Source organism: Danio rerio, chromosome 14 (assembly GCF_049306965.1).
Source record: "Danio rerio strain Tuebingen ecotype United States chromosome 14, GRCz12tu, whole genome shotgun sequence".
Lineage (NCBI taxonomy): Eukaryota > Metazoa > Chordata > Actinopteri > Cypriniformes > Danionidae > Danio > Danio rerio.
In genome coordinates this window covers 37,909,921-37,980,000 of record NC_133189.1, presented here as the reverse complement: position 1 = coordinate 37,980,000, position 70,080 = coordinate 37,909,921, and the positions used below count along the sequence as shown (strand labels likewise).

The following is a 70,080-nucleotide window of genomic DNA, read 5'->3' as shown; positions in this document are numbered from 1 at the left end:
ACCAAATTTCCTGGACTTATTATTGTTATTGCAATAAATAACAGAAAATTTTGTTATATAATTTTTAGCCCATATCGTCCATCCCTAACACTAATCACTCTGGGATGTGTTTTATGTGCCTCCAGCCACATGGACTATTAATCAATATTATCTGTTTAAAATGATTTTTCTTTATGCCGTCAGACATCGGCGTATGGAGGCTGTGCGTCTGAGAAAGGAAAACCAGATCTACAGTGCTGATGAGAAGAGAGCGCTTGCGTCCTTTAACCAGGAGGAAAGGAGGAAGAGGGAGAGCAAAATCCTCTCCAGCTTCAGGGAAATGGTTTACCGAAAAACCAAAGGCAAAGACGAGAAGTAGGCAGTCCTGCAGAAGTCAGTTTTCAGTCTGTTTGTCCTTGTTTTTCTTTTTTAAAAAGAAGACGATGCAAAAGTTGAATAAGACACAGATTTTACTTGAGAGTGTTTAAATGTATAATACACAGCGAGAGGCCTCAACTGATGTGTACATTTTAAAATCAGAAATAACAAACTGTGATTAGTAGAACTCAATTCAGAAATCACTGCAATACAATTCCTGTAATGCGTGTTTTGCGTTAAATAAATGGATGGGTCACGTGACCCACTGTAAATATGGGCCCTATGTAATTTTCCTGTGTCTGGTGTCATTTGCTCCTAATTCTTTTTTTTACTTGTACAGTACTTGCAATGGCTTGCACTGTACACTGTTAAAAAAAAGCCATTAGTTGAAAAAGTAAGTAAACTCATTGCCTTCAAATTAAGTAACTGAACTGCGTGTATATTTCTAAAAAAACTTAACAGCTTTAGGTTAAAACAGAAATACTTAATTTTTTTTTAGGTAAACTGGACTTAGAATTTTTACAATGTAAAAAGTGATTACAAAAACCTGAGTAAACCCTTTGCCGTAAAAATGATGAGTTCCACATAATTTGGTTGCTGCTAGATAGAATTTGGTTGCGACCGGAAGTGAAGAGAATTATTTATATTATTTAATAAATTTCCCTTTTATTGTATTTTATTAACGTCTACCACTAACCCTAAATCTAACCTTCACAGTAACGTGAAAACAGTATTGTAACGAGTTTTATTTAAGCTATCTATTAAATTACCCAATAAATTGTATTTTTTAATGTCTACCTCAACCCTAAACCCAACCGTGACAGTACTGTAAAAATATTAATTATTGTTATACAGTGTCATAAAAAAATGCTACTATAATTGATGTACATATCGCATCTCCAGCCGGCCGCGGATCCAATCTAGACTTTACCCACATAATTTATGTTGGGACGACTTAAAAAAATGAAGTTAACTTAATAGTTTTTTTAAAATGTACATGTACTGAACATAAAACAATTAAGTTGTCCCCCAAAAAACTCAAGAATTGTGTTGTTTCAGCTCATTTTAAATAAGCATTTTGAACAAGCAGCAAACGTAATTTTGCACTCAAACAAATGGCCTTTGCTGCTTGTTAAACTATTTATTTAAAATGAGCTGAAACCACACAGTTTTTGTTTTTGTTGTGACTTAATTGTTTAATGTTCAATCAACTTAAATTTAATTATGTTAACTTGAATGTTTTTTAAGTTTAATCGTTAACAGGACAACATGAAGGAATGTGGTATATGCACACAGAATTTTAATTTCAGCTCGGGTCTTTCCATTATAAAATTGGCCTGTTTAAGATCTGATTTCTTTAAAAATCTGTAATCTTCACTGCTTGGCTAAGATATGATATGAAGTGGGTCTCAGACTGGACAAGAAGCACTGCATTAAATTCCATTTCCTCCGCCATCTCTTTAAAATATGACTGTTTCTGTGCTAGCCTGAATCCTTGTGGCAATAGTGGTTACACGGTCCTTCATCTTGATTTACACTTGAACAGCTAAATAAATAGTTAAGTCTATTTACCTGAATGTATTGTAATTACATTATAACATTGTTGCTGTAAAAGGAACTGTATGTAATTGAAAAGTCACAAACCTTTCATTTTTCATATTGGCTGTAAAACACTAGCTGTGCCCATTGTGCATAACCTAGCAAGTTTTACAGTGTACACACCCTCAAATTCACGGAAAATGTGATGTTTATGTTTTAAACCACATAAAAAATAAAGTGGATATAATGTTATGCGGGCATATTGCATTCACCATGATGGAACTGTTATTTGAACTGCAAATGTCAGTTGTGTTGCTTCATTTCCATTTAGTTTTTTTTTTTCCCCAGTGGCCTCATAGGATAGTGACATGTCCATCATATGCACACTGTAGCCTGCCAGAAATAATCTGTCATCTTTTAGCCTGACAATTAGTAGAGTAAATTTGGGTGTGCTTCTTTCATTATTTTTTTATTATTATTATAGAGAAGTATAGATTTTGAAGTTGACAATACTATCAAATCTGGCATGATCTGCCTTTTTTACAAACATTACATGATGTTTTTTCATATATATACGCACAACACGAATGTTCACAGCCTGGTTTCAAAATTTTGTAGACCATAAAAACAGATGACAAAAAAAGTGAAACCAAAATTTTCCAGTTACATCGGCTGCCATCTTGCAGCAAAAACAATATTTGGAGTCTGAGTCTGCTCAGAAGTGATCAAAAGGTGACTTAAAGTTTCACTGACAGTTATCCTTTAATAATTTTATATGCATTATGTTTATGTCGTGTACAGCTCAAAAGCTCCCTGCTATGAGGGATGTGTGTCAGGGTTACATACTGCAAGTCAAGCTTTTAGTCATGTGAATCATCTTTAAAGAGTTGAGCAAAATTGAGTATCATGTTATGATTTTGAAGAACTTTTACTACATTACTTTCCCAGGCCTGGCAATCACAATTCTGTGACAGTCAGAGTCGTGAAGAGAGCTCTAAGCATTCTGGTTTGAAAGTAATGTAAGTAGTGTCCACATGCTTCTTGATCGTTTTCTCCACTCCACTACTAAATAGATGTAAGAAGTGCTCATGGTTTTCTTAACTAAATAACAGCATTTCTTGACTGGATTACTGTGTATTACGTCTGCTGATGCTCCAGTAGAAGCTGTCAAAGGAGTCTATGCATCCTGTATAATAATATATAAATATCACAACCCATCTATGCACTTAAAGTATGCTTACTGTAGATTTGTTTCAATCAAATTTTAGGATTACTTTTGTACATTTTGTAGACAATTTATGTGTATACATTGCTGTGTTTGTAATCAAAGTCATTGTAAAACTTTTGAAAAGCTTTTAATGACTAATGCAAAAATTAAAGAGATTACAAGCTAAAATATTGTGATGTAATTTAAAATTAAAGTACAACTTGGGTATGGATTCCTTTTTGATTTCAAGCACTAATGTTTAAAGATTCTTAAATCAAGACATGCAAGAAGCAAAAATATGGACAAACTCTTGTATGTCAAATTTGTTTAAAGCAAAGTTAGATTATTATTAGACAAATTAATTAGAAAAGGAATTCATCACAATTTTAATGGTAATTTTCATACAGCACCAAAGATTTTTATTTCTGTAATTTAAACTTAAATGTGCACAATTTCTCAAAGTCTTAATTTTGCAGCTGAAGTAATTACGTCTTGACTTGTAGATATTTGTATGGGAAAATGAATCCTGATATCATTTTTCTTGCACTGACCATAACATTTAAAATGGCATTTTTTACAATGAGAACACTGATTAATGTAGAAGAGGAAATTATTTATTACCGAGTGTAAATGATAAACAGATTTTCCCCCTAACAAATCTCTATCAACTAAAACAGTGGTTCCCAAAGTGGGGGTCGCTTGGCGATTTCCAAAAATCAAATTCATTTTATTAAACTATTAAAATGACCATAATTTATCCATAAACTACTGAAAAACAAAGTAATAGTTCCTAGTAACACTGTTAACATGCTAATAATAAACATTAAAAAACAACATGCAAATGAACGGCTATCGGCCTTATGACTTTTGTTTGTGAGCCCTGGAGTGATTAGATTATATTAAAGAAGCAGCGCACTGATTTTATGACACCAGGTTAAACTTTCTAACACCTTTACTGCACTTATGTCCATTTAAAAATAAATACAGGCCTCAACTGAACATGGAGGATGGTCATGAGTGTCGTTTCCAAAATTAAACTATGAACTTGAATAATAGACTTGGGCCTATTAGTATGTGTGCACTGTAGTGTAACTGTAGTTATATATTTATAACTACTTCAAAGAATATTGGGGGTTGCGAGTCATTAGCATTGTAATTTTGAGGGTCGAGGCTTAAAAAGTTTGGGAACTCCTGAACTAAAATGTCATGTAAATAAGGTACATAATCTAGTAATTCAGCCATTAACCATAAACTTGAAGCACAAACTTAAACAAATGTTGACATATTCAATCAGTGATGACAAGCGAGTGTAATCATAACAGTCCGATGTAGCTGTAAAATACTCCAAACATGACAACAGCAAGCAAATGAATAATTTAAGGACAACACTTTAATATATGACTGGACAAAATTTACATTTCAGCTTCATCCCTGTGGCATTTCACTTGATGTTTTCAAGTCCCTGTGAAAAGAACAAAAAGAACAATTAAAGTGGACTGCTTTAATGCATACACACAATCAACACTAATGCAGATTAACACAAGTTCATACCTTGGAGACGTAATGTTTATTGCATCCAGAAACTTTCTTGTCTCTCTCCATAAGGTACCACTGATAAGCCGCCCGTACAACCCGCTTTTCCTAAAGTTTAAAAGAGCAGTGCTAAATGCTGCAGTGGACATATACACAGATATACCTTTCAAATATAACCCTTAACTCCTAAAAACATGTCTCAATAACCAGAGTCAATCTAAACATCGTTCATCCTCGCTCACCTTCCCACCGTTTGTGAACTTTTGGATTTGAGCCGTCGCAATGCCAGGAATGTACAGACAAACTGTCATGATAGCCAAGCCTGGCAATATCTCGTGCCACCACATGACTATGCTGAAATAAAAGCGTATAAACACAAAGAAACTGTTGCAGTAGTCTATTTAACGTAATATTCTTCAATCATAATAAAAATCTTCGTCTACCTTGGCCAAAATGTCTGCCCTTATGACGGTCACCAAAACAAACAACTTCCGAGGGTTGAATATTTCACTTCCGCATCGGGAACCTCGCAGTTCACTGTTGCTGCAGCGCCGCATTGTGGCTCTTCAGTGGGAGCCGTATGCAGTTGAAGTCAGAATTATTAGCCCCCCTTAGATTTATTTTTCTTTTTTAAATATTTTCCAAATGATGTTTAACAGAGGAAGGGAATTTTTACTGTATGTCTGATAATATTTTTTCTCCTGGAAAAAGTCTTATTAGTTTTATTTCGGCTAGAATAAAAGCAGTTTAAATTTTTTATGAATCATTTTAAGGTCAATATTATTAGCCCCTTTAAGCTATTTTTTTTCGATAGTCTACAGAACAAACCATCGTTATACAATAACTTGCCTTATTACCCTAACCTGCTTAGTTAACCTAATTAACCTAGTTAAGCCTTTAAATGTCACTTTAAGCTGTATAGAAGTGTCTTGAAAAATATCTAGTCAACTATTATTTACTGTCATCATGGCAAAGATAAAGTAAATCAGTTATTAGAAATGAGTTTGATAAAGCTATTGTGTTTAGAAATGTGTTGAAGAAATCTTGTCTTAGTTAAACAGAAATTGGGGGGAAAAATAAACAGGGGGTCTAATAATTCTGACTTCAACTGTATATATTTCGTTTTATTTATTTATTTTTAATAAATGCTTGAACAGTAACAAACAGGCATTAATACTTTTTAAAATTACACAAAAGACTGAGATAATCAATTTACATAAATTCACAATCTTTCCATCTTCATTAATATTACAACACAAATCAATAAATAAAATAACAAAAATTTACAAAAAAAAAAAAAGATAAAGAAAATTAAGTAGCAGGGGAGTTTAAGCTCAAATATGAAACCAAAATCCTCTAATGATGAATATAAATATCTTGCTTTTTGGCTTTTGATCTCTCTTAATGTGTTTAAATATATTACAAATTCTTCTTTAAACACACTAGTCTTGGGGAAATTAAATTTAAATTAAATTTACACAAAAATTTTTATCCTTAAGTTTTAGGCCAAACTTATTAATTTCCTAATAGAAGAAATGTCTTCTAGATATTTTCTGTTGTATCCAAACTAATACTTCATCCCAAAGTCTTTGTAGCTCATTACATTGAAAAAACAAGTGTTTAGTTATTTCAATATCTAAATGACAAAACTGGCATACATTTGAGTCACCAATATTGAGTTTTTTTAATTTATTTATTTGTATTATTTTTTAGGGGTTTTCACCTTTATTGATAGGACAGTGGAGATATAGAGACAGATAAGTGTGGGGAGCAGACATAGGGGAAGGATCGGGGAAGGATCAGCAAAGGACCTCGAGACGGGAATCGAACACGAGTTGCTGCGAGCTATGTGTTATTCTATGTTTCGACGCACTAACCATTAGGCTATTGGTGCCGACACCAATGTTGAGTTTTAACCTTAGAAATTCTTTTGCAGGATAAATGTGATTCATAATTTTAGTGCACTTCTTTACATTTAGGATTAACAGGATATGAAAGAAAACTGTTTCTAATATCATACACATTTTTCTTATCATAATGAGACAAAATATAAGCTCTCTTAACAGGTCCTGGAAAACAACACTGTGTTAGAGTAGGAGCCATTAAAGCAAGCCGTTTATCCTTTTTTAATGGCATATGAACTTGTGAAAAGCTTTAATGAAATGATTTCTTATTTATTTTGGTCTTGTCAATATACAAAACATTTTTGGATTAATGTTGAAACTCTTATTTCTCATAATATTTAAAAAACATTTTCCTAATCTCATAAATATGTGATTTTGGATTATTATGTTAAGGATCGCTCTTTAAAAGATGCTGGTTTTATCATACTATTAATTTTGTTATTATGTAAATTTCACATACACAAATGTAACTTTGCCAAAAGCAAACCTTGCATCATGGTGATGAAAAAAGAGATTGAAATATATATATATATATATATATATATATATATATATATATATATATATATATATATATATATATATATATATATATATATATATATATTTAAAATGATTTGTGTCTATAAACAGTAATTTATGCTCCCCCCCCTTAACCCTTTTCATTAAAATTTGTATACATGTATTTTCTATATTAAAAGTGCACCATTAACCTCTGTTAACAATTAAAATTGAAAAATATGTATATTATATTTGTATGTAATCTGATAAATATGTACCCTGTCTTGTCTTTCTTTTACTTTCTTTATGTACGTTCCTTATTTGATCCTTCCTGTTAAGGACTGTGTAGTGAATTTGTAGTATAATTATACTTTATATGCTGGTTCTTGTTAATAAAGCAAAAAAAAAAAAAAAACCTGCATATTAACGCATATTACAACGAGAACAACAAATCACACCCTATGCCAACAGTACATATTATACAAGTAGAGAAAAAAATACACAAAACAGCCAGAGGAATAAAATTGAATCAAAAATAAGCAAATAAATATTATGATGGTAGTTTACTTGTCAATCTTAACTGTCTGGCTTAGCTCAGCTACCAAATCTGACCTCTGAAGACTACGACAAAGAGTTCGGACTGCTGAGCGAATCACTAATACAACCCTCCCTACTCTCCAAGAACTGTACTTATCCAGAGCGAGAGAGCTGCCAAAATTACTCTAGACCCCTCACACCCAGCACACTGCCTCTTTGAGCTTTTACCTTCTGGTCGACGCTACAGAGCACTGTGCACCATAAAAGCTAAACACAGAAACAGTTTCTTCCCTCAATACATCTCATGAACACTTTATGAAAGTAACTGTGAAACAACCATCACTACATTTTATACACTTTTAATTTCTTTAACAACATACTTTACATGCCAATTTGCTTATAACACCTGCACATATAATGTTGTGTATAGATATACCTGCACATACACTTGTCAGTTTGTATATTTGCATTCACTACTTACTCCTTTTCTTAAAATATATTTATTATCTAGTTTTTTTTGTCCTGTTTCTGTAATTCTGTAGCACAGCGGAATGAACCGCCAACTTATCCAGCTTATATTTAAAGCAGTGGATGCCCTTCCAGCTGCAACCCATCACTGGGAAACACCCATACACTCTTGCATTTATACACTACAGACAATTTAGCATTTCACCTGTACGCAGTGGGTGGCGCTGTCACTTCACAGCAAGAATGTTCTCCCCGTGTTTGCGTGGGTTTCCTCCGGGTGCTCCGATTTCCCCCACAAGTCCAATGACATGTGCTGTAGGTGAATTGGTTAGGCTAAATTTTCCGTAGTGAATGGGAATGTATGGGTGTTTTGCAGTGATGCGTTGTGGCTGGAAGGGCATCTGCTGCATATGCTGAATAAATTGGCGGTTCATCCCGCTGTGGCGACCGCAGATTAATAAAGGGACTAAGCTGAAAAGAAAGTAAATAAATGAATGATCCTATTTGATCTTCTATTTTTGGCTCAACATTTTATGCACAAGTGTAAATTTTGTAAGCGTAAACCTTTATTTCAGATTTGTCTTGAAGATCTAAATCTTTATATGTATTTGATTTCTGAATCTTACAATAAAAAAACTGCATTTCTGTCTTCCCTGGCATGTAATGTTTATTTTCATTCATTCATTTTCTTTCTGCTTCGTCCTTTTTTTTATCAGTGGTCGCCACAGCAGAATGAACCGCCAACTTATCCAGCATATGTTTTATGCAGATGCCCTAACAGCTGCAACCCAGTACTGGGAAACATCCATACACACACACTCATACATTATGGCCAATTTAGTTTATTTAATTCACCTATATCACATGTCATATACAGAACATAACTCTACACAGACCCAGCCGGGAATCAAACCAGCGACTTGCTTCTTGCTGTGAGGCCACAGTGCTAACCATTGAGCCAGTGTGTCCCCGTTTCATTTTATTATAATTAAAAAAACTCCTAAGTGTAGAGTAGTGTGTCCCCAGGGTCAGGATTTAAAAACCCAGCAATAGATAATAGTTCTTATTAGATTATTAGGCATATGGTACATATTATTTTCGTATTAGAACCTGTTAAACAGATACAAATAATTATTTATTACAAAGAAATTTTTTATTGATTTTTATTTTTTTTTGTGAACTGCTAGTACTTATTTTTTAATACTGATAGGGTATCTAATATAAGATACTAGTAATCACCAAAAGTACTAGTACTTTAATTTAAAACTACAACTAAAATGATTAGTAATTAATGAATAATGCTATATATATATATATATATATGTTCCAGTCAGAACTGGAATTGAAACACTAGTCAAATCTGATTAGTTGATCACAAAGACAGATCCTCATGGAAATCAGTGGCAAAAATCTTAAATTTGTAACTAGAAACAACAGAGCAGTTACTATTTTACTGGTACTAGAAACAGATTTAAATTAAATTCTATTTTATTCTATTGTTACTAGTAACAAACCTAAAGTTTTGCTACTCATTTCCATTGGGTCTTTTTGATCAACTAATTAGTATTTATTGTAGCAAGTACTAATGATTACTTAGTACTTATGATAATGAGCATGCTCTTACATTAACTGTTTAATAAGCGTGTTAATAAAATTTCTGCAATACATATTGCCATTTAATCAGAAAAATTTAAATCCATAATTTTCAAAAAGCTCATTTAAGCTGGGCACTGTCTGTTTAGAGCCAAAAAATTATTTTGTAATCAACTAAAACAACATGTCATGATCCCTGCAGTAAATATTCAAAAACAGCCATTAACAACCTTACAAAAATCCACTACATACTTTACTACATATTTACTATACTATATGGGGGTTTGTTCTTCTCTCTTTCACATCACATTCTCCATGTCCATGTCCATGTCCATTAATTTATTCACATTTTACAACATACCTTAAGATTAAGAGTCATTTAAACACCTGTGTAGATTATTATTAATAGTTATTTATATATTTTCGTTAATAATGCAATACCTGTATGCTTTTACAAATAAATACATCAAATTAGTCCTTTTATTTTATCATTATGTTTAATGAAAAACAACAAGCTGGTATCTTTGTTATCAAATATCAGAACAAACTAATAATAAAGAAGTAATTTATAAAGCCAGACAGAAAGTGAAGGGAAAAGTCTGTGACTGAATTTGCACATTTTTGTTTACTATTTGCTGGAACAAGCGTTAGTGAAATGAGTTAATGAATAATCAGATTTAGACAAAGCTAGTTTTATTACTGAATGAATCTGATTATTGACTCATTAATATACATGCCTCCATCTCAGCATTATCGTTAACCGTACGTTAGTTGCAACTGCATTTGCAGTGTAAATGGGGTTTGATAAGTTAGATCAAATGATTTAATGTGATATTCAATATTATATCTCGCGTTTTAATGTGTAAACAAGCTCTTACAGCCAACAACTTCCATTTAAAATAAGAAACGAATGCTAGACATATCTTACCTGTGAACGGTTTAAATTGACCCTGATTTAAATGGAAACACTGGCTCACAAAGCAGACAGTAAAGACTCTTCAAACGGGACAAGTTTACAAATTTTATTTTACTTTGAAAACAGCCGTGAAGGAAACGCTAATGTTGTTTTTCTTCGGTTAAGCGAAAGCTCCGACCACGTCACAAAACTGACCAATCACGTACCAGTAGTAGAACGTTGGAACGCGGGTTCGATCGTGACGCAACAGCAAAAGAGCTCTCTCGGTGAAAAATTTGCTCATTGCGTTTATTTGACACAAAGCTAGAAGCTGTACAAAGTTTGCTCTGCTAATACTGTCAATTGATAGCGTACGGTTTATTGAGGATCACTTTGATAAACTAGCTTTACTTTCAGAACATTTCAGTGTTTATTGTAAGTTTATTTGGATTTTCTCATCTATAAGTGTACGCAAGTTTAACCAAAAATGTTATTTACCGTGCTCGGAGTAATTGCTCTCTTTCTGAGAGAAAGAGACACCAACAACACTGAAGAAGAGGTCCAGAATGATGTACCACCTGTGAGGAACAGTGACGGTAAACGATATGTCCATTTTATGTAACACAAGTGCTTTATTTTCTTACCTGGAGTCTGTGTAGAGCTCTACGATTAATTTTACCTTACTGGGAGAAAACATTACAAAACACAGTGAATATGGTTAATTGGTTTTAATACAATTCTATTGGTTTAAACACAGCGGTGTCAAACATTCACCATAGAAAGGTGTCTATTAGTTTTTCATAAAGTAATTTTCTTTGCTTTAAAATGAAAGGTTTAGTTCGCTCAAAAATTAAATCCTAATTCCTGAGACCTTAAGTAACAAATTAGGGTACTTCATATGAAATCAGAGAGCTTCCTCATCCACCATACACAGCAAGAGACTGCTCAGTCAAAGACATGAAAGGTAGTAAAATGTAGGGCAGGGCGATTTGACAAAAATGCTATCTCAATAATTATTATCTATATTGAGCAATAGTGATATATATATTTTGATATAAGAGCAATTCCAGCATTATGGATGTGTCATTTCAGTAAAAACTCAAAAAATAAATTCACAGATAAGGTGTATGTTCACATTATATTTGAACATCTGTTTATATTTTCCAAAACAGCTAAAGACAGAGTTAAGGAATCAAAAAAATATCAGTCTGTAAACATTTTGTATACTTTAAATGAGAAAATTAAGAACACATTGTGGATTTGATCAAAAAAGGTTGATGAGTTTACAGTATACAGCATACTTTGTAGAAATTCTGTGAATTAAACTGCACAGCCTAAAAGAAATAATTTAATCAGTAGTGACAATGTGACAAATGAGAAATTGCCACTTGTTTGACTTTGGTAAATTAAATATAGTTGTTTGACAACATTGACAGAGACATTTTGAGTAGTTTTATAGTTCATTAAATTACAAGCCTACTCAAAAAAAGTTTCACTATTTTGGTAAAAACATATGCATGGAATTGCTTACAACTTGTTAATGCTTCCAGATTTGAAAGAGTAACCCAACAATGACTGAATCCACAAAAAGTAAAGGGTCCATTAAAGGGCATAACATATTTTCAGCTGACAAATTTTCAGTGGCTGAAAATTCGATACATTTCTAATATCAACACTTTTTCAGGTTAATTTAATTTGTGTTCTTGATCAAAACATGATGAATGCTGGAGAAATTGTGGAATTGTTTTGGCTGATCATTTCACATATTTTGGGATTGTAATACTATACACACCTATTGGCAAGATTTGAATAAAGAGATAAATGCAATAATGGGATTGAATCTGGAATGTAATTTTAAAACTGTACCTGGTAATTTACTCTTCAAAAATACTTTAAAATGTTGCGTATCTTCTTAATACACTACTAACAACTAGCAAAAAGGCCATTAAAAAGAATGGCATGATATTGTTAAAGAGGTGTACAATTAATGAGTGAATAAACTACACTTTAGGACTCGTCTCCACCTGCTGGAGGTTTTAAGTGTGATTCTTATTTAGGTCAATCCATGACAGGCCGAAACCAGCCAAAGTACAAGCACAAAACACACTCGAAATATTGTACAAATATTGCTATTCATGTAAATGACCTAAAATAAATAATAATATTAAAATAATATTAAAACCTTCAATCAATGTCATTTGAGTTTGACACCACTGTCAAAGTCACTTTATAATTTACAGCATTCATTAATATGCTTAATAACTATAAATAAATATTATTTGAATAAAACTAAAATCTTTTATATAATAATCCTTTCTTTAGGTCGAGAAATCGATGACTGGTGTAAAGAGCCATCACTGTTAGAGCCTGTCAGTGTTCACAGTGAGGAACCATCGCTGGAGGAGCCTGTCAGTGTTCACAGTGAGGAACCATCGCTGGAGGAGCCTGTCAGTGTTCACAGTGAGGAACCATCGCTGGAGGAGCCTGTCAGTGTTCACAGTGAGGAACTATCGCTGGAGGAGCATGTCAGTGTTCACAGTGAGGAACCATCACTGGAGGAGCCTGTCAGTGTTCACAGTGAGGAACCATCGCTGGAGGAGCCTGTCAGTGTTCACAGTGAGGAACCATCGCTGGAGGAGCCTGTCAGTGTTCACAGTGAGGAACCATCGCTGGAGGAGCCTGTCAGTGTTCACAGTGAGGAACCATCACTGGAGGAACCATCACTGGATCTCAGCTTCTTCTCTGCTGAGTCAAGCTGGAGTGAAGATCTCTCTTCAAGCTTCTTAACTGTTGAGTCGAGCTGGAGTGATGATCTCTCTTCAGGCTTCTTAACTGCTGAGTCTGGCTGTGGTGATGATGAACCCCTGTTTGTTGACTCTGCTGAACCTGAGAAATTGAAGGAGGACAAAGAGACACAAATCATTGGTGAGTTTACTACCTCGACCCTACAGTTATCCAACACACATGCATCTTTTAACAATGGTTTATGCTTTAAACAGACTTTAATATGCATTTTGTCAGGAATAGCTGAAAATGCATCTGTGAAGATTTATTATATATCGTATTCATATTTAAGGGATAGTTCACCCAAAACTGAAACTTCTGTCATCATTTGCTCACCCTTTACTTGTTCCAAACCTGTCTGAGAATCTTTTTACTGTTGAAAATAAAAAAATCATATTTGAGGAAATCTTGAAACCTGTAACTATTGATTGTCATAGTATGTGTTTTCCTACTGTGGAAGACGGTGGTTACAGGTTTTCAGTTTTCTTCTAAATTTCTTCATTTAACAAAGGAAACTCACAAATGTTTGAAAACACTAGAGGTTGAGGAAATAGAGAGTAAATGTTTATTGTTGGGTGAACTAAACCTTAAAGGTGAGACTGAATATTTTACACTCATTTGTTTATTTTTACCATCAGATAAACTTTTAAGGGACAGATATTCAGAGTAGTATCTCAATTTATATATGAAAGAGGAAAGGTTTTAGATGAAGGTACTGTACCACTGATGATTTCTCATCTCTTCTTTGTCTTTTCACAGAGATCAATTCCCACTGCTATGCAATTGAAGCTCAGCTGGGTGAAGGAGGCTGTGGAGCCGTTTTCTCAGCCACTCGTTTAGAAGATGGCCTTCAGGTGGCAGTAAAATTGTCCGATTTCGAGGAGGAGAAGCGATTCATCAGTGTTGTAAGTAGTCTGCTCTCGTTTACTGTCTTCTTGTCATATTAATCGTAGACTACAAATGCTTTTTGTGATAGACATTGCCAACAGTTTGTCCAGGACTTGTTTATTGAAAATACCTTTTCTATCAAATGATCTTCACAACTGTCTTTCTTGTAGGATGGGTTTGAAGATCCACTTCCACTGGAGATCGCTCTGCACTTTCTTGCCAATAAAGGCCCCAAGGTTAAGGAAATCATCGAGCTTTTGGACTGGAAGGTGGAGGCTGATAGGTACTTCATGGTGCTAGAGCAGCCCATACCCTGCATGAGCTTGCATGAGTTCCTTCTCGACTGCGAAGGCATCATTCCAGAGAACAAGCTACGAACAATCATGTACCAGACAACAGTTGCAGCCCAAACATGCTGCCAGCGTGGAGTTCTTCATCGTGATATCAAGCTGGAGAACTTGCTGATTAACCCGGACACCCTTGAGGTCAAACTGATTGACTTCGGGTGCGGCGATCTTCTTACTGAGGACAGTTTCCAATACTTTAGAGGTATGTTCATCCTTCAAAGCTGTAAGAAGGGTCTTAAACTCTGCTGATTTATTTTTTTCTGTGAAACATTCGCTGTTGTTTATCTATACTGTTGGTGGAAACAAATTCTCTTTCAGGCACCAGAGAGTACTTCCCTCCCGAGTTTTCGTCAACTGGAAGATACCACGGGGAACCAGCGACAGTCTGGTCACTTGGAGTTGTTCTGTTTCTGCTAGTTTTCTACAGATTTCCAGAACAAAGTGACTTGCCTAGAATGAACAACAGAAGGTTGAGGATTAAAGGCTTGTCAAGAGGTGAGATCTTCACTTAGGCTAAAGATGATTGTATAGGATAATTTGAATGTCATTTAAACAAGCATGTATAAACTCTTTCTTCTTTCTGCACAGACTGCTGCGATTTCTTCCACGGCTGTCTGCAGTTGGACCCAAAGGATCGGCTTGAACTGCAGAACCTCAGTTCCCATAAGTGGATTAGGGTATCGAATACATTTTGACATTAGCCATCTTACACTGTCATAAGCCAGCTTTCATTTGACATTAGCCATCTTACACTGTCATAAGCCAGCTTTCATTTGACATTAGCCATCTTACACTGTCATAAGGCAGATTTCATTTGACATTAGCCATCTTACACTGTCATAAGGCAGATTTCATTTGACATTAGCCATCTTACACTGTCATAAGGCAGATTTCATTTGACATTAGCCATCTTACACTGTCATAAGGCAGATTTCATTTGACATTAGCCATCTTACACTGTCATAAGGCAGATTTTCATCTTAACATGATGTTAGTTAGGTGAATTTCCATCAAGTTGTTAGAGCAGATCACCCCCAAGTTAGAGTTTATTCAGCAAATTAGTGTTTCCATCTCCCATTTTTTGCATAAGCACCACTTCTCTTACTCATTTCAACACAGACAAATGGAAACCAAACAAAATCTTATGTTCTTCCATTTTACATGTTATTTGTTTCATCTATTCATGCTTTAAAATTGTCTCTGTTTATGTTTCAGACGAGAACAAGGAGGAATGATGAGAACTGTCCTAATTTAACGGATGGATCTAGTCATTCCAATCACCCCATAACCTCCAATTAAATTCCTTGTAAATAAAAAAAAAGAAATGATAAAGCACTTAACAATTTGGACCTTTATATAGTGTATGTGCCTCTTCCTGCACTTTAACACCAGCTTTTGCACTAATTCTTGCACTTTTACATGCTAAAATAAAATCTATAATAAAAAAATAAATAAAAAGATATATCTCAGTCGTTCCCAATCCAGGTCCATATATTTTTATGTGTCTCTGTGAAAATTTTATTTGAGACGGATCAGAGAGACTTCTGGACCAATGATTACTGGGAACAACTGATATATATACAGGGTTTACAATTAACATTATCACTCACCATCCAATTTGGCCTCAAAACTAGAAAACAAAATATTAAAAATGTAATAATGAAATAAAAAAAATTCATTAATATAAAACAATATAAGAAATAAAATAAAACAACTACAAAACCGTCTATATGGAAATATAAATCGATAACTGGCCATGTTATTGACCAATCAAAATTATTTTAGAAACAATGAAAAATCATTGATAAATAAATAAAACAATTAAAAGGTTCACCCAATAATTGAAGTTATGTTATTTATTACTCGTCCTCATGTTCATCTTCAGAACTATTCTTAATTTGTGTTCTGAAGATGGATAAAGTTACAATCTTTAGTGTTTGCTTTAATATAGTCCTCATCAGCTTTAGTAACCATCTTTAGTCTAATCATTAATCATCATTTATTGACTAGTGGTCTTATATGTAGGTGATATAGGTTATTTTATGGTGAGTGATAATCCAAACCCTGTATATATAGGTGGCGAGGTCCGTTCCTCCACGTGGTGCCACTGGAAACTGCCCATCGTAAAGATGGTGCTGAGCTGAACACGGACACAAACTGACATCAGGCTGGGGCGACAAGCCTCACAACTGATGATAATTATTATGAATTTTGTACTAAATGTTGAAATAAAGTCACATTTTTACAAAAGATGTGTTTATTCTGTTTTTTTTAAGGTTGATTACTGTGAAAACATTCCAAGAGAGATCAGTCAGGCACAAAAAAGACAACATTTGTAGATTTAACAAAGATTAGTTGTGCTTAATGTTATTGAGCTGAATGTTTGATGTACAAGCATACATGTGGTGGAGTTTTTAGCATTCTAGCTCTTCCAGCTGCAAACCAGCACCGTGCTGGAAAACACCCATACACTCTCTCTTTATTCACACACACTAATTATGGTAGTTTACTTGTCAATCTTAAATTTACAGATAATATTAGAGGTCTTGAGCGCTTTTTTGATTTACATTTATGTATCATATTGCAGTACTGTTTGAATTTGTAAATGAAATGACGTTCAACCTTCTATAGGAGCTGCTCAAACAGCTGCACTGCACATTAATAACTGTCTGGCTTAGCTCAGCTACCAAATCTGACCTCTGAAGACTACGACAAAGAGTTCGGACTGCTGAGCGAATCACTAATACAACCCTCCCTACTCTCCAAGAACTGTACTTATCCAGAGCGAGAGAGCTGCCAAAATTACTCTGGACCCCTCACACCCAGCACACTGCCTCTTTGAGCTTTTACCTTCTGGTCGACGCTACAGAGCACTGTGCACCATAAAAGCTAAACACAGAAACAGTTTCTTCCCTCAATACATCTCATGAACACTTTATGAAAGTAACTGTGAAACAACCATCACTACATTTTATACACTTTTAATTTCTTTAACAACATACTTTACATCCCAACTTGCTTATAACACCTGCACATATAATGTTGTGTATAGATATACCTGCACATACACTTGTCAGTTTGTATATTTGCATTCACTACTTACTCCTTTTCTTAAAATATATTTATTATCTAGTTTTTTTTTGTCCTGTTTCTGTAATTCTGTAGCACAGCGGAATGAACCGCCAACTTATCCAGCTTATATTTTAAGCAGTGGATGCCCTTCCAGCTGCAACCCATCACTGGGAAACACCCATACACTATGGCATTCATACACTACAGACAATTTAGCATTTCACCTGTACGCAGTGGGTGGCGCTGTCACCTCACAACAGGAATGTTCTCCCCGTGTTTGCGTGGGTTTCCTCCGGGTGCTCCGATTTCCCCCACAAGTCCAATGACATGTGCTGTAGGTGAATTGGGTAGGCTAAATTTTCCGTAGTGAATGGGAATGTATGGGTGTTTCGCAGTGATGCATTGTGGCTGGAAGGGCATCTGCTGAATAAATTGGCGGTTCATCCCGCTGTGGCGACCGCAGATTAATAAAGGGGCTCAGCTGAAAAGAAAGTAAATGAATGAATGATCTTATTTAATCTTCTATTTTTGGCTCAACATTTGTAAGCGTAAACCTTTATTTCAGATTTGTCTTGAAGATCTAAATCTTTATATGTATTTGATTTCTGAATCTTCTAATAAAAAAGCTGCATTTCTGTCTTCCCTGGCATGTAATGTTTATTTTCATTCATTCATTTTCTTTCTGCTTCGTCCTTTAATTTATCAGTGGTCGCCACAGCAGAATGAACCGCCAACTTATCCAGCTTATATTTTAACCCATCACTGGGAAACACCCATACACTCTTGCATTTATACACTACAGACAATTTAGCATACCCATTTCACCTGTACGCAGTGGGTGGCGCTGTCACCTCACAACAAGAATGTTCTCCCCGTGTTTGCGTGGGTTTCCTCCGGGTGCTCCGATTTCCCCCACAAGTCCAATGACATGTGCTGTAGGTGAATTGGTTAGGCTAAATTTTCCGTAGTGAATGGGAATGTATGGGTGTTTTGCAGTGATGCGTTGTGGCTGGAAGGGCATATGCTGAATAAATTGGCGGTTCATCCCGCTGTGGCGACTTCAGATTAATAAAGGGACTAAGCTGAAAAGAAAGTAAATGAATGAATGATCCTATTTGATCTTCTATTTTTGGCTCAACATTTTATGCACAAGTGTAAATTTTGTAAGCGTAAACCTTTATTTCAGATTTGTCTTGAAGATCTAAATCTTTATATGTATTTGATTTCTGAATCTTACAATAAAAAAGCTGCATTTCTGTCTTCCCTGGCATGTAATGTTTATTTTCATTCATTCATTTTCTTTCTGCTTCGTCCTTTTTTTATCAGTGGTCGCCACAGCAGAATGAACCGCCAACTTATCCAGCATATGTTTTATGCAGATGCCCTTACAGCTGCAACCCAATACTGGGAAACATCCATACACACACACTCATACATTATGGCCAATTTAGTTTATTTAATTCACCTATATCACATGTCATATACAGAACATACTAACTCTACACAGACCCAGCCGGGACTCAAACCAGCGACCTTCTTGCTGTGAGGCCACAGTGCTAACCATTGAGCCAGTGTGTCCCCGTTTCATTTTATTATAATTAAAAACAACTCCTAAGTGTAGAGTAGTGTGTCCCCAGGATCAGGATTGAAAAACCCAGCAATAGTTAATAGTTCTTATTAGATTATTAGGCATATGGTACATATTCTTTTCGTATTAGAACCTGTTAAACAGATACAAATAATTATTTATTACAAAGAATTTTTTTATTGATTTTTATTTTTTTTATGAACTGCTAGTACTTATTTTTAATACTGATAGGGTATCTAATATAAGATACTAGTAATCACCAAAAGTACTAGTACTTTAATTTAAAACTACTACTAAAATGATTAGTAATTAATGAATAATGCTATATATATATATATGTTCCAGTCAGAACTGGAATTGAAACACTAGTCAAATCTGATTAGTTGATCACAAAGACAGATCCTCATGGAAATCAGCGGCAAAAATCTTAAATTTGTAACTAGAAACAACAGAGCAGTTACTATTTTACTGGTACTAGAAACAGATTTAAATTAAATTCTATTTTATTCTATTGTTACTAGTAACAAACCTAAAGTTTTGCTACTCATTTCCATTGGGTCTTTTTGATCAACTAAGTAGTATTTATTGTAGCAAGTACTAATGATTACTTAGTACTTATGATAATGAGCATGCTCTTACATTAACTGTTTAATAAGCGTGTTAATAAAATTTCTGCAATACATATTGCCATTTAATCAGAAAAATTTAAATCCATAATTTTCAAAAAGCTCATTTAAGCTGGGCACTGTCTGTTTTTGAGCCAAAAAAAGAATCAAATCAAAACTAAAACAACTACTAACTACTAAGTAATCAACTAAAGCAACATGTCATAATCCCTGCAGTAAATATTCAAAAACAGCCATTAACAACCTTACAAAAATCCACTACATACTTGTACTATATGGGGGTTTGTTCTTCTCTCTTTCACATCACATTCTCCATGCCCATTTCTTCTGCTTCCTATAAACCAAGAACAGCCATGTTTAATATTATTAAAATAACTTAAAGACACTCAGACATGTGCACAGAAAGACCCTAATCAGTCCTACTCTAACTAGGCAAGTGCCCTTTTTGACCAGTTTGTATTTTCATTTCCTACATTCACATAATTTATTCACATTTTACAACATACCTTAAGATTAAGAGTCATTTAAACACCTGTGTAGATTATTATTAATAGCTATTTATATTATTTTGTTAATAATGCAATAACTGTATGCTTTTACAAATAAATACATCAAATTAGTCCTTTTATTTTATCATTATGTTTAATGAAAAACAACAAGCTGGTATCTTTGTTATCAAATATCAGAACAAACTAATAATAAAGAAGTAATTTATAAAGCCAGACAGAAAGTGAAGGGAAAAGTCTGTGACTGAATTTGCACATTTTTGTTTACTATTTGCTGGAACAAGCGTTAGTGAAATGAGTTAATGAATAATCAGATTTAGACAAAGCTAATTTTATTACTGAATGAATCTGATTATTGGCTCATTAATATACATGCCTCCATCTCAGCATTATCGTTAACCGTACGTTACTTGCAACTGCATTTGCAGTGTAAATGGGGTTTGATAAGTTAGATCAAATGATTTAATGTGATATTCAATATCATATCTCGCGTTTTAATGTGTAAACAAGCTCTTACAGCCAACAACTTCCATTTAAAGTAAGAAACGAATGCTAGACATATCTTACCTGTGAACGGTTTAAATTGACCCTGATTTAAATGGAAACACTGGCTCACAAAGCAGACAGTAAAGACTCTTCAAACGGGACAAGTTTACAAATTTTATTTTGCTCTAAAAACAGCCGTGAAGGAAACGCTAATGTTGTTTTTCTTCGGTTAAGCGAAAGCTCCGACCACGTCACAAAACTGACCAATCACGTACCAGTAGTAGAACGTTGGAACGCGGGTTCGATCGTGACGCAACAGCAAAAGAGCTCTCTCGGTGAAAAATTTGCTCATTGCGTTTATTTGACACAAAGCTAGAAGCTGTACAAAGTTTGCTCTGCTAATACTGTCAATTGATAGCGTACGGTTAATTGAGGATCACTTTGATAAACTAGCTTTACTTTCAGAACATTTCAGTGTTTATTGTAAGTTTATTTGGATTTTCTCATCTATAAGTGTACGCAAGTTTAACCAAAAATGTTATTTACCGTGCTCGGAGTAATTGCTCTCTTTCTGAGAGAAAGAGACACCAACAACACTGAAGAAGAGGTCCAGAATGATGTACCACCTGTGAGGAACAGTGACGGTAAACGATATGTCCATTTTATGTAACACAAGTGCTTTATTTTCTTACCTGGAGTCTGTGTAGAGCTCTACGATTAATTTTACCTTACTGGGAGAAAACATTACAAAACACAGTGAATATGGTTAATTGGTTTTAATACAATTCTATTGGTTTAAACACAGCGGTGTCAAACATTCACCATACAAAGGAGTCAATTCGTTTTTCATAAAGTAATTTTCTTTGCTTTAAAATGAAAGGTTTAGTTCGCTCAAAAATTAAATCCTAATTCCTGAGACCTTAAGTAACAAATTAGGGTACTTCATATGAAATCAGAGAGCTTCCTCATCCACCATACACAGCAAGAGACTGCTCAGTCAAAGACATGAAAGGTAGTAAAATGTAGGGCAGGGCGATTTGACAAAAATGCTATCTCAATAATTATTATCTATATTGAGCAATAGTGATATATATATTTTGATATAAGAGCAATTCCAGCATTATGGATGTGTCATTTCAGTAAAAACTCAAAAAATAAATTCACAGATAAGGTGTATGTTCACATTATATTTGAACATCTGTTTATATTTTCCAAAACAGCTAAAGACAGAGTTAAGGAATCAAAAAAATATCAGTCTGTAAACATTTTGTATACTTTAAATGAGAAAATTAAGAACACATTGTGGATTTGATCAAAAAAGGTTGATGAGTTTACAGTATACAGCATACTTTGTAGAAATTCTGTGAATTAAACTGCACAGCCTAAAAGAAATAATTTAATCAGTAGTGACAATGTGACAAATGAGAAATTGCCACTTGTTTGACTTTGGTAAATTAAATATAGTTGTTTGACAACATTGACAGAGACATTTTGAGTAGTTTTATAGTTCATTAAATTACAAGCCTACTCAAAAAAAGTTTCACTATCTTGGTAAAAACATATGCATGGAATTGCTTACAACTTGTTAATGCTTCCAGATTTGAAAGAGTAACCCAACAATGACTGAATCCACAAAAAGTAAAGGGTCCATTAAAGGGCATAACATATTTTCAGCTGACAAATGTTCAGTGGCTGAAAATTCGGTACATTTCTAATATCAACACTTTTTCAGGTTAATTTAATTTGTGTTCTTGATCAAAACATGATGAATGCTGGAGAAATTGTGGAATTGTTTTGGCTGATCATTTCACATATTTTGGGATTGTAATACTATACACACCTATTGGCAAGATTTGAATTAAGAGATAAATGCAATAATGGGATTGAATCTGGAATGTAATTTTAAAACTGTACCTGGTAATTTACTCTTCAAAAATACTTTAAAATGTTGCGTATCTTCTTAATACACTACTAACAACTAGCAAAAAGGCCATTAAAAAGAATGGCATGATATTGTTAAAGAGGTGTACAATTAATGAGTGAATAAACTACACTTTAGGACTCGTCTCCACCTGCTGGAGGTTTTAAGTGTGATTCTTATTTAGGTCAATCCATGACAGGCCGAAACCAGCCAAAGTACAAGCACAAAACACACTCGAAATATTGTACAAATATTGCTATTCATGTAAATGACCTAAAATAAATAATAATATTAAAATAATATTAAAACCTTCAATCAATGTCATTTGAGTTTGACACCACTGTCAAAGTCACTTTATAATTTACAGCATTCATTAATATGCTTAATAACTATAAATAAATATTATTTGAATAAAACTAAAATCTTTTATATAATAATCCTTTCTTTAGGTCAAGAAATCGATGACTGGTGTAAAGAGCCATCACTGTTAGAGCCTGTCAGTGTTCACAGTGAGGAACCATCGCTGGAGGAGCCTGTCAGTGTTCACAGTGAGGAACCATCGCTGGAGGAGCCTGTCAGTGCTCACAGTGAGGAACCATCGCTGGAGGAGCCTGTCAGTGTTCACAGTGAGGAACCATCGCTGGAGGAGCCTGTCAGTGTTCACAGTGAGGAACCATCGCTGGTAGAGCCTGTCAGTGTTCACAGTGAGGAACCATCGCTGGAGGAGCCTGTCAGTGTTCACAGTGAGGAACCATCGCTGGAGGAGCCTGTCAGTGTTCACAGTGAGGAACCATCACTGAAGGAGCCTGTCAGTGTTCACAGTGAGGAACCATCGCTGGTAGAGCCTGTCAGTGTTCACAGTGAGGAACCATCGCTGGTAGAGCCTGTCAGTGTTCACAGTGAGGAACCATCGCTGGTAGAGCCTGTCAGTGTTCACAGTGAGGAACCATCGCTGGTAGAGCCTGTCAGTGTTCACAGTGAGGAACCATCGCTGGAGGAGCCTGTCAGTGTTCACAGTGAGGAACCATCACTGAAGGAGCCTGTCAGTGTTCACAGTGAGGAACCATCGCTGGTAGAGCCTGTCAGTGTTCACAGTGAGGAACCATCGCTGGAGGAGCCTGTCAGTGTTCACAGTGAGGAACCATCGCTGGAGGAGCCTGTCAGTGTTCACAGTGAGGAACCATCGCTGGAGGAGCCTGTCAGTGTTCACAGTGAGGAACCATCACTGGAGGAACCATCACTGGATCTCAGCTTCTTCTCTGCTGAGTCAAGCTGGAGTGAAGATCTCTCTTCAAGCTTCTTAACTGTTGAGTCGAGCTGGAGTGATGATCTCTCTTCAGGCTTCTTAACTGCTGAGTCTGGCTGTGGTGATGATGAACCCCTGTTTGTTGACTCTGCTGAACCTGAGAAATTGAAGGAGGACAAAGAGACACAAATCATTGGTGAGTTTACTACCTCGACCCTACAGTTATCCAACACACATGCATCTTTTAACAATGGTTTATGCTTTAAACAGACTTTAATATGCATTTTGTCAGGAATAGCTGAAAATGCATCTGTGAAGATTTATTATATATCGTATTCATATTTAAGGGATAGTTCACCCAAAACTGAAACTTCTGTCATCATTTGCTCACCCTTTACTTGTTCCAAACCTGTCTGAGAATCTTTTTACTGTTGAAAATAAAAAAATCATATTTGAGGAAATCTTGAAACCTGTAACTATTGATTGTCATAGTATGTGTTTTCCTACTGTGGAAGACGGTGGTTACAGGTTTTCAGTTTTCTTCTAAATTTCTTCATTTAACAAAGGAAACTCACAAATGTTTGAAAACACTAGAGGTTGAGGAAATAGAGAGTAAATGTTTATTGTTGGGTGAACTAAACCTTAAAGGTGAGACTGAATATTTTACACTCATTTGTTTATTTTTACCATCAGATAAACTTTTAAGGGACAGATATTCAGAGTAGTATCTCAATTTATATATGAAAGAGGAAAGGTTTTAGATGAAGGTACTGTACCACTGATGATTTCTCATCTCTTCTTTGTCTTTTCACAGAGATCAATTCCCACTGCTATGCAATTGAAGCTCAGCTGGGTGAAGGAGGCTGTGGAGCCGTTTTCTCAGCCACTCGTTTAGAAGATGGCCTTCAGGTGGCAGTAAAATTGTCCGATTTCGAGGAGGAGAAGCGATTCATCAGTGTTGTAAGTAGTCTGCTCTCGTTTACTGTCTTCTTGTCATATTAATCGTAGACTACAAATGCTTTTTGTGATAGACATTGCCAACAGTTTGTCCAGGACTTGTTTATTGAAAATACCTTTTCTATCAAATGATCTTCACAACTGTCTTTCTTGTAGGATGGGTTTGAAGATCCACTTCCACTGGAGATCGCTCTGCACTTTCTTGCCAATAAAGGCCCCAAGGTTAAGGAAATCATCGAGCTTTTGGACTGGAAGGTGGAGGCTGATAGGTACTTCATGGTGCTAGAGCAGCCCATACCCTGCATGAGCTTGCATGAGTTCCTTCTCGACTGCGAAGGCATCATTCCAGAGAACAAGCTACGAACAATCATGTACCAGACAACAGTTGCAGCCCAAACATGCTGCCAGCGTGGAGTTCTTCATCGTGATATCAAGCTGGAGAACTTGCTGATTAACCCGGACACCCTTGAGGTCAAACTGATTGACTTCGGGTGCGGCGATCTTCTTACTGAGGACAGTTTCCAATACTTTAGAGGTATGTTCATCCTTCAAAGCTGTAAGAAGGGTCTTAAACTCTGCTGATTTATTTTTTTCTGTGAAACATTCGCTGTTGTTTATCTATACTGTTGGTGGAAACAAATTCTCTTTCAGGCACCAGAGAGTACTTCCCTCCCGAGTTTTCGTCAACTGGAAGATACCACGGGGAACCAGCGACAGTCTGGTCACTTGGAGTTGTTCTGTTTCTGCTAGTTTTCTACAGATTTCCAGAACAAAGTGACTTGCCTAGAATGAACAACAGAAGGTTGAGGATTAAAGGCTTGTCAAGAGGTGAGATCTTCACTTAGGCTAAAGATGATTGTATAGGATAATTTGAATGTCATTTAAACAAGCATGTATAAACTCTTTCTTCTTTCTGCACAGACTGCTGCGATTTCTTCCACGGCTGTCTGCAGTTGGACCCAAAGGATCGGCTTGAACTGCAGAACCTCAGTTCCCATAAGTGGATTAGGGTATCGAATACATTTTGACATTAGCCATCTTACACTGTCATAAGCCAGCTTTCATTTGACATTAGCCATCTTACACTGTCATAAGCCAGCTTTCATTTGACATTAGCCATCTTACACTGTCATAAGGCAGATTTCATTTGACATTAGCCATCTTACACTGTCATAAGGCAGATTTCATTTGACATTAGCCATCTTACACTGTCATAAGGCAGATTTCATTTGACATTAGCCATCTTACACTGTCATAAGGCAGATTTCATTTGACATTAGCCATCTTACACTGTCATAAGGCAGATTTTCATCTTAACATGATGTTAGTTAGGTGAATTTCCATCAAGTTGTTAGAGCAGATCACCCCCAAGTTAGAGTTTATTCAGCAAATTAGTGTTTCCATCTCCCATTTTTTGCATAAGCACCACTTCTCTTACTCATTTCAACACAGACAAATGGAAACCAAACAAAATCTTATGTTCTTCCATTTTACATGTTATTTGTTTCATCTATTCATGCTTTAAAATTGTCTCTGTTTATGTTTCAGACGAGAACAAGGAGGAATGATGAGAACTGTCCTAATTTAACGGATGGATCTAGTCATTCCAATCACCCCATAACCTCCAATTAAATTCCTTGTAAATAAAAAAAAAGAAATGATAAAGCACTTAACAATTTGGACCTTTATATAGTGTATGTGCCTCTTCCTGCACTTTAACACCAGCTTTTGCACTAATTCTTGCACTTTTACATGCTAAAATAAAATCTATAATAAAAAAATAAATAAAAAGATATATCTCAGTCGTTCCCAATCCAGGTCCATATATTTTTATGTGTCTCTGTGAAAATTTTATTTGAGACGGATCAGAGAGACTTCTGGACCAATGATTACTGGGAACAACTGATATATATACAGGGTTTACAATTAACATTATCACTCACCATCCAATTTGGCCTCAAAACTAGAAAACAAAATATTAAAAATGTAATAATGAAATAAAAAAAATTCATTAATATAAAACAATATAAGAAATAAAATAAAACAACTACAAAACCGTCTATATGGAAATATAAATCGATAACTGGCCATGTTATTGACCAATCAAAATTATTTTAGAAACAATGAAAAATCATTGATAAATAAATAAAACAATTAAAAGGTTCACCCAATAATTGAAGTTATGTTATTTATTACTCGTCCTCATGTTCATCTTCAGAACTATTCTTAATTTGTGTTCTGAAGATGGATAAAGTTACAATCTTTAGTGTTTGCTTTAATATAGTCCTCATCAGCTTTAGTAACCATCTTTAGTCTAATCATTAATCATCATTTATTGACTAGTGGTCTTATATGTAGGTGATATAGGTTATTTTATGGTGAGTGATAATCCAAACCCTGTATATATAGGTGGCGAGGTCCGTTCCTCCACGTGGTGCCACTGGAAACTGCCCATCGTAAAGATGGTGCTGAGCTGAACACGGACACAAACTGACATCAGGCTGGGGCGACAAGCCTCACAACTGATGATAATTATTATGAATTTTGTACTAAATGTTGAAATAAAGTCACATTTTTACAAAAGATGTGTTTATTCTGTTTTTTTTAAGGTTGATTACTGTGAAAACATTTCAAGTGAGATCAGTCAGGCACAAAAAAGACAACATTTGTAGATTTAACAAAGATTAGTTGTGCTTAATGTTATTGAGCTGAATGTTTGATGTACAAGCATACATGTGGTGGAGTTTTTAGCATTCTAGCTCTTCCAGCTGCAAACCAGCACCGTGCTGGAAAACACCCATACACTCTCTCTTTATTCACACACACTAATTATGGTAGTTTACTTGTCAATCTTAAATTTACAGATAATATTAGAGGTCTTGAGCGCTTTTTTGATTTACATTTATGTATCATATTGCAGTACTGTTTGAATTTGTAAATGAAATGACGTTCAACCTTCTATAGGAGCTGCTCAAACAGCTGCACTGCACATTAATAACTGTCTGGCTTAGCTCAGCTACCAAATCTGACCTCTGAAGACTACGACAAAGAGTTCGGACTGCTGAGCGAATCACTAATACAACCCTCCCTACTCTCCAAGAACTGTACTTATCCAGAGCGAGAGAGCTGCCAAAATTACTCTGGACCCCTCACACCCAGCACACTGCCTCTTTGAGCTTTTACCTTCTGGTCGACGCTACAGAGCACTGTGCACCATAAAAGCTAAACACAGAAACAGTTTCTTCCCTCAATACATCTCATGAACACTTTATGAAAGTAACTGTGAAACAACCATCACTACATTTTATACACTTTTAATTTCTTTAACAACATACTTTACATCCCAACTTGCTTATAACACCTGCACATATAATGTTGTGTATAGATATACCTGCACATACACTTGTCAGTTTGTATATTTGCATTCACTACTTACTCCTTTTCTTAAAATATATTTATTATCTAGTTTTTTTTTGTCCTGTTTCTGTAATTCTGTAGCACAGCGGAATGAACCGCCAACTTATCCAGCTTATATTTTAAGCAGTGGATGCCCTTCCAGCTGCAACCCATCACTGGGAAACACCCATACACTATGGCATTCATACACTACAGACAATTTAGCATTTCACCTGTACGCAGTGGGTGGCGCTGTCACCTCACAACAGGAATGTTCTCCCCGTGTTTGCGTGGGTTTCCTCCGGGTGCTCCGATTTCCCCCACAAGTCCAATGACATGTGCTGTAGGTGAATTGGGTAGGCTAAATTTTCCGTAGTGAATGGGAATGTATGGGTGTTTCGCAGTGATGCATTGTGGCTGGAAGGGCATCTGCTGAATAAATTGGCGGTTCATCCCGCTGTGGCGACCGCAGATTAATAAAGGGGCTCAGCTGAAAAGAAAGTAAATGAATGAATGATCTTATTTAATCTTCTATTTTTGGCTCAACATTTGTAAGCGTAAACCTTTATTTCAGATTTGTCTTGAAGATCTAAATCTTTATATGTATTTGATTTCTGAATCTTCTAATAAAAAAGCTGCATTTCTGTCTTCCCTGGCATGTAATGTTTATTTTCATTCATTCATTTTCTTTCTGCTTCGTCCTTTAATTTATCAGTGGTCGCCACAGCAGAATGAACCGCCAACTTATCCAGCTTATATTTTAACCCATCACTGGGAAACACCCATACACTCTTGCATTTATACACTACAGACAATTTAGCATACCCATTTCACCTGTACGCAGTGGGTGGCGCTGTCACCTCACAACAAGAATGTTCTCCCCGTGTTTGCGTGGGTTTCCTCCGGGTGCTCCGATTTCCCCCACAAGTCCAATGACATGTGCTGTAGGTGAATTGGTTAGGCTAAATTTTCCGTAGTGAATGGGAATGTATGGGTGTTTTGCAGTGATGCGTTGTGGCTGGAAGGGCATATGCTGAATAAATTGGCGGTTCATCCCGCTGTGGCGACTTCAGATTAATAAAGGGACTAAGCTGAAAAGAAAGTAAATGAATGAATGATCCTATTTGATCTTCTATTTTTGGCTCAACATTTTATGCACAAGTGTAAATTTTGTAAGCGTAAACCTTTATTTCAGATTTGTCTTGAAGATCTAAATCTTTATATGTATTTGATTTCTGAATCTTACAATAAAAAAGCTGCATTTCTGTCTTCCCTGGCATGTAATGTTTATTTTCATTCATTCATTTTCTTTCTGCTTCGTCCTTTTTTTATCAGTGGTCGCCACAGCAGAATGAACCGCCAACTTATCCAGCATATGTTTTATGCAGATGCCCTTACAGCTGCAACCCAATACTGGGAAACATCCATACACACACACTCATACATTATGGCCAATTTAGTTTATTTAATTCACCTATATCACATGTCATATACAGAACATACTAACTCTACACAGACCCAGCCGGGACTCAAACCAGCGACCTTCTTGCTGTGAGGCCACAGTGCTAACCATTGAGCCAGTGTGTCCCCGTTTCATTTTATTATAATTAAAAACAACTCCTAAGTGTAGAGTAGTGTGTCCCCAGGATCAGGATTGAAAAACCCAGCAATAGTTAATAGTTCTTATTAGATTATTAGGCATATGGTACATATTCTTTTCGTATTAGAACCTGTTAAACAGATACAAATAATTATTTATTACAAAGAATTTTTTTATTGATTTTTATTTTTTTTATGAACTGCTAGTACTTATTTTTAATACTGATAGGGTATCTAATATAAGATACTAGTAATCACCAAAAGTACTAGTACTTTAATTTAAAACTACTACTAAAATGATTAGTAATTAATGAATAATGCTATATATATATATATGTTCCAGTCAGAACTGGAATTGAAACACTAGTCAAATCTGATTAGTTGATCACAAAGACAGATCCTCATGGAAATCAGCGGCAAAAATCTTAAATTTGTAACTAAAAACAACAGAGCAGTTACTATTTTACTGGTACTAGAAACAGATTTAAATTAAATTCTATTTTATTCTATTGTTACTAGTAACAAACCTAAAGTTTTGCTACTCATTTCCATTGGGTCTTTTTGATCAACTAAGTAGTATTTATTGTAGCAAGTACTAATGATTACTTAGTACTTATGATAATGAGCATGCTCTTACATTAACTGTTTAATAAGCGTGTTAATAAAATTTCTGCAATACATATTGCCATTTAATCAGAAAAATTTAAATCCATAATTTTCAAAAAGCTCATTTAAGCTGGGCACTGTCTGTTTTTGAGCCAAAAAAAGAATCAAATCAAAACTAAAACAACTACTAACTACTAAGTAATCAACTAAAGCAACATGTCATAATCCCTGCAGTAAATATTCAAAAACAGCCATTAACAACCTTACAAAAATCCACTACATACTTGTACTATATGGGGGTTTGTTCTTCTCTCTTTCACATCACATTCTCCATGCCCATTTCTTCTGCTTCCTATAAACCAAGAACAGCCATGTTTAATATTATTAAAATAACTTAAAGACACTCAGACATGTGCACAGAAAGACCCTAATCAGTCCTACTCTAACTAGGCAAGTGCCCTTTTTGACCAGTTTGTATTTTCATTTCCTACATTCACATAATTTATTCACATTTTACAACATACCTTAAGATTAAGAGTCATTTAAACACCTGTGTAGATTATTATTAATAGCTATTTATATTATTTTGTTAATAATGCAATAACTGTATGCTTTTACAAATAAATACATCAAATTAGTCCTTTTATTTTATCATTATGTTTAATGAAAAACAACAAGCTGGTATCTTTGTTATCAAATATCAGAACAAACTAATAATAAAGAAGTAATTTATAAAGCCAGACAGAAAGTGAAGGGAAAAGTCTGTGACTGAATTTGCACATTTTTGTTTACTATTTGCTGGAACAAGCGTTAGTGAAATGAGTTAATGAATAATCAGATTTAGACAAAGCTAATTTTATTACTGAATGAATCTGATTATTGGCTCATTAATATACATGCCTCCATCTCAGCATTATCGTTAACCGTACGTTACTTGCAACTGCATTTGCAGTGTAAATGGGGTTTGATAAGTTAGATCAAATGATTTAATGTGATATTCAATATCATATCTCGCGTTTTAATGTGTAAACAAGCTCTTACAGCCAACAACTTCCATTTAAAGTAAGAAACGAATGCTAGACATATCTTACCTGTGAACGGTTTAAATTGACCCTGATTTAAATGGAAACACTGGCTCACAAAGCAGACAGTAAAGACTCTTCAAACGGGACAAGTTTACAAATTTTATTTTGCTCTAAAAACAGCCGTGAAGGAAACGCTAATGTTGTTTTTCTTCGGTTAAGCGAAAGCTCCGACCACGTCACAAAACTGACCAATCACGTACCAGTAGTAGAACGTTGGAACGCGGGTTCGATCGTGACGCAACAGCAAAAGAGCTCTCTCGGTGAAAAATTTGCTCATTGCGTTTATTTGACACAAAGCTAGAAGCTGTACAAAGTTTGCTCTGCTAATACTGTCAATTGATAGCGTACGGTTAATTGAGGATCACTTTGATAAACTAGCTTTACTTTCAGAACATTTCAGTGTTTATTGTAAGTTTATTTGGATTTTCTCATCTATAAGTGTACGCAAGTTTAACCAAAAATGTTATTTACCGTGCTCGGAGTAATTGCTCTCTTTCTGAGAGAAAGAGACACCAACAACACTGAAGAAGAGGTCCAGAATGATGTACCACCTGTGAGGAACAGTGACGGTAAACGATATGTCCATTTTATGTAACACAAGTGCTTTATTTTCTTACCTGGAGTCTGTGTAGAGCTCTACGATTAATTTTACCTTACTGGGAGAAAACATTACAAAACACAGTGAATATGGTTAATTGGTTTTAATACAATTCTATTGGTTTAAACACAGCGGTGTCAAACATTCACCATACAAAGGAGTCAATTCGTTTTTCATAAAGTAATTTTCTTTGCTTTAAAATGAAAGGTTTAGTTCGCTCAAAAATTAAATCCTAATTCCTGAGACCTTAAGTAACAAATTAGGGTACTTCATATGAAATCAGAGAGCTTCCTCATCCACCATACACAGCAAGAGACTGCTCAGTCAAAGACATGAAAGGTAGTAAAATGTAGGGCAGGGCGATTTGACAAAAATGCTATCTCAATAATTATTATCTATATTGAGCAATAGTGATATATATATTTTGATATAAGAGCAATTCCAGCATTATGGATGTGTCATTTCAGTAAAAACTCAAAAAATAAATTCACAGATAAGGTGTATGTTCACATTATATTTGAACATCTGTTTATATTTTCCAAAACAGCTAAAGACAGAGTTAAGGAATCAAAAAAATATCAGTCTGTAAACATTTTGTATACTTTAAATGAGAAAATTAAGAACACATTGTGGATTTGATCAAAAAAGGTTGATGAGTTTACAGTATACAGCATACTTTGTAGAAATTCTGTGAATTAAACTGCACAGCCTAAAAGAAATAATTTAATCAGTAGTGACAATGTGACAAATGAGAAATTGCCACTTGTTTGACTTTGGTAAATTAAATATAGTTGTTTGACAACATTGACAGAGACATTTTGAGTAGTTTTATAGTTCATTAAATTACAAGCCTACTCAAAAAAAGTTTCACTATTTTGGTAAAAACATATGCATGGAATTGCTTACAACTTGTTAATGCTTCCAGATTTGAAAGAGTAACCCAACAATGACTGAATCCACAAAAAGTAAAGGGTCCATTAAAGGGCATAACATATTTTCAGCTGACAAATGTTCAGTGGCTGAAAATTCGGTACATTTCTAATATCAACACTTTTTCAGGTTAATTTAATTTGTGTTCTTGATCAAAACATGATGAATGCTGGAGAAATTGTGGAATTGTTTTGGCTGATCATTTCACATATTTTGGGATTGTAATACTATACACACCTATTGGCAAGATTTGAATTAAGAGATAAATGCAATAATGGGATTGAATCTGGAATGTAATTTTAAAACTGTACCTGGTAATTTACTCTTCAAAAATACTTTAAAATGTTGCGTATCTTCTTAATACACTACTAACAACTAGCAAAAAGGCCATTAAAAAGAATGGCATGATATTGTTAAAGAGGTGTACAATTAATGAGTGAATAAACTACACTTTAGGACTCGTCTCCACCTGCTGGAGGTTTTAAGTGTGATTCTTATTTAGGTCAATCCATGACAGGCCGAAACCAGCCAAAGTACAAGCACAAAACACACTCGAAATATTGTACAAATATTGCTATTCATGTAAATGACCTAAAATAAATAATAATATTAAAATAATATTAAAACCTTCAATCAATGTCATTTGAGTTTGACACCACTGTCAAAGTCACTTTATAATTTACAGCATTCATTAATATGCTTAATAACTATAAATAAATATTATTTGAATAAAACTAAAATCTTTTATATAATAATCCTTTCTTTAGGTCAAGAAATCGATGACTGGTGTAAAGAGCCATCACTGTTAGAGCCTGTCAGTGTTCACAGTGAGGAACCATCGCTGGAGGAGCCTGTCAGTGCTCACAGTGAGGAACCATCGCTGGAGGAGCCTGTCAGTGTTCACAGTGAGGAACCATCGCTGGAGGAGCCTGTCAGTGTTCACAGTGAGGAACCATCGCTGGTAGAGCCTGTCAGTGTTCACAGTGAGGAACCATCGCTGGAGGAGCCTGTCAGTGTTCACAGTGAGGAACCATCGCTGGAGGAGCCTGTCAGTGTTCACAGTGAGGAACCATCACTGAAGGAGCCTGTCAGTGTTCACAGTGAGGAACCATCGCTGGTAGAGCCTGTCAGTGTTCACAGTGAGGAACCATCGCTGGAGGAGCCTGTCAGTGTTCACAGTGAGGAACCATCGCTGGAGGAGCCTGTCAGTGTTCACAGTGAGGAACCATCGCTGGAGGAGCCTGTCAGTGTTCACAGTGAGGAACCATCACTGGAGGAACCATCACTGGATCTCAGCTTCTTCTCTGCTGAGTCAAGCTGGAGTGAAGATCTCTCTTCAAGCTTCTTAACTGTTGAGTCGAGCTGGAGTGATGATCTCTCTTCAGGCTTCTTAACTGCTGAGTCTGGCTGTGGTGATGATGAACCCCTGTTTGTTGACTCTGCTGAACCTGAGAAATTGAAGGAGGACAAAGAGACACAAATCATTGGTGAGTTTACTACCTCGACCCTACAGTTATCCAACACACATGCATCTTTTAACAATGGTTTATGCTTTAAACAGACTTTAATATGCATTTTGTCAGGAATAGCTGAAAATGCATCTGTGAAGATTTATTATATATCGTATTCATATTTAAGGGATAGTTCACCCAAAACTGAAACTTCTGTCATCATTTGCTCACCCTTTACTTGTTCCAAACCTGTCTGAGAATCTTTTTACTGTTGAAAATAAAAAAATCATATTTGAGGAAATCTTGAAACCTGTAACTATTGATTGTCATAGTATGTGTTTTCCTACTGTGGAAGACGGTGGTTACAGGTTTTCAGTTTTCTTCTAAATTTCTTCATTTAACAAAGGAAACTCACAAATGTTTGAAAACACTAGAGGTTGAGGAAATAGAGAGTAAATGTTTATTGTTGGGTGAACTAAACCTTAAAGGTGAGACTGAATATTTTACACTCATTTGTTTATTTTTACCATCAGATAAACTTTTAAGGGACAGATATTCAGTGTAGTATCTCAATTTATATATGAAAGAGGAAAGGTTTTAGATGAAGGTACTGTACCACTGATGATTTCTCATCTCTTCTTTGTCTTTTCACAGAGATCAATTCCCACTGCTATGCAATTGAAGCTCAGCTGGGTGAAGGAGGCTGTGGAGCCGTTTTCTCAGCCACTCGTTTAGAAGATGGCCTTCAGGTGGCAGTAAAATTGTCCGATTTCGAGGAGGAGAAGCGATTCATCAGTGTTGTAAGTAGTCTGCTCTCGTTTACTGTCTTCTTGTCATATTAATCGTAGACTACAAATGCTTTTTGTGATAGACATTGCCAACAGTTTGTCCAGGACTTGTTTATTGAAAATACCTTTTCTATCAAATGATCTTCACAACTGTCTTTCTTGTAGGATGGGTTTGAAGATCCACTTCCACTGGAGATCGCTCTGCACTTTCTTGCCAATAAAGGCCCCAAGGTTAAGGAAATCATCGAGCTTTTGGACTGGAAGGTGGAGGCTGATAGGTACTTCATGGTGCTAGAGCAGCCCATACCCTGCATGAGCTTGCATGAGTTCCTTCTCGACTGCGAAGGCATCATTCCAGAGAACAAGCTACGAACAATCATGTACCAGACAACAGTTGCAGCCCAAACATGCTGCCAGCGTGGAGTTCTTCATCGTGATATCAAGCTGGAGAACTTGCTGATTAACCCGGACACCCTTGAGGTCAAACTGATTGACTTCGGGTGCGGCGATCTTCTTACTGAGGACAGTTTCCAATACTTTAGAGGTATGTTCATCCTTCAAAGCTGTAAGAAGGGTCTTAAACTCTGCTGATTTATTTTTTTCTGTGAAACATTCGCTGTTGTTTATCTATACTGTTGGTGGAAACAAATTCTCTTTCAGGCACCAGAGAGTACTTCCCTCCCGAGTTTTCGTCAACTGGAAGATACCACGGGGAACCAGCGACAGTCTGGTCACTTGGAGTTGTTCTGTTTCTGCTAGTTTTCTACAGATTTCCAGAACAAAGTGACTTGCCTAGAATGAACAACAGAAGGTTGAGGATTAAAGGCTTGTCAAGAGGTGAGATCTTCACTTAGGCTAAAGATGATTGTATAGGATAATTTGAATGTCATTTAAACAAGCATGTATAAACTCTTTCTTCTTTCTGCACAGACTGCTGCGATTTCTTCCACGGCTGTCTGCAGTTGGACCCAAAGGATCGGCTTGAACTGCAGAACCTCAGTTCCCATAAGTGGATTAGGGTATCGAATACATTTTGACATTAGCCATCTTACACTGTCATAAGCCAGCTTTCATTTGACATTAGCCATCTTACACTGTCATAAGCCAGCTTTCATTTGACATTAGCCATCTTACACTGTCATAAGGCAGATTTCATTTGACATTAGCCATCTTACACTGTCATAAGGCAGATTTCATTTGACATTAGCCATCTTACACTGTCATAAGGCAGATTTCATTTGACATTAGCCATCTTACACTGTCATAAGGCAGATTTCATTTGACATTAGCCATCTTACACTGTCATAAGGCAGATTTTCATCTTAACATGATGTTAGTTAGGTGAATTTCCATCAAGTTGTTAGAGCAGATCACCCCCAAGTTAGAGTTTATTCAGCAAATTAGTGTTTCCATCTCCCATTTTTTGCATAAGCACCACTTCTCTTACTCATTTCAACACAGACAAATGGAAACCAAACAAAATCTTATGTTCTTCCATTTTACATGTTATTTGTTTCATCTATTCATGCTTTAAAATTGTCTCTGTTTATGTTTCAGACGAGAACAAGGAGGAATGATGAGAACTGTCCTAATTTAACGGATGGATCTAGTCATTCCAATCACCCCATAACCTCCAATTAAATTCCTTGTAAATAAAAAAAAAGAAATGATAAAGCACTTAACAATTTGGACCTTTATATAGTGTATGTGCCTCTTCCTGCACTTTAACACCAGCTTTTGCACTAATTCTTGCACTTTTACATGCTAAAATAAAATCTATAATAAAAAAATAAATAAAAAGATATATCTCAGTCGTTCCCAATCCAGGTCCATATATTTTTATGTGTCTCTGTGAAAATTTTATTTGAGACGGATCAGAGAGACTTCTGGACCAATGATTACTGGGAACAACTGATATATATACAGGGTTTACAATTAACATTATCACTCACCATCCAATTTGGCCTCAAAACTAGAAAACAAAATATTAAAAATGTAATAATGAAATAAAAAAAATTCATTAATATAAAACAATATAAGAAATAAAATAAAACAACTACAAAACCGTCTATATGGAAATATAAATCGATAACTGGCCATGTTATTGACCAATCAAAATTATTTTAGAAACAATGAAAAATCATTGATAAATAAATAAAACAATTAAAAGGTTCACCCAATAATTGAAGTTATGTTATTTATTACTCGTCCTCATGTTCATCTTCAGAACTATTCTTAATTTGTGTTCTGAAGATGGATAAAGTTACAATCTTTAGTGTTTGCTTTAATATAGTCCTCATCAGCTTTAGTAACCATCTTTAGTCTAATCATTAATCATCATTTATTGACTAGTGGTCTTATATGTAGGTGATATAGGTTATTTTATGGTGAGTGATAATCCAAACCCTGTATATATAGGTGGCGAGGTCCGTTCCTCCACGTGGTGCCACTGGAAACTGCCCATCGTAAAGATGGTGCTGAGCTGAACACGGACACAAACTGACATCAGGCTGGGGCGACAAGCCTCACAACTGATGATAATTATTATGAATTTTGTACTAAATGTTGAAATAAAGTCACATTTTTACAAAAGATGTGTTTATTCTGTTTTTTTTAAGGTTGATTACTGTGAAAACATTTCAAGTGAGATCAGTCAGGCACAAAAAAGACAACATTTGTAGATTTAACAAAGATTAGTTGTGCTTAATGTTATTGAGCTGAATGTTTGATGTACAAGCATACATGTGGTGGAGTTTTTAGCATTCTAGCTCTTCCAGCTGCAAACCAGCACCGTGCTGGAAAACACCCATACACTCTCTCTTTATTCACACACACTAATTATGGTAGTTTACTTGTCAATCTTAAATTTACAGATAATATTAGAGGTCTTGAGCGCTTTTTTGATTTACATTTATGTATCATATTGCAGTACTGTTTGAATTTGTAAATGAAATGACGTTCAACCTTCTATAGGAGCTGCTCAAACAGCTGCACTGCACATTAATAACTGTCTGGCTTAGCTCAGCTACCAAATCTGACCTCTGAAGACTACGACAAAGAGTTCGGACTGCTGAGCGAATCACTAATACAACCCTCCCTACTCTCCAAGAACTGTACTTATCCAGAGCGAGAGAGCTGCCAAAATTACTCTGGACCCCTCACACCCAGCACACTGCCTCTTTGAGCTTTTACCTTCTGGTCGACGCTACAGAGCACTGTGCACCATAAAAGCTAAACACAGAAACAGTTTCTTCCCTCAATACATCTCATGAACACTTTATGAAAGTAACTGTGAAACAACCATCACTACATTTTATACACTTTTAATTTCTTTAACAACATACTTTACATCCCAACTTGCTTATAACACCTGCACATATAATGTTGTGTATAGATATACCTGCACATACACTTGTCAGTTTGTATATTTGCATTCACTACTTACTCCTTTTCTTAAAATATATTTATTATCTAGTTTTTTTTTGTCCTGTTTCTGTAATTCTGTAGCACAGCGGAATGAACCGCCAACTTATCCAGCTTATATTTTAAGCAGTGGATGCCCTTCCAGCTGCAACCCATCACTGGGAAACACCCATACACTATGGCATTCATACACTACAGACAATTTAGCATTTCACCTGTACGCAGTGGGTGGCGCTGTCACCTCACAACAGGAATGTTCTCCCCGTGTTTGCGTGGGTTTCCTCCGGGTGCTCCGATTTCCCCCACAAGTCCAATGACATGTGCTGTAGGTGAATTGGGTAGGCTAAATTTTCCGTAGTGAATGGGAATGTATGGGTGTTTCGCAGTGATGCATTGTGGCTGGAAGGGCATCTGCTGAATAAATTGGCGGTTCATCCCGCTGTGGCGACCGCAGATTAATAAAGGGGCTCAGCTGAAAAGAAAGTAAATGAATGAATGATCTTATTTAATCTTCTATTTTTGGCTCAACATTTGTAAGCGTAAACCTTTATTTCAGATTTGTCTTGAAGATCTAAATCTTTATATGTATTTGATTTCTGAATCTTCTAATAAAAAAGCTGCATTTCTGTCTTCCCTGGCATGTAATGTTTATTTTCATTCATTCATTTTCTTTCTGCTTCGTCCTTTAATTTATCAGTGGTCGCCACAGCAGAATGAACCGCCAACTTATCCAGCTTATATTTTAACCCATCACTGGGAAACACCCATACACTCTTGCATTTATACACTACAGACAATTTAGCATACCCATTTCACCTGTACGCAGTGGGTGGCGCTGTCACCTCACAACAAGAATGTTCTCCCCGTGTTTGCGTGGGTTTCCTCCGGGTGCTCCGATTTCCCCCACAAGTCCAATGACATGTGCTGTAGGTGAATTGGTTAGGCTAAATTTTCCGTAGTGAATGGGAATGTATGGGTGTTTTGCAGTGATGCGTTGTGGCTGGAAGGGCATATGCTGAATAAATTGGCGGTTCATCCCGCTGTGGCGACTTCAGATTAATAAAGGGACTAAGCTGAAAAGAAAGTAAATGAATGAATGATCCTATTTGATCTTCTATTTTTGGCTCAACATTTTATGCACAAGTGTAAATTTTGTAAGCGTAAACCTTTATTTCAGATTTGTCTTGAAGATCTAAATCTTTATATGTATTTGATTTCTGAATCTTACAATAAAAAAGCTGCATTTCTGTCTTCCCTGGCATGTAATGTTTATTTTCATTCATTCATTTTCTTTCTGCTTCGTCCTTTTTTTATCAGTGGTCGCCACAGCAGAATGAACCGCCAACTTATCCAGCATATGTTTTATGCAGATGCCCTTACAGCTGCAACCCAATACTGGGAAACATCCATACACACACACTCATACATTATGGCCAATTTAGTTTATTTAATTCACCTATATCACATGTCATATACAGAACATACTAACTCTACACAGACCCAGCCGGGACTCAAACCAGCGACCTTCTTGCTGTGAGGCCACAGTGCTAACCATTGAGCCAGTGTGTCCCCGTTTCATTTTATTATAATTAAAAACAACTCCTAAGTGTAGAGTAGTGTGTCCCCAGGATCAGGATTGAAAAACCCAGCAATAGTTAATAGTTCTTATTAGATTATTAGGCATATGGTACATATTCTTTTCGTATTAGAACCTGTTAAACAGATACAAATAATTATTTATTACAAAGAATTTTTTTATTGATTTTTATTTTTTTTATGAACTGCTAGTACTTATTTTTAATACTGATAGGGTATCTAATATAAGATACTAGTAATCACCAAAAGTACTAGTACTTTAATTTAAAACTACTACTAAAATGATTAGTAATTAATGAATAATGCTATATATATATATATGTTCCAGTCAGAACTGGAATTGAAACACTAGTCAAATCTGATTAGTTGATCACAAAGACAGATCCTCATGGAAATCAGCGGCAAAAATCTTAAATTTGTAACTAGAAACAACAGAGCAGTTACTATTTTACTGGTACTAGAAACAGATTTAAATTAAATTCTATTTTATTCTATTGTTACTAGTAACAAACCTAAAGTTTTGCTACTCATTTCCATTGGGTCTTTTTGATCAACTAAGTAGTATTTATTGTAGCAAGTACTAATGATTACTTAGTACTTATGATAATGAGCATGCTCTTACATTAACTGTTTAATAAGCGTGTTAATAAAATTTCTGCAATACATATTGCCATTTAATCAGAAAAATTTAAATCCATAATTTTCAAAAAGCTCATTTAAGCTGGGCACTGTCTGTTTTTGAGCCAAAAAAAGAATCAAATCAAAACTAAAACAACTACTAACTACTAAGTAATCAACTAAAGCAACATGTCATAATCCCTGCAGTAAATATTCAAAAACAGCCATTAACAACCTTACAAAAATCCACTACATACTTGTACTATATGGGGGTTTGTTCTTCTCTCTTTCACATCACATTCTCCATGCCCATTTCTTCTGCTTCCTATAAACCAAGAACAGCCATGTTTAATATTATTAAAATAACTTAAAGACACTCAGACATGTGCACAGAAAGACCCTAATCAGTCCTACTCTAACTAGGCAAGTGCCCTTTTTGACCAGTTTGTATTTTCATTTCCTACATTCACATAATTTATTCACATTTTACAACATACCTTAAGATTAAGAGTCATTTAAACACCTGTGTAGATTATTATTAATAGCTATTTATATTATTTTGTTAATAATGCAATAACTGTATGCTTTTACAAATAAATACATCAAATTAGTCCTTTTATTTTATCATTATGTTTAATGAAAAACAACAAGCTGGTATCTTTGTTATCAAATATCAGAACAAACTAATAATAAAGAAGTAATTTATAAAGCCAGACAGAAAGTGAAGGGAAAAGTCTGTGACTGAATTTGCACATTTTTGTTTACTATTTGCTGGAACAAGCGTTAGTGAAATGAGTTAATGAATAATCAGATTTAGACAAAGCTAATTTTATTACTGAATGAATCTGATTATTGGCTCATTAATATACATGCCTCCATCTCAGCATTATCGTTAACCGTACGTTACTTGCAACTGCATTTGCAGTGTAAATGGGGTTTGATAAGTTAGATCAAATGATTTAATGTGATATTCAATATCATATCTCGCGTTTTAATGTGTAAACAAGCTCTTACAGCCAACAACTTCCATTTAAAGTAAGAAACGAATGCTAGACATATCTTACCTGTGAACGGTTTAAATTGACCCTGATTTAAATGGAAACACTGGCTCACAAAGCAGACAGTAAAGACTCTTCAAACGGGACAAGTTTACAAATTTTATTTTGCTCTAAAAACAGCCGTGAAGGAAACGCTAATGTTGTTTTTCTTCGGTTAAGCGAAAGCTCCGACCACGTCACAAAACTGACCAATCACGTACCAGTAGTAGAACGTTGGAACGCGGGTTCGATCGTGACGCAACAGCAAAAGAGCTCTCTCGGTGAAAAATTTGCTCATTGCGTTTATTTGACACAAAGCTAGAAGCTGTACAAAGTTTGCTCTGCTAATACTGTCAATTGATAGCGTACGGTTAATTGAGGATCACTTTGATAAACTAGCTTTACTTTCAGAACATTTCAGTGTTTATTGTAAGTTTATTTGGATTTTCTCATCTATAAGTGTACGCAAGTTTAACCAAAAATGTTATTTACCGTGCTCGGAGTAATTGCTCTCTTTCTGAGAGAAAGAGACACCAACAACACTGAAGAAGAGGTCCAGAATGATGTACCACCTGTGAGGAACAGTGACGGTAAACGATATGTCCATTTTATGTAACACAAGTGCTTTATTTTCTTACCTGGAGTCTGTGTAGAGCTCTACGATTAATTTTACCTTACTGGGAGAAAACATTACAAAACACAGTGAATATGGTTAATTGGTTTTAATACAATTCTATTGGTTTAAACACAGCGGTGTCAAACATTCACCATACAAAGGAGTCAATTCGTTTTTCATAAAGTAATTTTCTTTGCTTTAAAATGAAAGGTTTAGTTCGCTCAAAAATTAAATCCTAATTCCTGAGACCTTAAGTAACAAATTAGGGTACTTCATATGAAATCAGAGAGCTTCCTCATCCACCATACACAGCAAGAGACTGCTCAGTCAAAGACATGAAAGGTAGTAAAATGTAGGGCAGGGCGATTTGACAAAAATGCTATCTCAATAATTATTATCTATATTGAGCAATAGTGATATATATATTTTGATATAAGAGCAATTCCAGCATTATGGATGTGTCATTTCAGTAAAAACTCAAAAAATAAATTCACAGATAAGGTGTATGTTCACATTATATTTGAACATCTGTTTATATTTTCCAAAACAGCTAAAGACAGAGTTAAGGAATCAAAAAAATATCAGTCTGTAAACATTTTGTATACTTTAAATGAGAAAATTAAGAACACATTGTGGATTTGATCAAAAAAGGTTGATGAGTTTACAGTATACAGCATACTTTGTAGAAATTCTGTGAATTAAACTGCACAGCCTAAAAGAAATAATTTAATCAGTAGTGACAATGTGACAAATGAGAAATTGCCACTTGTTTGACTTTGGTAAATTAAATATAGTTGTTTGACAACATTGACAGAGACATTTTGAGTAGTTTTATAGTTCATTAAATTACAAGCCTACTCAAAAAAAGTTTCACTATCTTGGTAAAAACATATGCATGGAATTGCTTACAACTTGTTAATGCTTCCAGATTTGAAAGAGTAACCCAACAATGACTGAATCCACAAAAAGTAAAGGGTCCATTAAAGGGCATAACATATTTTCAGCTGACAAATGTTCAGTGGCTGAAAATTCGGTACATTTCTAATATCAACACTTTTTCAGGTTAATTTAATTTGTGTTCTTGATCAAAACATGATGAATGCTGGAGAAATTGTGGAATTGTTTTGGCTGATCATTTCACATATTTTGGGATTGTAATACTATACACACCTATTGGCAAGATTTGAATTAAGAGATAAATGCAATAATGGGATTGAATCTGGAATGTAATTTTAAAACTGTACCTGGTAATTTACTCTTCAAAAATACTTTAAAATGTTGCGTATCTTCTTAATACACTACTAACAACTAGCAAAAAGGCCATTAAAAAGAATGGCATGATATTGTTAAAGAGGTGTACAATTAATGAGTGAATAAACTACACTTTAGGACTCGTCTCCACCTGCTGGAGGTTTTAAGTGTGATTCTTATTTAGGTCAATCCATGACAGGCCGAAACCAGCCAAAGTACAAGCACAAAACACACTCGAAATATTGTACAAATATTGCTATTCATGTAAATGACCTAAAATAAATAATAATATTAAAATAATATTAAAACCTTCAATCAATGTCATTTGAGTTTGACACCACTGTCAAAGTCACTTTATAATTTACAGCATTCATTAATATGCTTAATAACTATAAATAAATATTATTTGAATAAAACTAAAATCTTTTATATAATAATCCTTTCTTTAGGTCAAGAAATCGATGACTGGTGTAAAGAGCCATCACTGTTAGAGCCTGTCAGTGTTCACAGTGAGGAACCATCGCTGGAGGAGCCTGTCAGTGTTCACAGTGAGGAACCATCGCTGGAGGAGCCTGTCAGTGCTCACAGTGAGGAACCATCGCTGGAGGAGCCTGTCAGTGTTCACAGTGAGGAACCATCGCTGGAGGAGCCTGTCAGTGTTCACAGTGAGGAACCATCGCTGGTAGAGCCTGTCAGTGTTCACAGTGAGGAACCATCGCTGGAGGAGCCTGTCAGTGTTCACAGTGAGGAACCATCGCTGGAGGAGCCTGTCAGTGTTCACAGTGAGGAACCATCACTGAAGGAGCCTGTCAGTGTTCACAGTGAGGAACCATCGCTGGTAGAGCCTGTCAGTGTTCACAGTGAGGAACCATCGCTGGTAGAGCCTGTCAGTGTTCACAGTGAGGAACCATCGCTGGTAGAGCCTGTCAGTGTTCACAGTGAGGAACCATCGCTGGTAGAGCCTGTCAGTGTTCACAGTGAGGAACCATCGCTGGAGGAGCCTGTCAGTGTTCACAGTGAGGAACCATCACTGAAGGAGCCTGTCAGTGTTCACAGTGAGGAACCATCGCTGGTAGAGCCTGTCAGTGTTCACAGTGAGGAACCATTGCTGGAGGAGCCTGTCAGTGTTCACAGTGAGGAACCATCGCTGGAGGAACCATCACTGGATCTCAGCTTCTTCTCTGCTGAGTCAAGCTGGAGTGAAGATCTCTCTTCAAGCTTCTTAACTGTTGAGTCGAGCTGGAGTGATGATCTCTCTTCAGGCTTCTTAACTGCTGAGTCTGGCTGTGGTGATGATGAACCCCTGTTTGTTGACTCTGCTGAACCTGAGAAATTGAAGGAGGACAAAGAGACACAAATCATTGGTGAGTTTACTACCTCGACCCTACAGTTATCCAACACACATGCATCTTTTAACAATGGTTTATGCTTTAAACAGACTTTAATATGCATTTTGTCAGGAATAGCTGAAAATGCATCTATTTGTGAAGATTTATTATATATCGTATTCATATTTAAGGGATAGTTCACCCAAAACTGGAACTTCTGTCATCATTTGCTCACCCTTTATTTGTTCCAAACCTGTCTGAGAATCTTTTTCCTGTTGAAAATAAAAAAATCATATTTGAGGAAATCTTGAAACCTGTAACTATTGATTGTCATAGTATGTGTTTTCCTACTGTGGAAGACGGTGGTTACAGGTTTTCAGTTTTCTTCTAAATTTCTTTATTTAACAAAGGAAACTCACAAATGTTTGAAAACACTAGAGGTTGAGGAAATAGAGAGTAAATGTTTATTGTTGGGTGAACTAAACCTTAAAGGTGAGACTGAATATTTTACACTCATTTGTTTATTTTTACCATCAGATAAACTTTTAAGGGACAGATATTCAGTGTAGTATCTCAATTTAAATATAAAAGAGGAAAGGTTTTAGATGAAGGTACTGTACCACTGATGATTTCTCATCTCTTCTTTGTCTTTTCACAGAGATCAATTCCCACTGCTATGCAATTGAAGCTCAGCTGGGTGAAGGAGGCTGTGGAGCCGTTTTCTCAGCCACTCGTTTAGAAGATGGCCTTCAGGTGGCAGTAAAAGTGTCCGATTTCGAGGAGGAGAAGCGATTCATCAGTGTTGTAAGTAGTCTGCTCTCGTTTACTGTCTTCTTGTCATATTAATCGTAGACTACAAATGCTTTTTGTGATAGACATTGCCAACAGTTTGTCCAGGACTTGTTTATTGAAAATACCTTTTCTATCAAATGATCTTCACAACTGTCTTTCTTGTAGGATGGGTTTGAAGATCCACTTCCACTGGAGATCGCTCTGCACTTTCTTGCCAATAAAGGCCCCAAGGTTAAGGAAATCATCGAGCTTTTGGACTGGAAGGTGGAGGCTGATAGGTACTTCATGGTGCTAGAGCAGCCCATACCCTGCATGAGCTTGCATGAATTCCTTCTCGACTGCAAAGGCATCATTCCAGAGAACAAGCTACGAACAATCATGTACCAGACAACAGTTGCAGCCCAAACATGCTGCCAGCGTGGAGTTCTTCATCGTGATATCAAGCTGGAGAACTTGCTGATTAACCCGGACACCCTTGAGGTCAAACTAATTGACTTCGGGTGCGGCGATCTTCTTACTGAGGACAGTTTCCAATACTTTAGAGGTATGTTCATCCTTCAAAGCTGTAAGAAGGGTCTTAAACTCTGCTGATTTATTTTTTTCTGTGACTCTTGAAACATTCGCTGTTGTTTATCTATACTGTTGGTGGAAACAAATTCTCTTTCAGGCACCAGAGAGTACTTCCCTCCCGAGTTTTCGTCAACTGGAAGATACCACGGGGAACCAGCGACAGTCTGGTCACTTGGAGTTGTTCTGTTTCTGCTAGTTTTCTACAGATTTCCAGAACAAAGTGACTTGCCTAGAATGAACAACAGAAGGTTGAGGATTAAAGGCTTGTCAAGAGGTGAGATCTTCACTTAGGCTAAAGATGATTGTATAGGATAATTTGAATGTCATTTAAACAAGCATGTATAAACTCTTTCTTCTTTCTGCACAGACTGCTGCGATTTCTTCCACGGCTGTCTGCAGTTGGACCCAAAGGATCGGCTTGAACTGCAGAACCTCAGTTCCCATAAGTGGATTAGGGTATCGAATACATTTTGACATTAGCCATCTTACACTGTCATAAGCCAGCTTTCATTTGACATTAGCCATCTTACACTGTCATAAGCCAGCTTTCATTTGACATTAGCCATCTTACACTGTCATAAGCCAGCTTTCATTTGACATTAGCCATCTTACACTGTCTTAAGCCAGCTTTCATTTGACATTAGCCATCTTACACTGTCATAAGGCAGATTTCATTTGACATTAGCCATCTTACACTGTCATAAGGCAGATTTTCATCTTAACATGATGTTAGTTAGGTGAATTTCCATCAAGTTGTTAGAGCAGATCACCCCCAAGTTAGAGTTTATTCAGCAAATTAGTGTTTCCATCTCCCATTTTTTGCATAAGCACCACTTCTCTTACTCATTTCAACACAGACAAATGGAAACCAAACAAAATCTTATGTTCTTCCATTTTACATGTTATTTGTTTCATCTATTCATGCTTTAAAATGGTCTTTGTTTATGTTTCAGACGAGAACAAGGAGGAATGATGAGAACTGTCCTAATTTAACGGATGGATCTAGTCATTCCAATCACCCCATAACCTCCAATTAAATTCCTTGTAAATAAAAAAAAAGAAATGATAAAGCACTTAACAATTTGGACCTTTATATAGTGTATGTGCCTCTTCCTGCACTTTAACACCAGCTTTTGCACTAATTCTTGCACTTTTACATGCTAAAATAAAATCTATAATAAAAAAATAAATAAAAAGATATATCTCAGTCGTTCCCAATCCAGGTCCATATATTTTTATGTGTCTCTGTGAAAATGTAATTTGAGACAGATCAGAGAGACTTCTGGACCAATGATTACTGGGAACAACTGATATATATACAGGGTTTACAATTAACATTATCACTCACCATCCAATTTGGCCTCAAAACTAGAAAACAAAATATTAAAAATGTAATAATGAAATAAAAAAAATTCATTAATATAAAACAATATAAGAAATAAAATAAAACAACTACAAAACCGTCTATATGGAAATATAAATCGATAACTGGCCATGTTATTGACCAATCAAAATTATTTTAGAAACAATGAAAAATCATTGATAAATAAATAAAACAATTAAAAGGTTCACCCAATAATTGAAGTTATGTTATTTATTACTCGTCCTCATGTTCATCTTCAGAACTATTCTTAATTTGTGTTCTGAAGATGAATAAAGTTACAATCTTTAGTGTTTGCTTTAATATAGTCCTCATCAGCTTTAGTAACCATCTTTAGTCTAATCATTAATCATCATTTATTGACTAGTGGTCTTATATGTAGGTGATATAGGTTATTTTATGGTGAGTGATAATCCAAACCCTGTATATATAGGTGGCGAGGTCCGTTCCTCCACGTGGTGCCACTGGAAACTGCCCATCGTAAAGATGGTGCTGAGCTGAACACGGACACAAACTGACATCAGGCTGGGGCGACAAGCCTCACAACTGATGATAATTATTATGAATTTTGTACTAAATGTTGAAATAAAGTCACATTTTTACAAAAGATGTGTTTATTCTGTTTTTTTTTAAGGTTGATTACTGTGAAAACATTTCAAGTGAGATCAGTCAGGCACAAAAAAGACAACATTTGTAGATTTAACAAAGATTAGTTGTGCTTAATGTTATTGAGCTGAATGTTTGATGTACAAGCATACATGTGGTGGAGTTTTTAGCATTCTAGCTCTTCCAGCTGCAAACCAGCACCGTGCTGGAAAACACCCATACACTCTCTCTTTATTCACACACACTAATTATGGTAGTTTACTTGTCAATCTTAAATTTACAGATAATATTAGAGGTCTTGAGCGCTTTTTTGATTTACATTTATGTATCATATTGCAGTACTGTTTGAATTTGTAAATGAAATGACGTTCAACCTTCTATAGGAGCTGCTCAAACAGCTGCACTGCACATTAATAACTGTCTGGCTTAGCTCATCTACCAAATCTGACCTCTGAAGACTACGACAAAGAGTTCGGACTGCTGAGCGAATCACTAATACAACCCTCCCTACTCTCCAAGAACTGTACTTATCCAGAGCGAGAGAGCTGCCAAAATTACTCTGGACCCCTCACACCCAGCACACTGCCTCTTTGAGCTTTTACCTTCTGGTCGACGCTACAGAGCACTGTGCACCATAAAAGCTAAACACAGAAACAGTTTCTTCCCTCAATACATCTCATGAACACTTTATGAAAGTAACTGTGAAACAACCATCACTACATTTTATACACTTTTAATTTCTTTAACAACATACTTTACATGCCAACTTGCTTATAACACCTGCACATATAATGTTGTGTATAGATATACCTGCACATACACTTGTCAGTTTGTATATTTGCATTCACTACTTACTCCTTTTCTTAAAATATATTTATTATCTAGTTTTTTTTGTCCTGTTTCTGTAATTCTGTAGCACAGCGGAATGAACCGCCAACTTATCCAGCTTATATTTTAAGCAGTGGATGCCCTTCCAGCTGCAACCCATCACTGGGAAACACCCATACACTCTTGCATTTATACACTACAGACAATTTAGCATACCCATTTCACCTGTACGCAGTGGGTGGCGCTGTCACTTCAAAGCAAGAATGTTCTCCCCGTTTTTGCGTGGGTTTCCTCCAGGTGCTCCGATTTCCCCCACAAGTCCAATGACATGTGCTGTAGGTGAATTGGGTAGGCTAAATTTTCCGTAGTGAATGGGAATGTATGGGTGTTTTGCAGTGATGCGTTGTGGCTGGAAGGGCATCTGCTGCATATGCTGAATAAATTGGCGGTTCATCCCGCTGTGGCGACTTCAGATTAATAAAGGGACTAAGCTGAAAAGAAAGTAAATGAATGAATGGTCTTATTTGATCTTCTATTTTTGGCTCAACATTTTATGCACAAGTGTAAATTTTGTAAGCGTAAACCTTTATTTCAGATTTGTCTTGAAGATCTAAATCTTTATATGTATTTGATTTCTGAATCTTACAATAAAAAAGCTGCATTTCTGTCTTCCCTGGCATGTAATGTTTATTTTCATTCATTCATTTTCTTTCTGCTTCGTCCTTTTTTTATCAGTGGTCGCCACAGCAGAATGAACCGCCAACTTATCCAGCATATGTTTTATGCAGATGCCCTTACAGCTGCAACCCAGTACTGGGAAACATCCATACACACACACACTCATACATTATGGCCAATTTAGTTTATTTAATTCACCTATATCACATGTCATATACAGAACATACTAACTCTACACAGACCCAGCCGGGACTCAAACCAGCGACCTTCTTGCTGTGAGGCCACAGTGCTAACCATTGAGCCAGTGTGTCCCCGTTTCATTTTATTATAATTAAAAAAACTCCTAAGTGTAGAGTAGTGTGTCCCCAGGATCAGGATTGAAAAACCCAGCAATAGTTAATAGTTCTTATTAGATTATTAGGCATATGGTACATATTCTTTTCGTATTAGAACCTGTTAAACAGATACAAATAATTATTTATTACAAAGAATTTTTTTTATTGATTATTATTTTTTTTATGAACTGCTAGTACTTATTTTTAATACTGATAGGGTATCTAATATAAGATACTAGTAATCACCAAAAGTACTAGTACTTCAATTTAAAACTACTACTAAAATGATTAGTAATTAATGAATAATGCTATATATATATATATATATATATATATATATATGTTCCAGTCAGAACTGGAATTGAAACACTAGTCAAATCTGATTAGTTGATCACAAAGACAGATCCTCATGGAAATCAGCGGCAAAAATCTTAAATTTGTAACTAGAAACAACAGAGCAGTTACTATTTTACTGGTACTAGAAACAGATTTAAATTAAATTCTATTTTATTCTATTGCTACTAGTAACAAACCTAAAGTTTTGCTACTCATTTCCATTGGGTCTTTTTGATCAACTAAGTAGTATTTATTGTAGCAAGTACTAATGATTACTTAGTACTTATGATAATGAGCATGCTCTTACATTAACTGTTTAATAAGCGTGTTAATAAAATTTCTGCAATACATATTGCCATTTAATCAGAAAAATTTAAATCCATAATTTTCAAAAAGCTCATTTAAGCTGGGCACTGTCTGTTTAGAGCCAAAAAATTATTTTGTAATCAACTAAAACAACATGTCATGATCCCTGCAGTAAATATTCAAAAACAGCCATTAACAACCTTACAAAAATCCACTACATACTTTACTACATATTTACTATACTATATGGGGGTTTGTTCTTCTCTCTTTCACATCACATTCTCCATGTCCATGTCCATGTCCATTAATTTATTCACATTTTACAACATACCTTAAGATTAAGAGTCATTTAAACACCTGTGTAGATTATTATTAATAGTTATTTATATATTTTCGTTAATAATGCAATACCTGTATGCTTTTACAAATAAATACATCAAATTAGTCCTTTTATTTTATCATTATGTTTAATGAAAAACAACAAGCTGGTATCTTTGTTATCAAATATCAGAACAAACTAATAATAAAGAAGTAATTTATAAAGCCAGACAGAAAGTGAAGGGAAAAGTCTGTGACTGAATTTGCACATTTTGGTTTACTATTTGCTGGAACAAGCGTTAGTGAAATGAGTTAATGAATAATCAGATTTAGACAAAGCTAATTTTATTACTGAATGAATCTGATTATTGGCTCATTAATATACATGCCTCCATCTCAGCATTATCGTTAACCGTACGTTACTTGCAACTGCATTTGCAGTGTAAATGGGGTTTGATAAGTTAGATCAAATGATTTAATGTGATATTCAATATCATATCTCGCGTTTTAATGTGTAAACAAGCGCTTACAGCCAACAACTTCCATTTAAAGTAAGAAACGAATGCTAGACATATCTTACCTGTGAACGGTTTAAATTGACCCTGATTTAAAATAAACACTGGCTCACAAAGCAGACAGTAAAGACTCTTCAAACGGGAAATGTTTACAAATTTTATTTTGCTCTAAAAACAGCCGTGAAGGAAACGCTAATGTTGTTTTTCTTCGGTTAAGCGAAAGCTCCGACCACGTCACAAAACTGACCAATCACGTACCAGTAGTAGAACGTTGGAACGCGGGTTCGATCGTGACGCAACAGCAAAAGAGCTCTCTCGGTGAAAAATTTGCTCATTGCGTTTATTTGACACAAAGCTAGAAGCTGTACAAAGTTTGCTCTGCTAATACTGTCAATTGATAGCGTACGGTTTATTGAGGATCACTTTGATAAACTAGCTTTACTTTCAGAACATTTCAGTGTTTATTGTAAGTTTATTTGGATTTTCTCATCTATAAGTGTACGCAAGTTTAACCAAAAATGTTATTTACCGTGCTCGGAGTAATTGCTCTCTTCCTGAGAGAAAGAGACACCAACAACACTGAAGAAGAGGTCCAGAATGATGTACCACCTGTGAGGAACAGTGATGGTAAACGATATGTCCATTTTATGTAACACAAGTGCTTTATTTTCTTACCTGGAGTCTGTGTAGAGCTCTACGATTAATTTTACCTTACTGGGAGAAAACATTACAAAACACAGTGAATATGGTTAATTGGTTTTAATACAATTCTATTGGTTTAAACACAGCGGTGTCAAACATTCACCATAGAAAGGAGTCTATTCGTTTTTCATAAAGTAATTTTCTTTGCTTTAAAATGAAAGGTTTAGTTCGCTCAAAAATTAAAACCTAATTCCTGAGACCTTAAGTAACAAATTAGGGTACTTTATGTGAAATCAGAGAGCTTCCTCATCCGCCATACACAGCAAGAGACTGCTCAGTCAAAGACATGAAAGGTAGTAAAATGTAGGGCAGGGCGATTTGGCAAAAATGCTATCTCAATAATTATTATCTATATTGAGCAATAGTGATATATATATTTGATATAAGAGCAATTCCAGAATTATGGATGTGTCATTTCAGTAAAAACTCAAAAAAATTAATTCACAGATAAGGTATATGTTCACATTATATTTGAACATCTGTTTATATTTTCCGAAACAGCTAAAGACAGAGTTAAGGAATCAAAAAAATATCAGTCTGTAAACATTTTGTATACTTTAAATGAGAAAATTAAGAACACATTGTGGATTTGATCAAAAAAGGTTGGTGAGTTTACAGTATACAGCATACTTTGTAGAAATTCTGTGAATTAAACTGCACAGCCTAAAAGAAATAATTTAATCAGTAGTGACAATGTGACAAATGAGAAATTGCCACTTGTTTGACTTTGGTAAATTAAATATAATTGTTTGACAACATTGACAGAGACATTTTGAGTAGTTTTATAGTTCATTAAATTACAAGCCTACTCAAAAAAAGTTTCACTATTTTGGTAAAAACATATGCATGGAATTGCTTACAAGTTGTTAATGCTTCCAGATTTGAAAGAGTAACCCAACAATGACTGAATCCACAAAAAGTAAAGGGTCCATTAAAGGGCATAACATATTTTCAGCTGACAAATGTTCAGTGGCTGAAAATTCGGTACATTTCTAATATCAACACTTTTTCAGGTTCCATTTGTAGTACATCTTAATTTGTGTTCTTGATCAAAACATGATGAATGCTGGAGAAATTGTGGAATTGTTTTGGCTGATCATTTCACATATTTTGGGATTGTAATACTATACACACCTATTGGCAAGATTTGAATAAAGAGATAAATGCAATAATGGGATTGAATCTGGAATGTAATTTTAAAACTGTACCTGGTAATTTACTCTTCAAAAATACTTTAAAATGTTGCGTATCTTCTTAATACACTACTAACAACTAGCAAAAAGGCCATTAAAAAGAATGGCATGATATTGTAAAAGAGGTGTACAATTAATGAGTGAATAAACTACACTTTAGGACTCGTCTCCATCTGCTGGAGGTTTTAAGTGTGATTTTTATTTAGGTCAATCCATGACAGGCCGAAACCAGCCAAAGTACAAGCACAAAACACACTCGAAATATCGTACAAATATTGCTATTCATGTAAATGACCTAAAATAAATAATAATATTAAAATAATATTAAAACCTTCAATCAATGTCATTTGAGTTTGACACCACTGTCAAAGTCACTTTATAATTTACAGCATTCATTAATATGCTTAATAACTACAAATAAATATTATTTGAATAAAACTAAAATCTTTTATATAATAATCCTTTCTTTAGGTCGAGAAATCGATGACTGGTGTAAAGAGCCATCACTGTTAGAGCCTGTCAGTGTTCACAGTGAGGAACCATCGCTGGAGGAGCCTGTCAGTGTTCACAGTGACGAACCATCGCTGGAGGAGCCTGTCAGTGTTCACAGTGAGGAACCATCGCTGGTAGAGCCTGTCAGTGTTCACAGTGAGGAACCATCGCTGGAGGAGCCTGTCAGTGTTCACAGTGAGGAACCATCGCTGGTAGAGCCTGTCAGTGTTCACAGTGAGGAACCATCGCTGGAGGAGCCTGTCAGTGTTCACAGTGAGGAACCATCGCTGGAGGAGCCTGTCAGTGTTCACAGTGAGGAACCATCGCTGGAGGAGCCTGTCAGTGTTCACAGTGAGGAACCATCGCTGGAGGAGCCTGTCAGTGTTCACAGTGAGGAACCATCGCTGGAGGAGCCTGTCAGTGTTCACAGTGAGGAACCATCGCTGGAGGAGCCTGTCAGTGTTCACAGTGAGGAACCATCACTGGAGGAGCCTGTCAGTGTTCACAGTGAGGAACCATCACTGGAGGAACCATCACTGGATCTCAGCTTCTTCTCTGCTGAGTCAAGCTGGAGTGAAGATCTCTCTTCAAGCTTCTTAACTGTTGAGTCGAGCTGGAGTGATGATCTCTCTTCAGTCTTCTTAACTGCTGAGTCTGGCTGTGGTGATGATGAACCCCTATTTGTTGACTCTGCTGAACCTGAGAAATTGATGGAGGACAAAGAGACACAAACCATTGGTGAGTTTACTACCTCGACCCTACAGTTATCCAACACACATGCATATTTTAACAATGGTTTATGCTTTAAACAGACTTTAATATGCATTTTGTCAGGAATAGCTGAAAATGCATCTATTTGTGAAGATTTATTATATATCGTATTCATATTTAAGGGATAGTTCACCCAAAACTGGAACTTCTGTCATCATTTGCTCACCCTTTACTTGTTCCAAACCTGTCTGAGAATCTTTTTCCTGTTGAAAATAAAAAAATAATATTTGAGGAAAGCTTGAAACCTGTAACTATTGATTGTCATAGTATGTGTTTTCCTACTGTGGAAGACGGTTGTTACAGGTTTTCAGTTTTCTTCTAAATTTCTTCATTTAACAAAGGAAACTCACAAATGTTTGAAAACACTAGAGGTTGAGTAAATAGAGAGTAAATGTTTATTGTTGGGTGAACTAAACCTTAAAGGTGAGACTGAATATTTTACACTCATTTGTTTATTTACCATCAGATAAACTTTTAAGGGACAGATATTCAGTGTAGTATCTCAATTTATATATGAAAGAGGAAAGGTTTTAGATGAAGGTACTGTACCACTGATGATTTCTCATCTCTTCTTTGTCTTTTCACAGAGATCAATTCCCACTGCTATGCAATTGAAGCTCAGCTGGGTGAAGGAGGCTGTGGAGCCGTTTTCTCAGCCACTCGTTTAGAAGATGGCCTTCAGGTGGCAGTAAAATTGTCCGATTTCGAGGAGGAGAAGCGATTCATCAGTGTTGTAAGTAGTCTGCTCTCGTTTACTGTCTTCTTGTCATATTAATCGTAGACTACAAATGCTTTTTGTGATAGACATTGCCAACAGTTTGTCCAGGACTTGTTTATTGAAAATACCTTTTCTATCAAATGATCTTCACAACTGTCTTTCTTGTAGGATGGGTTTGAAGATCCACTTCCACTGGAGATCGCTCTGCACTTTCTTGCCAATAAAGGCCCCAAGGTTAAGGAAATCATCGAGCTTTTGGACTGGAAGGTGGAGGCTGATAGGTACTTCATGGTGCTAGAGCAGCCCATACCCTGCATGAGCTTGCATGAATTCCTTCTCGACTGCGAAGGCATCATTCCAGAGAACAAGCTACGAACAATCATGTACCAGACAACAGTTGCAGCCCAAACATGCTGCCAGCGTGGAGTTCTTCATCGTGATATCAAGCTGGAGAACTTGCTGATTAACCCGGACACCCTTGAGGTCAAACTGATTGACTTCGGGTGCGGCGATCTTCTTACTGAGGACAGTTTCCAATACTTTAGAGGTATGTTCATCCTTCAAAGCTGTAAGAAGGGTCTTAAACTCTGCTGATTTATTTTTTTCTGTGAAACATTCGCTGTTGTTTATCTATACTGTTGGTGGAAACAAATTCTCTTTCAGGCACCAGAGAGTACTTCCCTCCCGAGTTTTCATCAACTGGAAGATACCACGGGGAACCAGCGACAGTCTGGTCACTTGGAGTTGTTCTGTTTCTGCTAGTTTTCTACAGATTTCCAGAACAAAGTGACTTGCCTAGAATGAACAACAGAAGGTTGAGGATTAAAGGCTTGTCAAGAGGTGAGATCTTCACTTAGGTTAAAGATGATTGTATAGGATAATTTGAATGTCATTTAAACAAGCATGTATAAACTCTTTCTTCTTTCTGCATAGACTGCTGCGATTTCTTCCACGGCTGTCTGCAGTTGGACCCAAAGGATCGGCTTGAACTGCAGAACCTCAGTTCCCATAAGTGGATTAGGGTATCGAATACATTTTGACATTAGCCATCTTACACTGTCATAAGCCAGCTTTCATTTGACATTAGCCATCTTACACTGTCATAAGCCAGCTTTCATTTGACATTAGCCATCTTACACTGTCATAAGCCAGCTTTCATTTGACATTAGCCATCTTACACTGTCATAAGGCAGATTTCATTTGACATTAGCCATCTTACACTGTCATAAGGCAGATTTTCATCTTAACATGACGTTAGTTAGGTGCATTTCCATCAAGTTGTTAGAGCAGATCACCCCCAAGTTAGAGTTTATTCAGCAAATTAGTGTTTCCATCTCCCATTTTTTGCATAAGCACCACTTCTCTTACTCATTTCAACACAGACAAATGGAAACCAAACAAAATCTTATGTTCTTCCATTTTACATGTTATTTGTTTCATCTATTCATGCTTTAAAATTGTCTCTGTTTATGTTTCAGACGAAAACAAGGAGGAATGAGGAGAACTGTCCTAATTTAACGGATGGATCTAGTCATTCCAATCACCCCATAACCTCCAATTAAATTCCTTGTAAATAAAAAAAAGAAATGATAAAGCACTTAACAATTTGGACCTTTATATAGTGTATGTGCCTCTTCCTGCACTTTAACACCAGCTTTTGCACTAATTCTTGCACTTTTACATGCTAAAATAAAATCTATAATAAAAAAATAAATAAAAAGATATATCTCAGTCGTTCCCAATCCAGGTCCATATATTTTTATGTGTCTCTGTGAAAATTTTATTTGAGACGGATCAGAGAGACTTCTGGACCAATGATTACTGGGAACAACTGATATATATACAGGGTTTACAATTAACATTATCACTCACCATCCAATTTGGCCACAAAACTAGAAAACAAAATGTTAAAAATGTAATAATGAAATAAAAAAATTCATTAATATAAAACAATATAAGAAATAAAATAAAACAACTACAAAACCGTCTATATTGAAATATAAATCGATAACTGGCCATGTTATTGACCAATCAAAATTATTTTAGAAACAATGAAAAATCATTGATAAATAAATAAAACAATTAAAAAGTTCACCCAATAATTGAAGTTATGTTATTTATTACTCGTCCTCATGTTCATCTTCAGAACTATTTTAATCCAGACTCAAAGTTTGACTCAAACATCCTCAAGACAGACCATACGTCTTCACATAAAACAAACATTTGTATTCAGTTTCTTCTCCTCAGTGTCAGTATAGGGCACTCGTTCACAAGTACTGTGCAGTGACATATTCCCACGTGCGACTTCCTGTGTTAAAAAAAAAATGCACAGATGCATTCAAGGTTACATGTCAGAGGTGTGACACTTGAAAACGAGCCCTATACTGACACTGAGAAACGAAATTGTTGAATAAAGTTATGTTTGTCTTATGTACACATAAACATATTCTCATAGTCAGGAACCTTGCTGTCTATGGAGGATTAAGAAACTCTCAGATTTCACTAAAATATCTTCATTATTTTCATTAAAATATCTTAATTTGTGTTCTGAAGATGAATAAAGTTACAATCTTTAGTGTTTGCTTTAATATACTTCTCATCAGCTTTAGTAACCATCTTTAGTCTAATCATTAATCATCATTTATTGACTAGTGGTCTTATATGTAGGTGATATAGGTTATTTTATGGTGAGTGATAATCCAAACCCTGTATATATAGGTGGCGAGGTCCGTTCCTCCACGTGGTGCCACTGGAAACTGCCCATCGTAAAGATGGTGCTGAGCTGAACACGGACACAAACTGACATCAGGCCGGGGCGACAAGCCTCACAACTGATGATAATTATTATGAATTTTGTACTAAATGTTGAAATAAAGTCACATTTTTACAAAAGATGTGTTTATTCTGTTTTTTTTTAAGGTTGATTACTGTGAAAACATTCCAAGAGAGATCAGTCAGGCCCAAAAAAAGACAACATTTGTAGATTTAACAAAGATTAGTTGTGCTTAATGTTATTGAGCTGAATGTTTGATGTACAAGCATACATGTGGTGGAGTTTTTAGCATTCTAGCTCTTCCAGCTGCAAACCAGCACCGTGCTGGGAAACACCCATACACTCTCTCTTTATTCACACACACTAATGATGGTAGTTTACTTGTCAATCTTAAATTTACAGATTATATTAGAGGTCTTGAGCGCTTTTTTGATTTACATTTATGTATCATATTGCAGTACTGTTTGAATTTGTAAATGAAATGAGGTTCAACCTTCTATAGGAGCTGCTCAAACAGCTGCACTGCACATTAATAACTGTCTGGCTTAGCTCAGCTACCAAATCTGACCTCTGAAGACTACGACAAAGAGTTCGGACTGCTGAGCGAATCACTAATACAACCCTCCCTACTCTCCAAGAACTGTACTTATCCAGAGCGAGAGAGCTGCCAAAATTACTCTGGACCCCTCACACCCAGCACACTGCCTCTTTGAGCTTTTACCTTCTGGTCGACGCTACAGAGCACTGTGCACCATAAAAGCTAAACACAGAAACAGTTTCTTCCCTCAATACATCTCATGAACACTTTATGAAAGTAACTGTGAAACAACCATCACTACATTTTATACACTTTTAATTTCTTTAACAACATACTTTAAATGCCAACTTGCTTATAACACCTGCACATATAATGTTGTGTATAGATATACCTGCACATACACTTGTCAGTTTGTATATTTGCATTCACTACTTACTCCTTTTCTTAAAATATATTTATTATCTAGTTTTTTTTGTCCTGTTTCTGTAATTCTGTAGCACAGCGGAATGAACCGCCAACTTATCCAGCTTATATTTTAAGCAGTGGATGCCCTTCCAGCTGCAACCCATCACTGGGAAACACCCATACACTCTTGCATTTATACACTACAGACAATTTAGCATTTCACCTGTACGCAGTGGGTGGCGCTGTCACTTCACAGCAAGAATGTTCTCCCCGTTTTTGCGTGGGTTTCCTCCAGGTGCTCCGATTTCCCCCACAAGTCCAATGACATGTGCTGTAGGTGAATTGGGTAGGCTAAATTCTCCGTAGTGAATGGGAATGTATGGGTGTTTTGCAGTGATGCGTTGTGGCTGGAAGGGCATCTGCTGCATATGCTGAATAAATTGGCGGTTCATCCCGCTGTGGCGACTTCAGATTAAGTGAAGTTTATTCATAAACTAATTTCGAGAGGATCACGTGCTTATGATTTATCACGTCCAGTCTCGCATTTGCTAATCACTAATCTTCCAATCATATGAGCCCTAAGGCACCATAAATAGTCTAAGTTTTCAGTTCACTTTATCTTCGTTTGGAAGAAGCAGCTTCACCGTAGCTAGCTCCGTTGAAGAACCAACTCTAAACCAGCATGGACAACTAAAGCAGCAACAAGCTACAATCTTCAGGATCTTCATTTGGAAGAACGCTCTGCTCTGCTCATCAACTACAAAAGCTACAAGTGCTACAAGCTACAAAAGCTTCAAGCTACAATCTACAATATACAATCTAAAAGCTTCAATCTACAAGCTACAATATACAAGCTACAGCAACAACAACAACAACTACTATTGCTACCATTTCAAACAACTACAACTCCAACAATTTCATCAACAGCTTAAACAACAACACCAAAACCTTCCACTTCAAAGAGCCTCCACAACGCATCTGCTGTGTCTTCAACCTTATTTCCCAGCAAGATATAAGCCAAACTCCAAAGCTATTGCAATAAAACGGAACCCTCACCTTCTCCTAGCAGTACACATGCTATCCATCGTTTAACAGATTGTTTGCTGGAACGTGTTCAGCAGAGCAGCAGCTCCAGCCACAAACAATGTTGAATTTGATCAACAAAATGGCCGCCAGGCTTTTTGCACCTTTTGCATGGCCTGACTGAAACTCCTTAAGCCAATAGCTGTAAAGATAAGCGTCTCCATCCAATGAGCTAAAAGACTGGAGATGGTCCCGCCCTCTCTCTTTACTCTGTTGCAAAGACCTTATGAATGAATAGGCCAGACACGCTTGTAAATTTAGTTAAAAAAAAAAAATAATAATAATAATAATAATAATAAAATAAAAAATAAAATTCCATTTGACATTTAACTTCTGAAAAGATTATTACCCAACCAGTAAATATTAACAAGCTATTGAAAAACATTATGCCATCAAGCACAGAAGTCCAATTGTAATACGCCAGCGACTCATGTGTTGATTTACAAGCGTCATATAAGATTATATAGCAAGTCAGTCGGATGTGAAAACGGCAAAGAAACAAACTTCCCACTTGACTGTTATAAATACAAATTTAAACTTCACTATCACTTCACATGCTCAGTCTTCAAGGGGTACCAGTTTTCCAGGACCACCAGACTAGCCATATCCCATGTCCTCAGCTCTCCATTCATCTGTCATCCCGTTAGGAGACGAACACCCACCCCTACCATCCTTGCACATCGTATCAATGAAGTCATCGGACCATGCATTATCAAAAGCGCTTCCATTTACAGCCGCCCATGCCCTTATTAAGATGCCTCGCATGGATATAAACTAAAACAATTTTCATGTCTGCCATACTTGTATTATTTTGCAAAGATTTAATTTCTGATTCTCTTTGTTTTTTCTATTTTAGAGATCATGACTGCTGGCTCCAGAAGCTGACCCTCATCCAACCTATTACACTCCACATCCTCTTCACAAAGGATACATTCCATTTTTCACTTTATCCAATCTGTCCTAACCTGCAGTCTGCAACCTCCGAACCTGAAACCGTCGATTATCTTATTAAAAAGAAATCGACAACAACTTCATGATTGGAACTCCAAGGCTCCTCCTTTTAATATCTCGCGCATTAGCCCCATTGGTGTCGCTACTCAAAAATGTTCTGGCAAAAACGCCTTGTAGTCGACCTTTCGTCCCAACATAATTGCTCCTTTCCTAGCATTAACAGCACTATCTCATTGGACGAATATTTAATTAACTACCACGACATTGATCAAGAGATCTCTCTCATAAAGATAGCCAGTCGTAACACCTGGCTAGCCAAAGAAGACATTTCCCCTACCTTTAAAATCATGCCAATCCACCCAGACTTCTGGCACCTTTTGGCATTTATTGGCGAAATCAATTCTATTTTTCGGATGCAAAAGCAGCCCAAAAAATATTTGACATGATGTCAGAAGCTTTATGCTGGATTCTGTCTAATATTTACGAAATACCATACCTCATTCACCTTCTAGACGATTTTCTTATTTCCCCCCCCCGTCATCTCCTCCAGCCAAACACCTAGCGATCACCCAGCAGGTTTTCGCTGATCTCGGAAGGACCCAGTACTTCAATCGAATTTCTGGGTATTAATCTAGACTCGCATAAATTCCAAGCATCCCTTCCTAAAGAGAAAATCAATCGAATAATTTCTCTATCCCAAATTTTCCTTGAAAAACAGATGTGCACACAACGAGAACTCCTACCAATTCTCGGCCATCTAAATTTCGCTATGCGCATTATTCCTTTCATTTCCCACCTCCTTCAATTATCCACCACAGTTCATGGTTTAGAAGAAACAATTTTTCTCTCCAAACCCAGTCGCGATGAACTTTGCTTATGGATCACTTTCCTTAAGCAATGGAACGGCTGTTCCTTTTTCTACAGCGACTTGATTGCATCCCCTATTGACATCAACACATACACAGACGCTGCCCCTCCAATAGGTTACAGTGGCTAATATAAAGGACACTGGTTTGTCTCAACATGGCCAACCCAATTGTAATTCCATTCCAAAGACCAATGTTTTTCAGCCCTCTTCAAATTCTACCCTATCATCGCAGCAGCCATCCTGTGGGGGGACGAATGGTCTACATCTAGCATTCTCTTTCACTGCGATAACGAAGCTACAGTGCATTGCATTAACAAAGGGCGCTCCCACTCCCAATCGCTTATGCCATTTTTAAGACACCTTATCTGGCTAAAAAATCTTATCTGCTAAAAAACAATTTATCATGATTGCTGAACATGTACCTGGTTGCAAAAACCAAATCGCTGACTCTCTCTCTCATTTCTCTTTGCAGATATTCTGGCAACTAGCCCCGGAAGCAGACCCTCACCCAACGCCGGTCCCTCCTTATTCAGTAACGATATTTCCATAAACCACCCACTTCATAATCTTCATCAAACTTCTCTATCTCTTATCCTACAAGCAATAGCTCCCAGAACCCTCAATGCATACCTCACAGCATGGAATTCGTTCAAACAATTCCATACCATGCTAGACAACCCATTACACTCAAAATCCTTACCTCATGCATCTACACCCTCTGTAAAGGTTACATTTCCTCCCATACAGCCCGCACCTTAGATGCTATGTTCAATCTAGCATTTTTTGGGGGGTTTCTTAAATGTTCTGAATTAACAGTTACATCCAAATTTAACCCTCTACTCCACCCCACCATCTCAGATCTAGCTTTGCAAGACAGGGAAACTATCTCTTTCCTTATCAAACAAAGCAAAACAGATTAATTCCAGAGAGGACACTCTATCCTCATTTTCAATATTCCTTCACCTACACGCCCATTCCAAACCCTCTTAGCCTAGAAAATCTCAAGAGGCTAACCCACTGGCCCCGCTTTTTACTGATGACGCTAACCGTCCAGTATCTCGATTCTGGTTTCAAAAACACCTTAAAGAAATCTTTCGCCTATCAGGTTTTTTCCCAGAGCCCTTTTCCAGCCACTCATTCAGGATTGGCGCAGCCACTACAACGGGCTCCCACACCATCAGATCCAGACCCTTGGTCGCTGGTCTTCTGAAGTTTTCAAATCTTATATACGTCTCAGTAAATACCACCTCAAGAAAGCCTAACAGGCTTTAACCAACCCCCAAGCACCTCCTCACACGGCTCCAACTCAAAAAGGTGTCTAACAGAGCCTCGACTCTTGCAAGAGTCATCCAAACCAAACCCCGCAGAAGCCCAATTGTCCACCCATGGCACCCTTACATGTTTGCCAAGGACTCCCTCAAGGGCCATTGCAGTTAGCATCTTCTGCAATCACCAATAGCTATTTACAGATGCAGACGTTTGTATCCACATGTTCTTTGCGCATTTACTGCGTTTGTACATATGTATTATATTTGTGCTTGTTCCCTTCTTCCAACTTTTCCAAATCTTTTATCCTTATAACCCTACTTTTCAGCCTCTCGTTCCTTTCTTCTCTACACTCCACTCCCAACTAATCTATTTTACACTCTACCTCTAATGATCTTGTTTCTCCTGTCTAGACTCTTCAGACACCCGAAGGGGCCCCCTTGAGCTCCAACTCTCGCAGGATTCGGCCATAGCGGCCACAGTCCTTTCTTCTTCACGATGTTACCTATTCTTTTTCCGCCTAGACTCTTTCTCCAAGCTCCAAACCCCGCAGGGGTCCGCTCAAGCTAAAACTTCTTCACTCTACTCAACTACCTCTCTTCTCCTTATGACTCACCCTCTAGCTCTGACCCCCACAGGGGTCGCTCCGAGCCCCAATCTCTCGCAAGAGTTATCCAAATCCTCTTTCCCACTCACTGATATCTATCTCCTCCTATCCGCAATCTACCCTCAAGCTCTGACCTCCACAAAGGTCGCTCAGAGCTCCAACTCTCACAAGAGTTACTCTCTTCCACTCACTGCTACCTATCTCCCCCTATCTACACTCTACCCCCAAGCTCTGACCTCCACAGAGGTCGCTTCAAGCTCCAACTCTCGCAAGAGTTACTCTCTTCCACTCATTGCTTCTCCCAGCTACACTCTACCCTCAAGCTCAAACCTCCGCAGAGGTCACTCCTATCTACACCCTACCCTCAAGCTCAAACCTCCGCAGAGGTCACTCCTATCTACACCCTACCCTCAAGCTCAAACCTCCGCAGAGGTCACTCCTATCTACACCCTACCTTCAAGCTCAAACCTCCGCAGAGGTCGCTCCTAGCTACACTCTACCCTCAAGCTCAAACCTCCGCAGAGGTCACTCCTATCTACACTCTACCCTCAAGCTCAAACCTCCGCAGAGGTCACTCCTATCTACACCCTACCCTCAAGCTCAAACCTCCGCAGAGGTCACTCCTATCTGCACCCTACCTTCAAGCTCAAACCTCCGCAGAGGTCGCTCCTATCTACACCCTACCCTCAAGCTCAAACCTCCGCAGAGGTCACTCCTATCTACACCCTACCTTCAAGCTCAAACCTCCGCAGAGGTCGCTCCTATCTACACCCTACCCTCAAGCTCTAACCTCCGCAGAGGTCACTCCTATCTACACCCTACCCTCAAGCTCAAACCTCCGCAGAGGTCACTCCTATATACACCCTACCTTCAAGCTCAAACCTCCGCAGAGGTCGCTCCTATCTACACCCTATCCTCAAGCTCAAACCTCCGCAGAGGTCACTCCTATCTACACCCTACCTTCAAGCTCAAACCTCCGCAGAGGTCGCTCCTATCTACACCCTACCCTCAAGCTCTAACCTCCGCAGAGGTCACTCCTATCTACACCCTACCCTCAAGCTCTAACCTCCGCAGAGGCCGCTCTAAACTCAAACTCTCACAAAGCTCCATCTTTCGTAAGAGCTACTCTCCTCCACTCTCTGCTCCATACCTTCACTCTACTCTGGCCCCCGCAGGGGTCACTTAGAGCTCCAACTCCCACAAGATTCACTCAAAGTTCTCTTTCCACTGCTTCAAACCACCTATTCTCCCCTTCTTCTTAACCCCGAAAACCATGAACCCCGCAGGGGTTCCTTCAAACTCTAACTCCAGCAAGAGTTATCAGAATCCTCTTTTCACCCTTATTAATCCTATCTAATTAATGCCCATGCATTTAACCTCTTTCCTTCTATTATATCCAGCAGCCGGATATAGCTCTAAATTTCCTGCCTTTTGGGGGGTTTTTTCTTCGAATACGCGGCTGCTGTCCCGAGCGATTAATTTCTGCATTTTGGGGAGTTCTGAGATCCACCGAGCTCAGGCTCCCTTCTTGCTCTGCCAACGGGAGGAAGCCCCGGGCTCGAGGAGCCCTTGAGCTCGGGGCTCTCTCCCGGGACAGCATGCCAAATAAGCTTTGTAAATCATCAGCTAAGTGTGAACTCTTGAAGTGAAGTTTATTCATAAACTAATTTCGAGAGGATCACGTGCTTATGATTTATCACGTCCAGTCTCGCATTTGCTAATCACTAATCTTCCAATCATATGAGCCCTAAGGCACCATAAATAGTCTAAGTTTTCAGTTCACTTTATCTTCGTTTGGAAGAAACCCCCCTCCTCCCCTATTCTCCTCCTTTACCTGTAATTGGGCGGCACGGCGGTCCAGTGGTTAGCACTGTGAACCACACAGCAAGAATACTGCCGGTCCTAGTTCGATAGGACCGGTGAGTGTTTCTGTGGGGAGTTTGTATGTCCTTCCCGTGTCCGCGTGGGTTTTCCCCGGGCTCTCCGGTTTCCTCCCACCATCCAAAGACATTCAACATACTTAACAATCAAGCTGGTCTAATTCCTTACGTTCCCTTAGCTACAGCGGCAGGGGAGTTCTGAGATCCACCGAGCTCAGGCTCCCTTCTTGCTCTGCCAACGGGAGGAAGCCCCGGGCTCGAGGAGCCCTTGAGCTCGGGGCTCTCTCCCGGGACAGCATGCCAAATAAGCTTTGTAAATCATCAGCTAAGTGTGAACTCTTGAATAAAGGGACTAAGCTGAAAAGAAAGTAAATGAATGAATGGTCTTATTTGATCTTCTATTTTTGGCTCAACATTTTATGCACAAGTGTAAATTTTGTAAGCGTAAACCTTTATTTCAGATTTGTCTTGAAGATCTAAATCTTTATATGTATTTGATTTCTGAATCTTACAATTAAAAAGCTGCATTTCTGTCTTCCCTGGCATGTAATGTTTATTTTCATTCATTCATTTTCTTTCTGCTTCGTCCTTTTATTTATCAGTGGTCGCCACAGCAGAATGAACCGCCAACTTATCCAGCATATGTTTTATGCAGATGCCCTTACAGCTGCAACCCAGTACTGGGAAACATCCATACACACACACACTCATACATTATGGCCAATTTAGTTTATTTAATTCACCTATATCACATGTCATATACAGAACATACTAACTCTACACAGACCCAGCCGGGACTCAAACCAGCGACCTTCTTGCTGTGAGGCCACAGTGCTAACCATTGAGCCAGTGTGTCCCCGTTTCATTTTATTATAATTAAAAAAACTCCTAAGTGTAGAGTAGTGTGTCCCCAGGATCAGGATTGAAAAACCCAGCAATAGTTAATAGTTCTTATTAGATTATTAGGCATATGGTACATATTCTTTTCGTATTAGAACCTGTTAAACAGATACAAATAATTATTTATTACAAAGAATTTTTTTTATTGATTATTATTTTTTTTTATGAACTGCTAGTACTTATTTTTAATACTGATAGGGTATCTAATATAAGATACTAGTAATCACCAAAAGTACTAGTACTTCAATTTAAAACTACTACTAAAATGATTAGTAATTAATGAATAATGCTATATATATATATATATATATATGTTCCAGTCAGAACTGGAATTGAAACACTAGTCAAATCTGATTAGTTGATCACAAAGACAGATCCTCATGGAAATCAGCGGCAAAAATCTTAAATTTGTAACTAGAAACAACAGAGCAGTTACTATTTTACTGGTACTAGAAACAGATTTAAATTAAATTCTATTTTATTCTATTGTTACTAGTAACAAACCTAAAGTTTTGCTACTCATTTCCATTGGGTCTTTTTGATCAACTAAGTAGTATTTATTGTAGCAAGTACTAATGATTACTTAGTACTTATGATAATGAGCATGCTCTTACATTAACTGTTTAATAAGCGTGTTAATAAAATTTCTGCAATACATATTGCCATTTAATCAGAAAAATTTAAATCCATAATTTTCAAAAAGCTCATTTAAGCTGGGCACTGTCTGTTTTTGAGCCAAAAAAAGAATCAAATCAAAACTAAAACAACTACTAACTACTAAGTAATCAACTAAAGCAACATGTCATAATCCCTACAGTAAATATTCAAAAACAGCCATTAACAACCTTACAAAAATCCACTACATACTTGTACTATATGGGGGTTTGATCTTCTCTCTTTCACATCACATTCTCCATGTCCATTTCTTCTGCTTCCTATAAACCAAGAACAGCCATGTTTAATATTATTAAAATAACTTAAAGACACTCAGACATGTGCACAGAAAGACCCTAATCAGTCCTACTCTAACTAGGCAAGTGCCCTTTTTGACCAGTTTGTATTTTCATTTCCTACATTCACATAATTTATTCACATTTTACAACCTACCTTAAGATTAAGAGTCATTTAAACACCTGTGTAGATTATTATTAATAGTTATTTATATATTTTTGTTAATAATGCAATAACTGTATGCTTTTACAAATAAATACATCAAATTAGTCCTTTTATTTTATCATTATGTTTAATGAAAAACAACAAGCTGGTATCTTTGTTATCAAATATCAGAACAAACTAATAATAAAGAAGTAATTTATAAAGCCAGACAGAAAGTGAAGGGAAAAGTCTGTGGCTGAATTTGCACATTTTTGTTTACTATTTGCTGGAACAAGCGTTAGTGAAATGAGTTAATGAATAATCAGATTTAGACAAAGCTAATTTTATTACTGAATGAATCTGATTATTGGCTCATTAATATACATGCCTCCATCTCAGCATTATCGTTAACCGTACGTTACTTGCAACTGCATGTGCAGTGTAAATGGGGTTTGATAAGTTAGATTAAATGATTTAATGTGATATTCAATATCATATTTCGCGTTTTAATGTGTAAACAAGCGCTTACAGCCAACAACTTCCATTTAAAATAAGAAACGAATGCTAGACATATCTTACCTGTGAACGGTTTAAATTGACCCTGATTTAAATGGAAACACTGGCTCACAAAGCAGACAGTAAAGACTCTTCAAACGGGAAATGTTTACAAATTTTATTTTACTTTGAAAACAGCCGTGAAGGAAACGCTAATGTTGTTTTTCTTTGGTTAAGCGAAAGCTCCGACCACGTCACAAAACTGACCAATCACGTACCAGTAGTAGAACGTTGGAACGCGGGTTCGATCGTGACGCAACAGCAAAAGAGCTCTCTCGGTGAAAAATTTGCTCATTGCGTTTATTTGACACAAAGCTAGAAGCTGTACAAAGTTTGCTCTGCTAATACTGTCAATTGATAGCGTACGGTTTATTGAGGATCACTTTGATAAACTAGCTTTACTTTCAGAACATTTCAGTGTTTATTGTAAGTTTATTTGGATTTTCTCATCTATAAGTGTACGCAAGTTTAACCAAAAATGTTATTTACCGTGCTCGGAGTAATTGCTCTCTTTCTGAGAGAAAGAGACACCAACAACACTGAAGAAGAGGTCCGGAATGATGTACCACCTGTGAGGAACAGTGACGGTAAACCATATGTCCATTTTATGTAACACAAGTGCTTTATTTTCTTACCTGGAGTCTGTGTAGAGCTCTACGATTAATTTTACCTTACTGGGAGAAAACATTACAAAACACAGTGAATATGGTTAATTGGTTTTAATACAATTCTATTGGTTTAAACACAGCGGTGTCAAACATTCACCATAGAAAGGAGTCTATTCGTTTTTCATAAAGTAATTTTCTTTGCTTTAAAATGAAAGGTTTAGTTCGCTCAAAAATTAAAACCTAATTCCTGAGACCTTAAGTAACAAATTAGGGTACTTTATGTGAAATCAGAGAGCTTCCTCATCCGCCATACACAGCAAGAGACTGCTCAGTCGAAGACATGAAAGGTAGTAAAATGTAGGGCAGGGCGATTTGGCAAAAATGCTATCTCAATAATTATTATCTATATTGAGCAATAGTGATATATATATATATATTTGATATAAGAGCAATTCCAGCATTATGGATGTGTCATTTCAGTAAAAACTCAAAAAATAAATTCACAGATAAGGTATATGTTCACATTATATTTGAACATCTGTTTATATTTTCCAAAACAGCTAAAGACAGAGTTAAGGAATCAAAAAAATATCAGTCTGTAAACATTTTGTATACTTTAAATGAAGAAATTAAGAACACATTGTGGATTTGATCAAAAAAGGTTGATGAGTTTACAGTATACAGCATACTTTGTAGAAATTCTGTGAATTAAACTGCACAGCCTAAAAGAAAT

At 36.4% G+C, this 70,080-nt stretch overlaps 8 protein-coding genes across 11 annotated transcripts in view; 7 read left to right on the top strand and 1 right to left on the bottom strand.

Moving 5' to 3' along the window:
- The window catches only part of nkap (NFKB activating protein), an 8,202-nt gene extending 7,568 nt beyond the window's left edge, over window positions 1–634 (top strand). Inside the window, 1 exon segment of the mRNA NM_001003414.1 lies at window positions 184–634. Within this exon segment, the coding sequence (NP_001003414.1) occupies window positions 184–358 (175 nt within the window). The 3' untranslated portion in view covers window positions 359–634.
- Window positions 635–3,695: 3,061 nt separating this feature from the next.
- Window positions 3,696–5,173, bottom strand: ndufa1 (NADH:ubiquinone oxidoreductase subunit A1). 2 transcript variants are annotated; one of them, NM_001167855.2, is given in 4 exon segments: window positions 3,696–4,565; window positions 4,655–4,744; window positions 4,879–4,990; window positions 5,080–5,173. In NM_001167855.2, coding segments are annotated over 3 exon segments (216 nt in total). In that variant the 5' UTR covers window positions 4,984–4,990; window positions 5,080–5,173; the 3' UTR covers window positions 3,696–4,544.
- Window positions 5,174–9,445: 4,272 nt separating this feature from the next.
- Window positions 9,446–16,627, top strand: LOC141374988 (serine/threonine-protein kinase pim-3-like). Its single transcript, XM_073922076.1, has 7 exons — window positions 9,446–11,130; window positions 12,857–13,459; window positions 14,078–14,223; window positions 14,377–14,755; window positions 14,872–15,048; window positions 15,142–15,230; window positions 15,769–16,627. Exons 1-7 carry the CDS (start codon window positions 11,022–11,024, stop codon window positions 15,850–15,852), a joined length of 1,587 nt encoding a protein of 528 aa, XP_073778177.1. The 5' UTR covers window positions 9,446–11,021; the 3' UTR covers window positions 15,853–16,627.
- Window positions 16,628–21,038: 4,411 nt separating this feature from the next.
- On the top strand, window positions 21,039–26,627 carry pimr210 (Pim proto-oncogene, serine/threonine kinase, related 210). Its single transcript, XM_073922065.1, has 7 exons — window positions 21,039–21,475; window positions 23,202–24,194; window positions 24,813–24,958; window positions 25,112–25,490; window positions 25,607–25,783; window positions 25,877–25,965; window positions 26,504–26,627. Exons 1-7 carry the CDS (start codon window positions 21,367–21,369, stop codon window positions 26,585–26,587), a joined length of 1,977 nt encoding a protein of 658 aa, XP_073778166.1. The 5' UTR covers window positions 21,039–21,366; the 3' UTR covers window positions 26,588–26,627.
- A 4,821-nt stretch (window positions 26,628–31,448) lies between these two features.
- pimr118 (Pim proto-oncogene, serine/threonine kinase, related 118) lies at window positions 31,449–37,823 on the top strand. Its single transcript, XM_021481294.3, has 7 exons — window positions 31,449–32,210; window positions 33,937–34,656; window positions 35,275–35,420; window positions 35,574–35,952; window positions 36,069–36,245; window positions 36,339–36,427; window positions 36,966–37,823. The coding sequence occupies exons 1-7, from the start codon at window positions 32,102–32,104 to the stop codon at window positions 37,047–37,049; spliced, it is 1,704 nt and encodes a 567-aa protein (XP_021336969.2). The 5' UTR covers window positions 31,449–32,101; the 3' UTR covers window positions 37,050–37,823.
- Window positions 37,824–41,177: 3,354 nt separating this feature from the next.
- LOC141377552 (uncharacterized) lies at window positions 41,178–48,449 on the top strand. 3 transcript variants are annotated; one of them, XM_073922069.1, is made up of 8 exons: window positions 41,178–42,672; window positions 44,399–44,865; window positions 45,064–45,313; window positions 45,936–46,081; window positions 46,235–46,613; window positions 46,737–46,913; window positions 47,007–47,095; window positions 47,593–48,449. In XM_073922069.1, the coding sequence occupies exons 1-8, from the start codon at window positions 42,564–42,566 to the stop codon at window positions 47,674–47,676; spliced, it is 1,701 nt and encodes a 566-aa protein (XP_073778170.1). In that variant the 5' UTR covers window positions 41,178–42,563; the 3' UTR covers window positions 47,677–48,449. The 3 variants fall into 3 exon arrangements, with proteins under 3 accessions (XP_073778170.1, XP_073778169.1, XP_073778168.1); XM_073922068.1 differs by having other exon boundaries at window positions 44,399–44,904; XM_073922067.1 differs by having other exon boundaries at window positions 44,399–45,313.
- Window positions 48,450–51,509: 3,060 nt separating this feature from the next.
- On the top strand, window positions 51,510–58,534 carry pimr119 (Pim proto-oncogene, serine/threonine kinase, related 119). The gene is made up of 7 exons (XM_021481293.3): window positions 51,510–52,569; window positions 54,309–55,067; window positions 55,688–55,833; window positions 55,987–56,365; window positions 56,482–56,658; window positions 56,752–56,840; window positions 57,297–58,534. Exons 1-7 carry the CDS (start codon window positions 52,461–52,463, stop codon window positions 57,378–57,380), a joined length of 1,743 nt encoding a protein of 580 aa, XP_021336968.2. The 5' UTR covers window positions 51,510–52,460; the 3' UTR covers window positions 57,381–58,534.
- A 10,421-nt stretch (window positions 58,535–68,955) lies between these two features.
- The window catches only part of pimr120 (Pim proto-oncogene, serine/threonine kinase, related 120), a 5,714-nt gene continuing 4,589 nt past the window's right edge, over window positions 68,956–70,080 (top strand). The window contains exon 1 of the mRNA XM_068218760.2: window positions 68,956–69,326. Within this exon, the coding sequence (XP_068074861.2) occupies window positions 69,218–69,326 (109 nt within the window). The 5' untranslated portion in view covers window positions 68,956–69,217. The remainder of the gene's footprint in view (window positions 69,327–70,080) is intronic.

Bases quoted from the DNA above. Each gene is read 5' to 3' on its own strand.
- LOC141374988 (XM_073922076.1), top strand. From the start codon at position 11,022: ATGTTATTTACCGTGCTCGGAGTAATTGCTCTCTTTCTGAGAGAAAGA. The intron at 13,460-14,077 runs GTGAGTTTACTA...GTCTTTTCACAG, and splicing joins CAAAGAGACACAAATCATTG to AGATCAATTCCCACTGCTAT. The intron at 14,756-14,871 runs GTATGTTCATCC...ATTCTCTTTCAG, and splicing joins CAGTTTCCAATACTTTAGAG to GCACCAGAGAGTACTTCCCT.
- pimr210 (XM_073922065.1), top strand. From the start codon at position 21,367: ATGTTATTTACCGTGCTCGGAGTAATTGCTCTCTTTCTGAGAGAAAGA. The intron at 24,195-24,812 runs GTGAGTTTACTA...GTCTTTTCACAG, and splicing joins CAAAGAGACACAAATCATTG to AGATCAATTCCCACTGCTAT. The intron at 24,959-25,111 runs GTAAGTAGTCTG...TCTTTCTTGTAG, and splicing joins AGAAGCGATTCATCAGTGTT to GATGGGTTTGAAGATCCACT.
- pimr118 (XM_021481294.3), top strand. From the start codon at position 32,102: ATGTTATTTACCGTGCTCGGAGTAATTGCTCTCTTTCTGAGAGAAAGA. The intron at 34,657-35,274 runs GTGAGTTTACTA...GTCTTTTCACAG, and splicing joins CAAAGAGACACAAATCATTG to AGATCAATTCCCACTGCTAT. The intron at 36,428-36,965 runs GTATCGAATACA...TTTATGTTTCAG, and splicing joins GTTCCCATAAGTGGATTAGG to ACGAGAACAAGGAGGAATGA.
- LOC141377552 (XM_073922067.1), top strand. From the start codon at position 42,564: ATGTTATTTACCGTGCTCGGAGTAATTGCTCTCTTTCTGAGAGAAAGA. The intron at 42,673-44,398 runs GTAAACGATATG...TCCTTTCTTTAG, and splicing joins ACCTGTGAGGAACAGTGACG to GTCAAGAAATCGATGACTGG. The intron at 45,314-45,935 runs GTGAGTTTACTA...GTCTTTTCACAG, and splicing joins CAAAGAGACACAAATCATTG to AGATCAATTCCCACTGCTAT.
- pimr119 (XM_021481293.3), top strand. From the start codon at position 52,461: ATGTTATTTACCGTGCTCGGAGTAATTGCTCTCTTCCTGAGAGAAAGA. The intron at 56,366-56,481 runs GTATGTTCATCC...ATTCTCTTTCAG, and splicing joins CAGTTTCCAATACTTTAGAG to GCACCAGAGAGTACTTCCCT. The intron at 56,659-56,751 runs GTGAGATCTTCA...CTTTCTGCATAG, and splicing joins GATTAAAGGCTTGTCAAGAG to ACTGCTGCGATTTCTTCCAC.